The sequence below is a fragment of the Coptis chinensis genome, chromosome 6 (genome assembly GCF_015680905.1).
Source record: "Coptis chinensis isolate HL-2020 chromosome 6, ASM1568090v1, whole genome shotgun sequence".
NCBI lineage: Eukaryota > Viridiplantae > Streptophyta > Magnoliopsida > Ranunculales > Ranunculaceae > Coptis > Coptis chinensis.
This window is the reverse complement of record NC_141461.1, coordinates 35,602,499-35,674,587: the sequence shown is the minus strand read 5'-3', so window position 1 is coordinate 35,674,587 and position 72,089 is coordinate 35,602,499. Positions and strand designations below refer to the sequence as shown.

At 36.0% G+C, this 72,089-nt stretch overlaps 4 protein-coding genes across 11 annotated transcripts; 2 read left to right on the top strand and 2 right to left on the bottom strand.

Moving 5' to 3' along the window:
• The first annotated feature begins 27,455 nt into the window (after window positions 1-27,455).
• LOC147492750 (lysine histidine transporter-like 8) lies at window positions 27,456-31,352 on the top strand. Its single transcript, XM_086568294.1, has 5 exons — window positions 27,456-27,971; window positions 28,871-29,004; window positions 29,271-29,698; window positions 29,848-29,979; window positions 30,573-31,352. The coding sequence occupies exons 1-5, from the start codon at window positions 27,577-27,579 to the stop codon at window positions 31,056-31,058; spliced, it is 1,575 nt and encodes a 524-aa protein (XP_086424420.1). The 5' UTR covers window positions 27,456-27,576; the 3' UTR covers window positions 31,059-31,352.
• A 14,136-nt stretch (window positions 31,353-45,488) lies between these two features.
• LOC147492749 (dof zinc finger protein DOF5.8-like) lies at window positions 45,489-46,663 on the bottom strand. The gene has a single exon (XM_086565858.1). It carries the CDS (start codon window positions 46,440-46,442, stop codon window positions 45,732-45,734), a length of 711 nt encoding a protein of 236 aa, XP_086421984.1. The 5' UTR covers window positions 46,443-46,663; the 3' UTR covers window positions 45,489-45,731.
• A 6,945-nt stretch (window positions 46,664-53,608) lies between these two features.
• Window positions 53,609-58,513, bottom strand: LOC147492748 (DEAD-box ATP-dependent RNA helicase 15-like). 8 transcript variants are annotated; one of them, XM_086565659.1, is made up of 9 exons: window positions 58,390-58,511; window positions 58,256-58,304; window positions 56,172-56,248; window positions 55,447-55,745; window positions 55,088-55,319; window positions 54,839-54,957; window positions 54,249-54,305; window positions 53,948-54,136; window positions 53,609-53,705 (listed from the first exon to the last, which is right to left on the bottom strand). In XM_086565659.1, the coding sequence occupies exons 4-9, from the start codon at window positions 55,582-55,584 to the stop codon at window positions 53,697-53,699; spliced, it is 744 nt and encodes a 247-aa protein (XP_086421785.1). In that variant the 5' UTR covers window positions 55,585-55,745; window positions 56,172-56,248; window positions 58,256-58,304; window positions 58,390-58,511; the 3' UTR covers window positions 53,609-53,696. The 8 variants fall into 8 exon arrangements, with proteins under 8 accessions (XP_086421785.1, XP_086421783.1, XP_086421779.1 ...); XM_086565657.1 differs by lacking the exon at window positions 53,609-53,705 and adding an exon at window positions 58,084-58,143 and having other exon boundaries at window positions 53,869-54,136; window positions 55,447-55,619; window positions 58,390-58,513; XM_086565653.1 differs by lacking the exon at window positions 53,609-53,705 and adding an exon at window positions 58,084-58,143 and having other exon boundaries at window positions 53,869-54,136; window positions 58,390-58,512.
• Window positions 58,514-62,898: 4,385 nt separating this feature from the next.
• On the top strand, window positions 62,899-63,639 carry LOC147492747 (scopoletin glucosyltransferase-like). The gene is made up of 2 exons (XM_086567632.1): window positions 62,899-63,206; window positions 63,305-63,639. Exons 1-2 carry the CDS (start codon window positions 62,903-62,905, stop codon window positions 63,637-63,639), a joined length of 639 nt encoding a protein of 212 aa, XP_086423758.1. The 5' UTR covers window positions 62,899-62,902.
• The last annotated feature ends 8,450 nt before the right edge of the window (window positions 63,640-72,089 follow it).

Sequence of the window (72,089 nt, the reverse complement as noted above, 5' to 3'; positions counted from 1 at the left end):
GCTTTCTACATAGTGTAGTTACCTCTATTCAGATTTGTCATGCGAATGTTCACAGAATGGTCCATCTCTACAAGTTGTTTCAACTCAAATCTTCTCTCAAGAATTTCATCAAATACCTTTTGAGCAAGATTTGGATAACAACCTAGGTTAATCCAACCTGGCTTTGATACCACTTGTTGAGGTTTAATACCGATACTAATCGATCCCCACTACATAGATAACTTGTAATATGAAACACTTCTACTTCAGGCAAATTCTAAATATCTACTACAACCTAACTAGCATGCCCAACTCTCTAAATAACTATCAGTAACAAATAATAATGTAAAGAGAAGAACAAGCATACCACAACACAAAGATGTACCGTGGTTCGGCCAATGATGCCTACTTCCACAATAGCTAATCCTTTTATAAAGTGGGAAGGAAGATTACAATCACTTCTTTCAGTCTCTCACCTTACTAGATCACTCCTCTCTCTTTATCGACTTGTCTATCTATAAAAGTTTTCTCTCAATCTTGATTGCTCTCAAAATTGGGTTTCTCTTGTGTTAGGTTTTCCAAAACCTTATTTTGGGTTTTATACTGCCCTTTCAATTTTGCAGTTACTGTAGCAAATTAGAAACCCCATATATAGGCTGGGCGCGGGCGTGCTCTAGGCAAGGCCAATGTCGAGCGCGAGCGCCCTCAACAACCTGTTCATGACTTCCGATTACCAAAGGCGGGGCACACAGGTTTAGCCCAATATGATGGCACATCGGACCTTTTCACGCAGAACTGATTTCTCTTCTTCCTCATTCTCATGTGAGGGATAACTCCAACACAAAGAAATCTCACACACTGAGTTCCAAGTTTTGTTATTTCATTTGTTCTCATGGGTATTTTAGTAATATAAATAAAATGAGAGGAGTGAAACTCATGTGGCCAATTCTAACAGCTAATTAACATGCGGTCTAATTAGACTTAGCATATCATATCAATTGTAAAAGATTGAAAGTTAGATGTATTTTTAGGCAAGAAAAACAAAATACATTGTTTTTAATGCATAAAACACCAAAGTACGTTGTAGTTTTAGGTCATTATGTCTTTGAATTATAACTCTAAATTGACATAAGAAGAATTGTCATTCAAAACTTTTAAACATATTGACTTTAACAATTTGATCCAGTCATGAGAACAACACATTATAGAGCATGAAATAAGAAAAATTAAGTTTTACGGTTCTTATCCAATCAGTGCCTGAAATCAGTAGAGAATGGGAGAGAGAGAGAGAATGCCCGACCAGGTGAATAAAAGATGTTGAGGAGAAGTTGAGAAGGCTCCGTAACCCGATTAGGCTTCTTTTGATTCGGGTACTATTTTAGAGAATAATGGGTATGTATTGACGATTGAATTAAGTGGGGGGTGGTTGTCCACCACTTAAGCTTTGCCGAACTCGCCTTTTAACTCTCATTATCAAAAAAAAAAACACACACACACACACACACACACACACACACACAAACAAACAAACTTTCCTTTTAAAGTTCTCCTTCTAATTAAAGACTTTGGCAAAATTGAAAAAATAAATAGGAACAATATGTGAAATGCATATTTCTAATTTTTCCACTAACCAAATTATTAATTAGAAATGTAAGTTTGAGGGTTAAAGGTTTCAAAATAATGATTTAATAAGTTAAAAATGAAATTAATATATTTCGACCCAAATAAAAAAAAAAAAAGTAAACAACTAATTTAAGAGTATCAATTTATGAAGAAAATTGATACATATTAAATTGGGATATTTATTGGGGCTGCTCAATTAATAGGTATTGGGTTGGATCTATTTGGAGATAAATTTAGTCCAAGTCCGAAGCCTACCTAAAACCTGAGAAGATCTCGGCCGGACATATGTCTCTCCAGACACTGATTCATATCGCGGACTAACACATTGATAAGTGCTCAAAAAGTGCTATTTAACCCTCGATTATGCCTCTTGTTTAGCCATCTTAGTGGACTAATAGTGTTTATAAGTTGCGTTTTAAGATTCTACAGGTGAAAAAGAGAGTTTTGTAGAATATTAGAGAAAATGGGGTAAAATGAAGCAATTCGGAGCATTAAGGATCACATGGGAGGCCCGTGGACAATCATGGAGAAGGCCAAGGAATTGGAGCTGTTAAAGATGCGACTTGGACCTATTTTAAAGTCTATTTGGAAGCCCAAGGCCAAAGGATTCCTTGCTTGGACCAAATCCCGCAAAAGAGGATAGAAGGATAGAGCAGAAGAGAGAAAATCGGCTTATCGTGCCCTGGGACGATGTATCGGCGCCCGACACATTGATTGCGTCTGGGGGGGGCGATAGATCGAAAGTGTCCGACGCATTGATTAAGTCCGGGGCGCGCATGAATCGACAAATCAATTCAATTCCTTCTCAGTTTTGAAGACGAAGTCGGACTCGGAAGAAGTCTATTTGTATTAGGAAACAAATGACGGTTTGGAATGCTTCTAGAGCTCATTGTAACCCCTATAAATAGAGGACCTAACTGCCTCATGTAATTGGCCAATTCACTTATATTCTTGTCTCCAGAACTTGAGGCAGAGAGAGATTAATAATAAAAGATCGGTTTTAACTAGCTGAGTCTTAATAAATTAGTCTTTCTAGTCTTATGTTCTTCGACTCTTTTTTCTTCTCGTTCTTCGTGTTCTTCCTTCTATATGGAAGGCTAATCTTCTCCTTCAAGGGAGGAGATGAAGCCGGTGCTTAAGGTTTAATGATTCTTCTGGTTTATGGTGTTCTTCAATCAGGTTAGTTCTTTATGTTTTTAGTTATTAGTTTCATTGCCCACACCAGGGGATGGAAGTATAGATTAAGGTTTTTATTTATTACAATTGAATATCATGCTAGTTTAGGGTTTTATTTATTGCAATTGAATATTTGCTAGTAACATGCTTTTATTTATTGCAATTGAATATAATGCTAGAATAGAGTTTTATTTATTGTAATTGAATATTATACTATTATTCTCTACTTTTCTTCTAATTGTGTAGTGTTTTAGAGTAAGGGAAGTATTCCTTGTGTTTGCCTTAGATGGTGATTCATTGAATAGCTGCCCAAGCTCACATAAAAGGAAAGAAGATACTAGTAATATGAACATAGGAACAACCTTAAGTAGAGTTAATTGTTAACAATGTTTCATCCAAGAGGGCATCATCGACTCCGACTCGATTATGATTGTAGTCTACTTGGAGAACAACATGAAGCAAAAAGTCATTGAATCAAAAGCATTGGTGGATTTGAATCTCTTGGATCTATCTCTCTCATATTCTCTCCTTATTTCCAATTCTTAGCTTTAGTATAAGTTTAGTTAGTTTAGTTTAGTTTAGCATTAGAATCTACAATATCTATAATCATAGTTTTTAATCCATCAAACCCCCTTTCCAGTCCTGTCCTTCATATAAACATACACTTAAAAGTGGAACGATACTCTACTCATCCTTTACTTATTGAGGGATAATTAGGTTTTGATACGCTTCTATTTGTTCAACGATCATCATACATCATACATCTACATCATCCATACACATCTACACACACAAAAGGAGCAAGTGTCAAATGGCGCCGCTGCCGTTTTAAGTTGTTTATGTTTAACGTTTTCTTTCAAGATTAGAACTTTGGATCTTGAGGCAATTTTAGTCGCATAATCCAACCTTTTGAGAAAGAGAGAAGCTTGAAGGACATCTCGAAGACAAGATCTATCATCCAGGTTAGTCGAATCTTCATTCTTTTTATTGCTTTCTTAGTATAGTTGCATCATAGTTTAGTTTTATTGCTTTCTAGTATAATTGCATTTAGGACCTTTTCAACAATTGAAGTTGTAAGCCAACACAGCGAAACATCAAACTCTAGTGTTTCTTGTCTGAATCTTGACAAACGGACTATCGTCTGTGGGCAGTAGTACTTAAGCAATCCAAGTGATTCACCATAACCCTAGAAGAGACAGCTTTAGATAATAACAAAGAGATACTAGCTGCAAAGCCCAACCAAGTTGAAAGAAAGTAGTTTTGCATATTAGTATAATTTAGAATAGTTGCATATTAGTTTAATTGCATTCAAGCATAATAGGATAGTTTTCATCATCTTCGCATAGCAAGAATACTAGACAGGATTGATATAATGCACGACGCTAATGATGAAGGTGTTTTGGACACCAATAATCCCTCGGGCTATCCCACCCATGCAAGCACAACAGAGGAAGAAGTTGAGCGATTTCTATTCGCCAATCATTGGAGACCCACCCAGTAGTATTGTTTTTCCAGAAACAGAAGCTAACAAGTTTGAGCTTAGGGCATCAGTAATCTCTATGCTTCCAAAGTTCAACGGTTCGCATAATGTTCACCTTTTATGTTCACATGAACAAATTTCTATCAGTCCTCAGAACTTTCAAGAACCAGAATATCATGGATAAGAGTATCAAAATCATTCTGTTCCCACTCTCACTCGAAGGTAAAGCATCTGAATGGTTAACTGCATAGCCGATCAATTCAATAGACAACTGGGAGAAGTTGAGAACAAAGTTTATGAACAAGTTCTACCCACCCCAAAAGACAGATGCCATGCAGCAAGCTATCAGCAATTTCAAAGGGAAGGTGACTGAAGAATATCATCAAAGCTGGGAGAAATTCAATAATCTGCTAGTCTTATGTCCACATCATGGATAATGCGACAAGAGCACACCGCTCATTTTTTTCTATCGAGGACTCTCGATGATGAACAAGCGGATGATCTGATGCACAAAGGCAAGTTTACATCGATGGATGGAGAGGAAGCTTACAACTTTCTCGAGAATTTAGTCAAAAACACAACAATGGACTACTAGCAACGAGGATGTCGCTAGCATGGAGGGGGAGCCAAAGCAATTTGGCTACCAAGCACATGAACAATCGATCAAGAACTGAAGTCTACATTGGCCACCGCCCACCAAAGATTGAAAACTCGAGTAAGAAATTTAATCAGTTCTCTATGAATCCCTCCAAGTTCAACAAGTCTCAAGCTAAATCTCTCCCAGTCATGCAAGCTAGCCAATATCATAAGTCCGTTCGGACACTTCTCATGCAACTTTAGAATGTCCCGGTTACTATCAACATGCATCATCGGTTGGAGAGTACAATATAAACTCATTTCGAGGCCCAACCAAAGTGGTAATAACTTTCAAGGTAATTATTGGAGACAGAATGCTGGACCCCTAGGTTCTCAAGATCAAAGTTATATTCCACAGACAAGTCAAGTTTCACAGTTGGTCCCTCAACAACAATTATACTCTCAACAAAATTCCAATACAAGTGGAGAGTTAGTGCCTGATCCTAGGAGAAATTATGCCGCACCTGCCAACCTAGAGAATGCAATTACTTTGCTATCACAGAAAAATCAGAAGTTTGAAAGTGTTCTAGAGCTTCTTGCACGCGATCTCACCAATCTCCAAGCAATCTCGTGCAAGTCAATGTTCTAGAATGGAGTCTCTAGAGGCTAAGGTCGACAAACTCACCAACGCTTTGTCCGCAGAAAGACACAAGCCACTCAACCTAGCTTATTGGAACCAATATTGAAGAGTGAAGATGTATGCCACATTGGGACAACTTCTAGTATTGATCACCTCCATGATCATGTTAGCTCAGTTACTACTCTCATATTAAGATTGAAGATAGACAACAAGGTTGACTTACCTTCTCATGATGACATTGCTACAGAGCAATCGGTCAAGATTTCAAATGAAGTTCAAAAGGAAGTGGGGGAAATCCTTTCCACTCCCATTTGTCAAGATGACCAAGACAAGATATGCAAGAATGCCAAAGAGAAAGAAGAAGCGGACACGTCGATGTGTTTTGTACCAAAGGCACCTTTTCCTATGTTTTTTGCTCAAAGCAAAAAGGACAAGCAATTTTTAGAGATGAAAGAGGCATTTGAGAAAGATAACATCAATATCCCCTTTCTCAAAGCGATCAAGCAGTTGCCATCATATGCCAAATTCTTGAAGGATGCATGCAACATAAAGAGAAGTACTCATGTTCCAAAGCGAGCGTTTCTAGCTGGACAAACAACATCTATTATCTATCAGCAAGCTCCAGTCAAACTCAAAGATCCAGGAAGTTCTACAATATCATGCAAGATAGGAGAAAAATTTATAGGTAATGCTCTCTTAGACCTTGGTGCTAGTGTTAATCTCTTGCCATATCATGTGTACCAAGCGTTGGGCTTGGAAAACCTAAAGCCTACACAAGTCAAATTGAAGTTAGCTGGCCGCTCTACCAAGATTCCCAGAGGCATAGTTGAGGATGTTCTTGTTCAAGTAGCTGATTTCTACTATCCAGTGGATTTCATTGTAATAGACACCAAGGAGGCCTTTGATAAAATTCCAATTATTCTAGGTCGACCTTTCCTCGCTACCGCAAAAGCTTTGATAAATTGTCACAACGGTGAAATGAAGATCAACTTTGGTAAGATGTCCATGGACATAAATATCTTTCACCTGTTGCATAAGGATTGTGATGAAGCCGACGGTGGAGAGGTGTACTTCCTTGATAGCATGATACAAGAATTCGTCCCATTCGAAGATACAATTGAAAGTGCTCAATCTACAAAAAAACTATGATGAACCTGAGAACCACACCACAGAGGCGTTGCTAGCCATGTTATTAGAATCTCTGCAGAAAATTCAGGATTTAAGTGAGCATAATGGAAAATTGACAGAGAGAGTATCATATCTTGAGAAGATGAACTCTACATTTCAGGATGAGCAACAAACTTCTGCCCAGAAAAATCAGTTACTAGAAAATCAGCTTAAAGAAGTTTTGGAAAAACAACAGAATCTAGAAACTGAAATGAGTCTTCTAAAGCAGAAAGTGAACCATATTGATAAGGAGAATTGCACTGTTGAAGCTTCTTCTACACCATCGTTGTCTGAACAAGAGAAGTATGTGAACCAGTCTACTGCCCATCCTGAGCGTAGTCAGCCAGATATCCATTATCATCACTGTGGTGGTAAAGGGCACATCAGATACTATTGTCCTGTTAGAAAGAGAGATTTTCGTCAACCTTCTACACAGGGGAACCACAAGGCCTATCACACAATCATCAAACCTAAAATAGTTCAAGGTAGAGAAGCAACTTCACCAACAATCTTTCCAGCATATCAAGGAGTATTTTTGATGACCCACAAGGTGAGACCTCCTCGTCCTCCAAACATTCGTCAGATTTGGGTGAGAAAATCTGATCTCCTCACTCCAAATTGATAATGCATGATATAAAGTCTTGAGAATCTGACTTTAAAAGACTCACATTACATCTTGGGGATCTGACGTAAAAAGACCTAAAAATTCGGCATCAATGGTAATATCCTACCTTTTTCTCATCCATTTCATTTACTTTTATACATTGAGGTCAATGCATGCATAAGTAGGGGGAGGGTGTACTTGAGAAATGAATTTCAAAAATTAATTTTCAAAAATTAAAATATTTTTTTTATATATCAGCAGCATAAGAAAAATGAATTTTAATGATGAGTCTGGGATATGGATTCTATACTGCTTAGTGTTGAGTTTGATAGATAGTTGATATTATTGATTTCATTACCAATTAGACTATTTATTATGCTCGGACATAGTTCTTGTTGATAGAATCCTTTATCAAGGCACCACCATAGTACTTTGTCAGTTTTGTGTACTTCTCCTAGAAGAGAGATTTAAACCCCTAGTAAACTGGAAGTAGAATTTTTAGACTTAACCCATGAGACTTGAGTTTTATACCCATTCTTTGGAGAGTTCTTACGAAAAATCCGAGTCTTAGTGACTCAACATCTTTCAGTTCTTTATGTCGTTGTAATATAGTCTTATTATTCGCCGATTTTGGTTAATTACTTAAGTGACATCAACTGGGAGATAGCCATTAGGTCTTGTAGTCTATTCGAAACAGAGTATCATACTGATAAGTCAAGTAGTGAACCCATTCAGCCTTTATCCCACCTAGTTGGACCATCATGTTAAACCCTTTTGAGCCTTACAATAAGCCATTTTCTTTCATAAAACCCTTTACCCGTCACCCAACTCCAGACAAGGAGTATAGCCAAAATCTTTATCAGCCATACCCATATGTTTCTGAGAATACGAGGGGCACAAAGAGGAAGAAAGACCACAAAAGGAAGATTACAAGGAAATACCAGAGAGATACAATGAATCCCATCATTCTGTTCAAAGTGAAAGAAGCTAGTGGAAAACAAGCATATCTAGTACTAATCAAGGATATACCACTGAGCTTTAACAAAAAAAAAAAAAAAAAGTTGAACAGAATGGATGGAAAAGCTAAGACAAAGGAAGAATTTTCTCTGCAATACAGAATTTGAAGAAATCTTCCAAAGAAAGAAGCAAAACCCTTAGTGTTTTTCAGAAACAACCTTAAAATCCTTTTTACCTTTCCTTCATAAACCAATACCCAAGCCAAGTTACAACCCATGACTTATCACTACAATATGGTATGAAGTCTAGAATAGGTGAGAGGATGCTAAAGTGAAGGACCCGACACTTCATATGTGATTGACATTCTTTCCATGAGACTACTTTTATTCAGAAGTCTGTTTTTCAAGGTAGTATGTGGGATGTTCGTATGCATTATTCTTTTCCCCAGATACATGAGGTAAAATAGTAGACCATCTTCTGAGAGATTCTTTGTTGAGAGTATGACTAGTGAGGATTGAAAGTCGAGATTATCTACCTATAGTAAACTAGGGATTCCGTTTCTTGGATAGGAGAGTATAGGAGATTGACTAAGTACACATATAAGCCTTGATTGAGAATTTTGTCAATTTTTACTATCTCCCATCATAATCTATGAGTCTTTGCAGCAATGTAGTTAGCAATGGATACCGTCTGTTGGAGTAAGCACTAAGTGGGTAAGGAATTTCTCTCTCTGAAAAATATCATCATTCTTGAACATGCTATTGATTGATTTTGTGGGTATATCACCTGAAAACCCTCATGAGACTATAACTCATCCTTTTTGGGGAACTTAAAGGTTTAAAGCCTTGTTGCATATGGTAAATGCAATCGCGATGCCTGCGAAAATGAGTTACGATTTTATTTTTGTTATTAGGATGTGATTTTGATCATTTATCTATTTTTTTATCTTATTTGGTAAGATACTAGCAAAAGGCTAGTTGGGAGTTGTGATAAGTGCTCAAAAAGTGTTATTTAACCCTCGATTATGCCTCTTGTTTAGCCATCTTAGTGGACTAATAGTGTTTATAAGTTGTGTTTTAAGATTCTACAGGTGAAAAAGAGAGTTTTGTAGAATATTAGAGAAAATGGGGTAAAACGAAGCAATTCGGAGCATTAAGGATCACATGGGAGGCCCGTGGACAATCATGGAGAAGGCCAAGGAATTGGAGCTATTAAAGATGCGACTTGGACCTATTTTAAAGTCTATTTGGAAGCCCAAGGCCAAAGGATTCGCTGCTTGGACCAAATCCCGCAAAAGAGGATAGAAGGATAAAGCGAAGAGAAAATCGGGCTTATCGTCAGGGACGATGTATCGAAAGGCCCGGACACATTGATTGCATCTGGGACGCATAGATCGAGCGTCCAGACGCATTGATTAAGTCTGGGACGCATGAATAATGCGTCCAGATGCATGAATCGACACTGTAGCCAATTCCTTCTCAGTTTTGAAGACGAAGTTGGACTCTGGAAGAAGTCTATTTGTATTAGGAAACAAATAACGGTTTGGATTGCTTCTAGAGCTCATTGTAACCCTATAAAATAGAGGACCTAAGTGCCTCATGTAATTGGCCAATTCACTTATATTCTTGTCTCGAACTTGAGGCTTGAGAGATTAATAATAAAAGATCGGTTTTAACTAGGTGAGTCTTAATAAATTAGTCTTTCTAGTCTTATGTTCTTCTTGACTCTTCTTCTTCTCGTTCTTCGTGTTCTTCCTTCTATATGGAAGGCTAATCTTCTCCTTCAAGGAGGAGATGAAGCCGGTGCTTAAGGTTTAATGATTCTTCCGGTTTATGGTGTTCTTCAATCAAAGTTAGTTCTTTATGTTTTTAGTTATTAGTCCATTGCCCACACTAGGGGATGGAAGTATAGATTAAGGTTTTTATTTATTACAATTGAATATCATGCTAGTTTAGGGTTTTATTTATTGCAATTGAATATTTGCTAGTAACATGCTTTTATTTATTGCAATTAAATATAATGCTAGAATAGAGTTTTATTTATTGTAATTGAATATTATACTATTATTCTCTACTTTTCTTCTAATTGTGTAGTATTTTAGAGTAAGGGAAGTATTCCTTGTGTTTGCCTTAGATGGTGATTCATTGAATAGCTGCCCAAGCTCACATAAAAGGAAAGAAGATACTAGTAATATGAACATAGGAACAACCTTAAGTAGAGTTAATTGTTAACAATGTTTCATCCAAGAGGGCATCGGCACTTGCTCGATTGCCCAATTGTAGTCTACTTGAATAACAACATGAAGCAAAAAGTCATTGAATCAAAAGCATTGGTGGATTTGAATCTCTTGAATCTATCTCTCTCATATTCTCTCCTTATTTCCAATTCTTAGCTTTAGTATAAGTTTAGTTAGTTTAGTTTAGTTTAGCATTAGAATCTACAATATCTATAATCATAGTTTTTAATCCCTCAAACCCCCTTTCCAGTCCTGTCCTTCATATAAACATACACTTAAAAGTGGAACGATACCCTACTCATCCTTTACTTATTGAGGGATAATTAGGTTTTGATATGCTTCTATTTGTTCAACGATCATCATACATCATACATCTACATCATCCATACACATCTACACACACAAAAGGAGCAAGTGTCACACATCTCTCGAAAAACCACTGTGTCTTATTATATAGATATTTTTTTTATAACTTCTCTTATCAAAAAGGTCATCCTACATGTTACAGGATTGGCCAATTATTATTGAAAAGCAATGCATAAAATTTTCTCAGTAACTGTGTGCTGGTGTTATTATTTGATAATCTCATGGCCATATTTACATATGAAGATTAATTGAAATTGAAAGAGTTATATTTTAAGATATAATGACCTAAAAATACAAGTACTTAGTCATTTTTCACATTAAATAAAATATATTATTTTTATTATTTAAAAATACAATGTATTTTCAAAATTTTACAATTGATACAATCTGTTAGATGTGAATAGACAACCATGTCAATTTACCATTAAAATTGAGCACGTGACTCGCACACACCGTACCTTTTATTTTACAACTGCAAGTCAAGTAGAACTTCCCTCTACACCCTATAGAATGAGTAGAGCTAATGCTAGAAAGTAGCCAACTCTTTTAATGGACGACATACTTCTCACCAGAAAAGGCACCACCAATGAGAAATGAGAACTGAAGAAGTGACACAGATAAGTAAGCAAGCAGTAGGGACAAGCTAGTTAGTTGCCACTCAAACTATTTACCACTCAAATTACTCAATGCCCAAACAATCCCACCATGCCCAACTCGTTCACAATCCACAATTGACTTCTTACCTCATTACTCTACCTTATCATGGATCGCTTACGCTGCTTCATCTCTTTTAGTAATTTCACACTTCCCTTATCCTAATTCTAAAGTACAATCAGTTATTGGTCCTATTTGTTGACAAGTTATCCAGTTTTGCAAGAGTCCTGTATTGGGCGCCACCAGAATTGGATTGCGCAGCCTCCAGTCCAAGCCCAAATCGCAAAGCCCAACAAAAAGCCCATGTACACCCCCCACCTAATCGCTGAAACCGGAAAAACTTGTTGTAACCGGTCATCTCTCTTGCGATTTCTCACCCAAAACCCTCGACAAAATCCCTCTCGCGATCCTTCAATCCAACAAAGCATTGTGATCAAATCAGCTTCAATCCCTCTCGTGAGTTGCTGGGCGTGTTGGTTCTCAAGTTCTTCAACTTCTCTGTCTTCAATCAGCTTCAAGTAAGTCACCTTAATTAAGTTCTTCAATCACCTTAATTCAATCAGCTTGCTAGTTTGTGTGGATGTGTTGTGTTTCCTTGGTCAAATAGCTACTGCTATTACTTTTTTTACTCTTGAATTTTCTTTCCCATTTCTTCCGATTATTACCTTTTGTACGTAGTCTGCTACTGCTATTTGCATTTACTTCTCTGCTTATGGTTTGATACTTGGCAGTTCCCTAGCAACTCAATTTCAATTTCTCTTGACTCCATATTGGTCCCGATTCTCATTCAAGTCCTACACCAAAAATTGCTCTTAATTGCTGGAGGTACTATCTCACAGTAATTAACTAACCAAACTATGAGCAGAATTCAGATTTTTTTTGGGTGAATATAGAAATCTGAACGTGAAAAAAGAGAGAAGGATCATGATTCATGAACATACTAAGATAGATTGGCCTGAGTAGACAAATATTGTATGGGCTCTTCTTGTGCCATTGGCTCGACGGGAGGCTCAAGCACACTAACTAAAACTTATTGATTAACCGAGCTTGTACTATTGTAGATATTGAAGTTCAGTTGGCTCGAATCGAAGTCTTGACAGTTGATACTTGATACTAGCCTTAGTCTAGGTTGGGGCCAAAGGTTATTGCATCCGTCTGTTGGTCTGCATGAAAGAATAAAGTAGCTCCGTAGCTCCATTAGTTAAAAAAAATCTCAGGACACATAATTATTTATTTAACGTATATATAAGATAAAGAAATCATATTGCACGCAGTCATGATAAAGAAAGCACCCAGTTGAATTTTTATGACGAGGAAGAGTAATGCTATTCTAACTGTTAAGTTAACAGGTAAGTTATACAAGCTAGTTTTCAGTACCCTAGGTTTTTGAGTAGTGTTATTTGTATAGTGGTTATTTAACGATATAGTTTGTTTTTTCACCAATAGAAATGATATCGATGTATATTATTATCTTTTTTATACATTTTGATGGTAATAAGTAATAACGATGATGGTATAGTAGAGTTTTTGTTTAGTTTAGCACCATTCAACATTATGATGATAAATGGTATCATTAATTTCCCTTTAGTTGCATTTAATCGAAAATCATTTGTTTTACCAATTTAAAGAATTTCGTGTATTTGGGATTTGGTATAATGTATGAGGCGATTATGATAAGGATGACTATAGAGTAAATAAGGATTAGGAGGTATATCAACTTGTTTATCAATTGGTTTGAGTGTCTCTCTCGCATTTTCAACAGTGTGAGTTTAAAAGGATTGAAGGAATTATGAATATGTCGTAGTCTTGATTGCATTATTGAGTGGTGTTAGAATCCTTTAGAGTTGTAGCTGATAGCTCCCTGCATTTTGATTTTGCAGGAGTTTCACCAGATAGCCAGCTTACATCTTCTCACAATCCAGGTATGGCGCACTAGATATAACTGTTATTTTCCTCTCACATTGCACTCGAAGTATGTCTTCTACTCACATTTTCTGTAATGTTTCTATTCTTGTCTTTGGGTTCACCAATTTTTTTGGTGTAGAAACTGAGAATCTCTTATTAGCTTCTACAAGATTTTTTATTTGCTTTGAAAGATTAGTTTTTTATGTGTGAGTGGTAACATGAAATTAAGAAATGGGTTGTTCACCATTTTTTTTTTTTTTTTTGTTTTTGTAGTTTTATAAGTGTGTGTTAGTAATTGAGTTTGTTTGAGAAGTAGAATATTTGTTCTGAAGCTCAAATGAATTTGCAGTTTATACAAGTGACCCAACCATGTACTATAAAGCATTACATTATACATTGCATATGCCAATTAAACTAAAGAAAGCTATTGTTTTGTTTTTTCGGATGTTGATGGAATAATGACAATTGCAATTTGGCACATGCCATTGTGTTCTAAATAGTATTGTTGTGGCTGAACAGTTATATTTGAACTAGATGCTTAATCAGCCCATGCCCATTCCGTGTGGGTTATATTGAAACAAATTTACAAATGGTAGACCGGAGGATCAGTAGGGCGTAAACAGAGTCCAACAAACCCACACCCACTTTCTCATGAGTTAGGACACAATGAGGTTTTCAAAGCTTTAAGACCTATAGACCATCCAACATGCTCGACCTTTAACCCTCTCAAAAAGCAACCAAGTCGGCTGTCATCAATTTATCGCGAGAATTCTCTGGTTCTGTACATTTCGTACTACCATATGCTGTTTTTTGCTCGAGTTAATATGTGTCTCTTTGATTCTTTGTTATGTTTGATGGGTAAATTGGTGAAGATGATTGACGGGGTGCATATTAGAAATGTAGTACTAGGGACACGGAGAAAATTGGTTCTCGTGCATAACTTCGAAACCTGCCTATGTGATTTTTTTTAATCATGTGGATTTTGATTCAATTTTTCTTTTCTACTTAGTGTAAGCATCGGTTAGCTCGAGGCTTGCTGCATCCGTTGGAGCATGTCCGAAGTGAATGTGTCGATGAGCAGCTAGCAATCTTGCTTTCCAAGCTTTGAAGCCTTAGTCGTAAAAGCTATATTCTGCATTTTTTTTCGAAAGGTAACTACTAACCTAACTAATAATTGAAACCTAATGTTTTAAATTATGAGGCTCATTATTTTAATTCGACCAATGGACTTCACTCACTTTGTATATTTCTCTCTTTATTGTGTTTATGAATTCTTTAGCATGCGTTTTAAAATGTAATGGTTTGTGTTTCACATATAGGATTTAAAATGTACATATATTTAGCTAAGATTGATCTATACTTGGGTGTCGGAGAGTAGTTGGCTTCTCTTTAAGGAGAAGTTAAGTAGCAAAAGCCGAGCTTGAGATATTATAAACACTTACCTGTTTTACTACCTCTGCCGATGTAGAATGTTAGACCCAAAAGCATATATGACAGCATTAGGCTCGATTCTATCCAAATTGATGTTAGCAATGCCATATAACTAGACCCAAAAAGCCGAAGTGTTATCCCGGCATTGTGGTGTTTTTGACTGTTTGCCCTTCCTTCAAACTTACTGAATGTATGTTATCAAGGTGGTTTCCCCTATGCTTGACGAGGGACAGAGTCAAGTTCATTTTGTTGCAGAGAGAGTCCAGTTATTTTGTTGTAATACTTGATATACATAAATGATGGTTCATACAAAAACAGTCTTGTATATATATACATTTTCACTGTCGTGTAAAAGTTAGGTTATATGTACATATGGTTGTTGGAAGGGTGTCATTATTGATTTCCAGGTTATGACAGGTTTAAGTATACGAAACGTTGACCAAACAAAGGAAACTTTGCCCAAAATTCGATAGAATTTGGATAGCGTAACGCCTCATTCTATTTCTTCATATATACTTGGAGTTATCATAGCAAGCTTATAAGTATATTAGTTTTACGACTGGGATGATCTCCCTTTTCTAGTGTTTTTCTTTGTACATTGTTTCTTTAAATATGGTTTATTTAAATATGGTTTACTAATACTTGTTTTATTTTTCTTTGTAGCGATGGGTCCTCGATCAAAGAATGTGAAGAATGTAGCAAAAACTACATTCAAGGGTGTTAAGAAATTGTTTGGTGTTGGTTCCTCTAGCGGTGATGCAGTTGGAAGAAAAAGACATAGGACAGACGGCTTAACGGCATCAGTGCGTAGAGGGGACCATTTGGAAAAAGAGGTTCCTGAGGTTGATTCGTTTAGTGAAGATAGTGTAGATAGTGTAGATAGTGATACTAATGTAGGTTTAGATGTAAATATGGACAAAGGGAAGAGTATAGTAGAAGAGGAGAGTGAGGAGAGTGAGGAGAGTGAGGAGGAGGATGAGCAGGATGATGATGTTGAAGAATATGTGGTAGAAGACGTACCACCAGTGGAAGAAGCACCTCCGGTATTGGATTTCGTAAGAAAATCCAATGATGATTTGGAGTTTCAAAAGGTGTGTATGGGGAAGGCCCGTATGAGTCAAAGTTGTTGTATTACTATGCGGTGCATGTCGCTCGCGATGTTTGGGAGAGAAGGGTAATATTTTGTTTTTCTTGTGTACTTTGATTTTCTTTTACAAAATCTTTTATTTCTGTTCACATATATCTAATGCGTGCTCGGTTGTTTCAGGAGGATCGCGGAGCGTTGAAGTATGTTTCACACTTAGCGAAGTTATCCCAATGGAATTTCAAAAATGAATGTGAAAGGTCTCCGAGATTTGCCGTGCAGTTGAGAAGGACTGGGTTGTTTGATCTCGTGGAAGGTTATCACAAGCATATGGATCCACCATTGATCTCTGCGTTTGTGGAGAGATGGCATCCGGAGACCAACACCTTCCATATGCCAGTTGGGGAGATGACTGTGACTTTGGGCGATGTTGTCCAAATCTGTGGAGTCACAAGCAGAGGAAGAGCGGTCTGAGGGGGACAAATGAGCTGAACTTACAACAATCAATAAATCTCTTACATCTTGGTTTGGGGCTCCCTATTGATTTGATTAGGGCGGAGATGGAAGCTAGCAGGTTCACTTCAAAAGTAAGGCTAGAATTCATCCGGAAGCATTTTGCGAACAAGGTTCATGATAGCCCTATATGTGACTGGCGGGAATGTGGTAGAAGGCCTCGAGTTTCCAGGATGTTCAACGGACTGTTAGAGCTTTTATTCTGTTTTTCTTTGGATGTGCCGTTTTTACTGACAAGTCTAGGACTGGAGTGCCTATATGTTATCTGAGGCCGTTGCTGAAATCCAGTGAGATAGAAGAGTATGCATGGGGTGCAGCAATTTTGGCGTTTTTATATAGAGGTCTCGGGGCTGCCACATGTGCGAAGGTGAAAGGGGTTACAGGCTATATGACTCTTCTACAGGTAAAACTTGAGTATTTTAGAGTTTATATTTTTTAATGTTAATTTTATTACTCTATCAATATGTTAATTATTTGTGTATATCTAGGCATGGATCTATGAGTATTTTCCGGTATTCAAGACAGTCCCAAACTTCAACTGTATCTCATCTCAGCCGCGTGCTCATAGACACATCCCAGTCACTCCCACACTATTATGACACAACGTATGCATTGCAGTTTTATCGAGCGATAATTGATGATTTGAATGAGTTCAATGTAAGTATTAAATTCAATGACAATTTGGTATTTAAGTTTGTTTATATTTATTTTTTAGTAATTGATCATTAGAGTTGTTAATGACACATTTGATTTTGTTTCAGGTTGTTTGGCATCCCTACAAAAATATCAGAGATACAAACCCGATCGATGACATTGCATTTTTTGAGGGATTGCTATGTTTTTTCAACATTGTCGAGCTTTACGCTGTCGCAAGGGTGGTGCGTCAGTTGGGTCACGTGCAACTTGTACCTAAAGATCCTCCAATACCAAATTGGAGAACAAGAACTGTGGCAGGACGCGGGTATGAGGTGAGCTGGACCAATATTGGGCCACTTTACTGGGAGTCGTGGCAGAATCACGTGATCCAACTCTGCAACCGAGGACCTATTTCGTCTTATCCATGGGAGTGTCATCAAAACTACATGACTTGGTATGCGAGGAATTCTCATGTAGTTTTGGTGAACCCTGAGCTTCTTCCTATTCATCCCTCCCTGGAGACACTGCCTAACTGTTCACCGATTGTAAGTATTGTGATTTTTAATTGAGTTTCTCTAACTGTGATTTTTTGCATTCGATTGGTAACTTATCTTGATTTTCCTTTTTTCGACAGAACAACGTCATCGATGAAACCAGTCGTTTGCTAGAGAGAGGTCTGCAATTGACTGGGAATGATATGCTAGAGGAAGCAAGGTCCTCCTTCGAACAGGCGTACAACTTGACTAGGTGCAAGTACATTGGTGAGCGCTATAGTTTATTTGTTTCAGTTTAGGGTTTGTAACTTTGTAATTTAGTTTGATGGATGTAATTTGTTTCAGTTTAGGGTTTGTAATTTTGTTAACTTCGAATGAATTGATGGATATGATGTTTGCATGAATGTTGGATGTTTGAATGGATTAATGATGTTTAATGTTTGAAGGGAATTTAATGAATATGAATGGATGAATTTGATGAATGAGAGTGTTTGATATCTGATGTTTGAATGGAAAAGTGGAATTTGATGAATATGAATGAATGAATTTGATGAATGAGAGTGTTTGATATTTGATGTTTGAATGGAAAAGTGGAATTTGATGAATATGAAAGTGTTGTAAAAACAAAATGAATTTTGAATTTTTTTTTTTTCGATCCCGCATCGTCGTTTGGCATAAAGGCCAAACGACCTCAGCAGATCGTTTTTCCTTTATACCAAACGACATCGGCAGATCGTTCTCTTTTAATCTCAAACGACCCACCCACATCGTTTGTCCTTTATACCAAACGACATGGTCACATCGTTTGGTCTAAAGGCCAAACGACATGGCCACATCGTTTGGTCTAAAGGCCAAATGACTTGTTCATGTCGTTTTTCTTTAATCCCAAACGATGTGGCTGGGTCATTTGGGATTAAAGCCAAACGACTTGACCGTGTAGTTTCGGTCATTATTGACAACATACGAACATTATTTCAAATCACTCGATTGCCGTCCGAATCAACTAGTCGATCACTCGATTGCCATCCGAATCAACTTAGTTGATCATTCGATTTCAAAATCACTCGATTGACGTCCGAATCAACTTAGTCGATCGCTCTATTTCCAAATCACTCGATTGCCGTCCGAATCAACTTAATCGATCACTCGATTTCCAAATCAAATCAAATAAAAGCCCTAACATTATTTCCAAATAACATAAAAATCAAATCAAATTACACTTGTTCCAAATTACATCAAAATATCAAATTACATCAATATATCACTTAGTCGATCGCTCGATTTCAAAATCACTCGATTGCCGTCCAAATCAACTTAGTCGATTACTCGATTTCCAAATCAAATCAAATTACACTTGTTCCAAATTACATCAAAATACAAATTACATTAAAATATCATATCGACAACATACAAACAACTTAGTCGATAACATGTAATGTTGGGTCTTCAATGACCTTTTTTTCCCATACTAAATTGGGAATGTTCAATGCCATAAATTGCAATTGCCTTACTGTCAAGGCCAAATTCCAACTTTCAACAATATCATATCGAGCACTAAGCCATTGGCACATTACTGGAGGAACCGGACAATCTTCAACAAGTTCAACATTGACAAAATGATTTCCACCAACATGTACTACCCAACACTTGGGTCACTCTCTCGAGGGATTTGCTTGGGTTCTCAATGGGCATGAAAAGGAAGCACGGACGAGCTCCTAAATGCATAAGGATAACATTAAATCTTGAAGCAAATAAGTATCCAGAAAAGGCATGCTCATCCACTTATTTAAGGGTGCGTAACCTTCTTCATGTAGGATTTCCTTCATCGAATAAAAACCTCACTTTGATTGTACAAAGTACAATAAAGGGGAGGTTGTCGATAAGCTCTTCAGATAACTCCCTTCTCATCTGTGGCCATTCTTCTTGACTTCTTCCTAATGCAATGCAGAAAGCTCTATAACCGCAGCTTGCCATCGCCAACGTGGTCATGGACTCTAACAATGTATTTATGCATTTCTTCAGAATATCCAACCCGTAATCCTTAGGACCCTCGTCTTTCCAAAGTCTAAGCCATCTCTCACATTTAGGTGGTGTGACTATTTTTGGAGAAGGCTTATTTCGTGGTGTGGTTGTTTTGGTGTTTTGGGAGAAGGTTTATTTCTTGGTGTGGTTGTTTTGGTGTTTTGGAGAAGACTTATTTGTTGGTGTGGTGTGGATGTTTTGGGTTGGTAGTTTTGGAGAAGACTTATTTCTTGGTGTAGTGTGGGTGTTTTGGGTGGCGTAGTGTTTGGTTGTGACGAGACCCACTCTTCATGGTCACGTTGAGAATGTTCAAAATGAGATGGATCTCGCTTTGAAGAGTTATCATCTCCGGTTTGAAGCTTTACACGCTGCAACTACCTTCGGCCGACCTTTGGTTTTTGCTTCCTCACAAGGCAGTACTAGCCATGTACTTTTGGTACGGCAATCTCCATAAGCTTCCTAATCATAACCCTCTGCTCTTCTTCAGAAACCATTGCAAACCTATTCATGAACAAGTCCATCGAAGGTGCAACATCGGGACCAACACCAATGACACATTGGGGAGAAGCGGACAATGTTTTCCAAAAGGGGGTCGATAGCGATCAAAGGGATGGACCGCTCTTGCTCTTCAAACTCAATTAATTCATGAGCACATGGCAGTCCATGGCTCGTGCGCAAATAACACCAACACCTTATCTCTCCATCTTTAACACGCTTTACACAAGTATCTATTTCTTCAAATAACAAGTCTAAACACTTGCGTGAGACAAGGCCTCTGAATTCACGAAACAAAGGAATCCGGTGGTGGTGCTGAGTTACAATCATACTTCTCTCGAAGGTAGCTCTAATCTCGGACATCTGGATCTCTAGAATCGGGTGGATTAAGCTAAACATTCTCAAAAAATCATGACAGTTTGCATTTCCTAGTACACGCTTCACCTGAGCATGAGACCCTTCAACTCTATTGGTCGTTGTACTCCCAAAGTGAATGTGTTGGTCAGTCCAACAGCATATGAATCGATCCCTGTGAGGAAACCAAGTCTCTCGCAAATAACAAACAAAATTGGAGTACTCAACCCTGTAATATTTTTCCAAAGCATCCCATCTACGCTGGAAAATAACCTCTGTCTTCGATTTGACTACAATGTTCCACGAGAACTGGGCCTTCTCTACAAGTTCTGTAGTTGGAAAAATATCGTAACATTTTGAAAGGACGCACGTAGCGATATGCCATCTACATAGATGCTTGTGTGCGTTAGGGAAAACTCTGTCAGCGGCACTCATCAGGGCTAAGTCCCTGTCAGACACGATCACAAATGGGCTTATGTCACCAAGCAAGCCACTAAAATGATGCAGGGCCCACTCATAGTCGACTGTTGTTTCAGACTGAAGCAGCACCTGACACACGGTGAAAGATTTCCATATTGAAGTCACCCCAACAAACTGTACGAAAGGCCACCGATACCTGTTAGTTTTGTAGGTAGTGTCTAACATGAAAACTGTTGGAAAAGTCCGAGCCAACTTAACACCTTTTGGATGGGCCCATAACAATCCCGTTATCTCCTCGGTATTCTCATCCTGTCTAAACTCCTCAAAATAATATTCTTTTGCTAACAACTCAGGCAATCTCTGCAATTGTGTGAGACCGTTCATATCCAATTTCCTCACCTTCTGCCTTGCAGTGTAGACTTGGGATATACTAGAGATGTTATCATGATACCTATTCTTGATGGAATCCAATATTTGTTTAGGTTTTATTCCACACTTACTCATCTCGACAAATACTTTCGAACTCGAACGGTTAGTCGAGTAGCAAATGCATGTCCTTCAAGGGTCTTCGCCAATGGATGGTTGTGAACACCATTAAGAATCGACAATTTTCCAACTATCGGCAGTGCTTGCGTTGGAAAACACTTTTAACTTAAATGGACATCCCGATTTCTTGGTTCCCGACCTTCTCTTATTAGCCCTCTCTTAGCTTCTTCCTTCTTGTGTGACCGATACACACCCGAGCACTCATAAGCCAAATTCAATCTTGCTACTCGGTTTCCTTTGGCACACTCCACTTTTCAATGACCACAACAACATTAACTTGTCTTCCTCTAGCGGTTGCCCAACCAATTGCCTCGCTTCGTGTATGAAAGACCTAAACACATAAAAACAACTATTATTAATACACTAATAAAATTATATTTAGAAAATTTTAAAAAAATGAAATCAATGCCTACTCAATCATACCTCTTACGTAGTAAAAATTTTCTCATTGTATCACTTAAAATCGGTTGACAATCCACATCATTCGAGTTTGCAGAGGATCGGTTCCCGGATAGCGGCAAAGAATTCTACATATAGAAGAATAAAACAAGAGTCTCAAACAATTTGCATTTAGTTTCAAAGTCACAAAAAAAAATAAAAAAATAAAAAATAAAAAAAATAAAAAAAATAAAAAAAACTTTTAATTAAATTTAGTCCAAACGACCCAGCCATGTAGTTTCATAGAGGGTCCAAACAACCCGGCCATGTAGTTCTATAGTGTCCCCAAATGACCTGGAGAAGTCGTTCTATAGTTTTACCAAACGACCCAGCGATGTAGTCCTATAGTGTAATCAAAAGACCCTGACATGTCGTTCTATAGTGTTCTCAAACTACACCGCCATGTCGTTCTGTAGTGTTCTCAAACTACATGACCATGTCGTTTGATAGTGTTCCCAAACGACCCAGCCATGTCGTTTGGGCTCGGGTTTTGCATTCATTCATTTTGCATCCATTCATTCATTCATTCAATCAATCAAGTGTTTTGTATTCATTTTAATCAAGTATTACCTCATTATTTAGGTTTGCACTTTGTCGTCGACGATTTCTCGGCATTTCATTTGCTCGACTTGTCGCATCTTCAAATTTTTCACCTTGACCTTCAACATTTTGTTCCACTTCTTCACTTTCAACATATCTTCTATTTTCTCCTTCTCTAATTTGTTGTTCTTCTTTAATTTGTTGTTGTACCTCAAACATTACCTCAAATACTTCTTCTTCATCTTCATGTTCCATTTAGAGAAACTTGAGTATGTAGAGAAACTTGAGTATTCTATGTAAACCCTAAACTCTAAACCGAAAGTGAATGAGTATTCTATATATATTTGAAATTTTGATATATTTCAATAATTGAGTGAAATATATTTGTAAACCCCCCAAACTAGTTTATTATTTACAATTGAATAAAAAAAAAATGGGAAATAACAAGTTTAGATATAAAACAAATTATTATTTTAGATTTGGATAATTGAGTGAAATATGTTTGAAATTAAATTTTTTTTTTTTTTCGGTCGAAAATTTGTAAACCCTAAACCCTAAACCCAAACCCCAAACCCCCAAACTAGTTTATGATTCAAAATTTGAAAAAGAAAATAATAAATAATAAGTTTATAAATAAAACAAATTATTATTTTGAATAATTAAGTAAAATATGTTAGTACGAAATTTGTAAACAACTCTAAACCCTAAACCCTAAACTCTAACCTAGTTTATGATTCACAATTTTAAAAATAAAATTAAAAATAACAAGTTTAGATATAAAACAAATTATTATTTCAAATGATTAAGTGAAATATATTGGTACGAAATTTCTAAACCCTGAACTCTGAACTCCAAACCCCAAACTAGTTTATGATTTACAATTGAAAAAATAATAATAATAACAAGTTTAGATATGAAACAAATTATTATTTTAGATTTTAGCATGTTTGATTACATGTTTTAACTTGGTTATAAAGATACTATATCATAACAAATAAAGAGTGCATGTAGTTTTATTGATGTAATTGTGTTGTTTCTAACCCAATTTTTTAAATCGGATTTCAATTTTTCTAATTCAATTGAAATCGTTTGAGTGCGTTTGGAATCGTTTGAGTGCATGTCTACGTCATTTGAGTGTACACTCTCAAACACGTGACCAAGTCGTTTGAGTGTATACTCAAACTACATGGACAAGTCGTTTGAGTGTTGAGAGCACTAACACTCAAACTACGCGGTCATGTCGTTTGAGTGTACACTCAAACTACGCGGCCATGTCGTTTGAGTGTATACTCAGACTACATGACCACGTCGTTTGAGTGTATACTCAAACTACATGGACAAGTCGTTTGAGTGTACACTCAAACTACATGGACAAGTCGTTTGAGTGTTACTCAAACTAACACTGGAAACTCGCCCATATCGTTTGAGTGTATAATCAAACTACGCCGCCATATAGTTTGAGTGTACACTCAAACGACGTGGTCATGTAGTTTGAGTATACACTCAAACGACATGGGCGAGTAGTTTGAGTGTACACTCAAACAATATTGCCGCGTAGTTTGAGTGTTAGTGTGAGTAACACTCAAACGACTTGTCCATATCGTTTGAGTGTATACTCAAACGACTTGGCCATGTAGTTTAAGTGTAACTCAAACTCAAACTAACACTCAAACGACTTGGCCAAGTCGTTTGAGTGTATACACAAAACGATGTGATCAATAGTTTTGAGTGTGCACTCAAACCGACATGACCATGTCGTTTGTGTGTATACTCAAACGACTTGGCCAAGTCGTTTGAGTGTACAGTCAAACGACATGACCATGTTGTTTGAGTGTAAACAGAAACGGCCCGGAGGGTTCGTTTTGGCAATACCAGTTGAATTGGTTGCTGGGCTTGGGCTTTGATGGCAAACTTGTAAAATGGCAAATTTGTAAAATTTCTTTTTTTTTGAAGGGTTGCCCAATCCAATTTGATGAGTGCCCGATGGAATCACCTTTTGCAATGATGGGTCACTACTACATAAAAACTACTATACCACATTTTTTTAACTGTGACCTATTGGAATAGAGCACGTTTTTCATACCAAATTGAGAGCATTTTCCATAAAAGCTCGCAGACCACATTTTTTAACACCTATTCTTTTCTTACAATTTTGGGTGTAGATTTGCTTAGGTTAATAGACTACATCTTAAAAGGAAGGTGTGGTTTATATATTGAATGGAACACACTTAAAAAAGTGGTGTGGTTTAAATGCTAAATTTCAATATAAGTTCAAGGGTCGCCAAATTATATTTTATCATATAGATAGGGATGTTCATCTTGCCCGAAACCCGCCCAAAACCCAAACAAAATACCCGCACCAAATCCTGTCCGAATCCAACAAAACCCGAACCCAAACCGAAATATATAGGATAGGGTTTGGTCACACTCTCTAAACCCAGACCGACCCGATAATTTAGCCCTAAACCCGTTAAAAAGGCTAAAAAGCTCGAAACCGAACCCGGACCGAAATCGAACCCCAAATCCGGTTTCAATTGCATACTACTAATCTCATATAAAAGAATGAGTTAGATAAATATTTGGATTATGATCTCATTCATGTTTACAATGATGAATTATTTAATATATTAGATTATGAAAAAAAAAAATGTCGGGATTTCCAATTTTTTCACTAATTGCATATGATCATGAGTCTATAGTTCATTCCAAGTCTATTTATTTTTAAATCATATCAAATAATTATGTCCGAGTATAGGTGATAATTACTTTCAAGTTCATTAGAAATTTTATTTTGTTTGAAGGATTGGTAGATAGCCGAAAAAGAAATAAAATGTAGATATATATTTCAAATAAAGTTTTTTATTGTCTTCTTTCTTCATTTATACCGGATTTTATTCTATCCGAAACCCGAACCCGTGCCCGATGAGTACCCGAAATATAGGGTTAGGATAGGATTTGGTCACACTTCTCAACAAAATATCCGACTCCGAATCCGACCCGCTAAAAACCGGTCCGGGTTTAGATAACCTGATACTAGTTCAAAACCCGAAAAATCGAGTTCGGGCCAGGTCGGGTACCCGTTTGGACATCCCTACATATAGATCACCATTCCAAATAAAGTGTGATCCCAATTATTCTTGCAACTGTACTCTATCTTAATTTATGTAGTAGTGCATAAATTGCATATGCAAGTACATTTCCTAATTCTTAGTTAGTACCAAAGTCCGAAACATTTAACAAGGCATGATTGTGCAATTGTGCTAAAATGTTGGTGCTAAGTAGGGGTGTGCATAAAACCGGCCAAACTGACAAACCCAACCCAACCGAATCGAACCGAACTAGTCGGTTTCAGGTCAGTTATGTTTATTAGTCAGTTTGATTCGGTTCAGTATATGTGAAAACCGATAGAGTCGGTTCAGTCCCAAACTCGACTCGCCATATATAATATATATATATATATATATATATATATATATATATATATATATATTTAATTGATTTAATTTAAAAATATGTGAAAATCGGCCAGTTTGGGTAGGTTAATATCGGTTAAACCGTAACCCAATCAGTTTGGTTTGGATATCGGTTCGGCTGGAAATTAGTTCAGTTTGGTTAGTATAACACAACCCGTTCGGTTTGGCTGGAAATTAGTTCGGTTCGGTTAGTATAACACAACCAGTTATGTTCGGTTCTAGAAAAACATAAACCGATTGGATCGGTTCGGTTGAGGGTTTAGCCCCAAACCCAACCCGAACCGACCCGTGCACACCATACTGCTCAGGACTTCAGGAGGCCAGTCTTCAATTCTGGTTTGGTAGACTGGTACTGTGAAGAAACAAGGAATTCCAGCCCACGAGTTGAGGGCCCAATAACCAATCTACTCAGGTTCACCAATCATTATTCATCAGCAAGAAACGGGCGTGAAAAAGCTACAAAAGTAGATGTTACACAACATGCTTATGTCGAAATTCAATGCAAATGGAACTCTGGCTCCTTGGCTCTTTGCTCTTTCCTTTTTTCGCTAAAGTCATCTGCTCATTACTTAACAAAAGCAACACATGGAATTTTTTTTTTTTTTTTTTGTAAAGCCAATACATGAAATTTGTTGTTCAACAAAGTCCTACTTTCTCCACATTATTTGCGTTACATTTCCCTTTTTAGACTTTAGTTCATTCTCTTTGCAGCTTGTCTCGTTATGCTTTCTTGTTTTGTTGCTACTTCGTGTTATCATGTGTTTCAAAATAACGTGTCCTCGGTGCCCAAGACTCCAGCGGCCAGGAATTTAGTCTAAACTCTTATAAAAACAGAAGGTGCATGATTCACTGTATATGTTCCTGGAATGATAACAAAATGATTTTGGAATTGCAATTATTAAACATTTGCTATAATACTTCATATGGACCATAGCACTAGTTGATCATCATGAAAGCTTTTTAAACCTGTTTCCCAGGCCAGATTCGCTGTAGCGCCATGAGGCCATTGAGGGTTAGCGTGCTCAATGAACTCGATGTAATAAGAGGATAAATTACTATTCAAATAACTGACTACACACTTTTTTTGTTGGTAACTAGTACACACTTTAATCTATGTAAAAATGCTAATCAATACATCACATTATTCAATGTCATGAGTTGTAGACTGTAGAGGAAATGGGGAATGTTTCATGACTTTCGTCCTTTACTTTTGTACATTATTAATTTGTGTATCATAAAATTTTCTTTTGTTGATATGCTATGTTTTATTTGTGGGACAAAGTCATCGATCATGATTCATATTATAATCATGGGCCAGACTCTAAGACTTTGGGACTGCTAGAATTGATTTTGTTTGTAGGTCTAGGAGAGTTGAACAACATTATGAGTCAATGCCTGAATAGAGTAATGGACTCGAAATGTCATACTTTTTTTCTTCTTCTTTTTCGTTTTGAATAGCATTGGATTTGTGTTCTTTTTGAGATGGACCTTGTTATCTATCAGGGATCATTGACCTCTTTTAAAGCAGGCATGCAGTTCACAAACATAATCAGATAAAATTATGATTCTGATGTGGGTGGTTTGTGTAGTTGTATCCCATGAACTGACCCAGTCATAATATTTGATTCATCATTCTTTGATCACGGGTTGTACTTAAAAATTAAGTTGATTATAACAGCCTTCTGTAAAACATGCTCAATCCCTTTATAATACTCGGTCTACATCCTACATTCTGCGCGCAACACCAAGTGCAGTCACTGACTAACCATGAATATGGACGAGAGACCAGAGGCAGAGCTAGTATCAATACCGGCAACACCAAGAATGTCGACGCCAGAAATACTAACACCAACAGGACAAAGATCACCAAGAATGGGAGGGTCGAAAGAGGGAAATAAGTCATCGACAACATGGACACCAACTTCATTAATATCGCCGAGGTTCCTTAGTCCAATAGGTACTCCTATGAAGAGGGTGTTAGTTAATATGAAAGGGTACTTAGAAGAAGTAGGTCACTTAACTAAGCTGAACCCCCAAGATGCTTGGCTTCCTATTACTGAATCTCGCAATGGGAATGCTCACTATGCTGCTTTCCATAACCTGAATGCTGGTATTGGGTTTCAAGCTCTCTTATTGCCTGTTGCTTTTGCTTTTCTTGGATGGTATGTTCTTTCTCTTTCTTCTCCTTTGGGGTAATGGCAATTTTATTTTGGTTTGGCCTATTTGATTTGGAAATCCGATTTTCATCTCATTTGACTGTTGGTTTGACCAAAAGCAGTGCCAAATGACTAAGATTCTAGAGTATTCGTTTTGAGCACAAAATTTGTTGTAAGTTTGTAACTGACAATTTATTTGCTTCTCTAATTCCAAATTTATTAATGAGCTTAAGTCATTTGAAAAACAATTTTGTACTTTCAATCACCAAATTAGAATGATTCATGGAATAGTTAGGGGGCAGTTAGCAACACCAAAGCGACTCTCTTAGTACAATGTTATAGTTAGTCTACGTTTAATTGTTACTTGTATACATGGGCGATTTTGCTCATCTTAATTCGACTATGTCCGAAAACTTCTCTGCGACTGCTTTTGCTGGTCTTAATATGACACCAGTGTGTTCTAAACATTGTTCTTTACACTCTTTAACGTTACATGTGTTCAAAACCTACCAGGAAAAAGCAAAACACGGCAAAAGGATACGTGGATCTAACGTTGTCATGCTGAGCATGTCTAATAAAGTGTTAAGAAGTAATGTTACATCCCATTCCTCTGCCTGCACTCAGACCCTCTGGGAGTCGGCCAGTCAGGGTAACCTAGGTTCTGTTCTTCACCTACTGGCTGCTAGACCTAAATTGGCATATGCTCTGGCTCACTGCAGCAATGATTTGTATAGTTCTTACATTCCTAGCTATTAGCTTGGCTGTTTATTGGGTTAATACCGGGTATTTAAAGTTTAAGGCATTCTTCAAAAGATCAAGAAACGAAGGAACGGTTTTGTTTTTCTCTTTTTTAAAAAATCTTCGTATTTGTTTTGATAAATTTTATATATCCTCTTATATTACAGGAGTTGGGGGATCATCTCCTTGACCATAGCATACTTTTGGCAACTTTATACTCTGTGGATTTTAGTCCAGCTGCATGAGGCAGTACCTGGGAAGAGGTACAACAGATATGTGGAGCTTGCACAAGCAGCATTTGGTAAGATTACAATAATCCTTCCTCACATTTCATTGATGATTATGTAGGAAATCACATATAGGTAAAGGTAGATTCATTTTATCGATCTGCATTACAGTACAGTATATCGATTGATCCAAGAATGATATTATAAGTCACCGTACCTTTTGCTGGTCTTGAGAGTCACTAGGTGTAGCTACTTTTAGACTTGAGCAACATGAAAATGCCTACAGCTTGCTCGTTTTTCATTTAGCTTATTTCTTCCATTGGTTTCCTTTCTTTATCAGGGGAAAGGTTAGGTGTGTGGCTTGCTCTATTTCCAACAGTTTATCTTTCAGCTGGGACTGGAACAGCCTTAATTCTTGTTGGAGGGGAGACTATGAAACTGTTTTTCCAGATAGTCTGTGGGCCTCTTTGTACTTCAAATCCTTTGTCGGCTGTTGAGTGGTATCTGGTGTTCACTTCCTTGTGCATTGTTCTATCTCAGCTCCCAAATCTCAACTCTATTGCCGGTCTCTCACTTGTAGGGGCAGTGACAGCCATCATTTACTCTACCATGGTATGGGTTCTTTCAGTAGGTCACGCAAGGCCACCCACAATTTCTTACCAGCCCATTGCCACGCCTACATTTACTGCCTCACTTTTCTCAGTCATGAATGCACTTGGAATTATAGCCTTCGCCTTCAGAGGTCACAATCTGGCTTTAGAAATTCAGGTAATGGTTCAGGAGGATTCAAGTTTTCAGTGATTACCAGAAGTTGCATAATTTTTTTTCTTTTGTCCTGGCGCTTGTGCATATGATGTTCACAATGTGCATTTCTTATCATTCAATCATATTGAAGTTCAATTGGTCGCGTTTATCAGGCAACAATGCCATCAACGTTTAAGCACCCAGCTCATGTGCCCATGTGGAGAGGAGCAAAAGTTGCCTATTTCTTCATTGCAATGTGCTTGTTTCCTATCGCCATTGGCGGTTTTTGGGCATATGGAAATCTTGTAAGTGGCCTTCTCTTCAATTCAATGTTCATACAAAGAAAATTACTTTAGACCCTGCTTCCTATAATGTAAATAATGCAGAGTAAATTCTGGATTAGAGCAACTTTTGTGAGCGTTGAAGTTATCAGTCTACCTGCACAGATTTTAAAGAGACCTGCCTTAGTATGCTATGACTTGGTTGCGGAATACTTCAATCTGCAAGGGCTAAGACAAACTAACTCTTCCACTAAACCTAAATTTTGATACACATTCCCTTTCCCATTATCCGTCGTCATACTAAGTGAGGTCTTAAATCTTAATCACAGGTTTTATAAATTATGAGTCCTCACAGATAGTGGATGCATGTGCCTACATTCACGTATCTGCTTGCGTTCATTAGGAACCTGTTCATTAAGCTCCAATTTATCAACATCACAACTAGAAATAAAAGTTTTGCAAACAGGGACCGGACTATATTTGTAGACCTTTTAGTGTTGGTTGGAAGTTGGAACTTCATGTATCTAGTCCTAGACTCCTAAGTGTGTTATAGCACATCAGTCTGTGATTGTGCATTTGAATTTCTAATTTGTGATATTTTTTGTTCTGTTATGTAGATGCATCCAGGAGGGATTCTAAATGCTCTATATGAATTTCACAAAAATGACATTCAAAGAGGGGTTCTTGCAACAGCTTTCCTCTTAGTCGTTATCAACTGTCTAAGCTGTTTTCAAATCTATTCCATGCCTGTATTCGACAGTTTTGAAGCTGGTTACACTAGCCGTACCAATCGCCCCTGCTCAATTTGGGTCCGCTCTGGTTTTCGAGTTTTCTGTGGCTTCATCTCTTTCTTTATTGGAGTAGCACTCCCTTTCCTCTCTAGCCTTGCTGGTCTGCTAGGAGGTCTCACACTACCAGTAACATTTGCTTATCCTTGCTTCATGTGGGTTCTGATTAAAAAGCCTCAAAAGTTCAGTTTTTGTTGGTACTTCCACTGGTCTCTTGGATTTTTGGGGATTGCTTTTAGCTTGGCCTTTTCAATTGGCGGCATTTGGAGCTTGGTGAACAGTGGGCTTAAGCTAAAATTCTTCAAACCCAACTAATGTTTTCTAGTAACCAAGACAAGAGGTAGTAAAAACAAGGTATCCATAAAGTAGTCCTCTTCATTTGTTCTATGAAGTTTTATGTGGAGACTTACATCGACTACCGGTTTTTTTTTTGTCGGCCTGATACATACTGTACTCGAGTCCTGAGTTTTCTAGTATTTGTTTGATCAGTTTGATATTGTATGTCAAGTTAGTGAGGCTTTCTTTTTCTCCTTTTCTTTTGTAATATAACTTTAATGTGGAAAACTAGACAGGCGGTATGGTATACAAAATGGCCACGTTTAGATTGCATCATGGTTGGGAATCAGCTTAAGCTCAATGGGACTTTGTTTAAATCTAAAACAAATGCTATTTCTGCTTGAACTTTCACTATGGATTATGTTTTCGTTATAAGTATGAAGATTTTGAACCACTGTTGCATGGGAAGAGGAAACCACAACATCTCGGACACTATCATTCTCACCGTAAGCTCCCAAGCAGTGGGAGGAGCCAGCGCACGCTCTGGCTGCGTGCCTGTTGAAGAATGAGCCGGTGACTCGATCATAGGACTTGAACATGTTGTGTCCACGGTGTGTGATTGTGCACTAAGCACCCATGGTGCATACTTTATTTGGAGCCAAGTTCCATAGGCATGGAAACCAACAAGCAAATCTCCCTCCTTCGTTTTACTTTTTCTTTAATCTGGTTGTGAGTTGTGACAGGTATGTATATTCACATTTAGCTTTAGCAGATCATACTTCTGAAGCTACCGTATATATATTGTGTTGGAATCTCTTAATTGGTATTTCAAAGTACTATTCCTAGTAGGATTCATTCTCTGGTTTGGAAACCAAGTGTCTATTTCAAGTAGGATTCTTTCTTTATTTTGGGGAAACCGGCCTTACCTCTATAAATACTAGGACTGTGCGTCCATAATATTTAACCCAAAGAGAAACAGATCTCGCACACTTCTAAACCCAGCCACTGCTTCTTCTTCTTCTCTTCTTATTGTTAGGCACCATAGAGAGTTATATAGCCGTTCTAGAGAGCAGCCTATCCGAGGGCAAATCAGTCTGCTAAACCATTGTATCCTATGAGGAGAAGACGCCACTTTGCCTTTCTGCACTACTGGAAGGGGCGAAATCTTTCCTTAAGGACAGCCTAATCCGCGCCTTGGTTGTTCCATGTTATTGTTGTCCTTGTCTCTTTATTGTTTTCTTTATTCACATCCAACAATCTTAAAGAAAGAATCGAGATGTCTACACTACTAGACACGCCGAACAAAGAAACCAATTCAGGAGTCATGGAGGTTACTTCGAATATGAGGGATATTGCACCTCTACTGAATGCTCGCAACTTACCTAATGTGTTAAAGATTGAATCCTTCAGCAGTTCACACTTCAAACGATGGAGAGAAAGGGTGTTCTCAGCCCTAGATGTACTCAACTATGCAAAATATCTCACTGATACAGCACCCATGGAGGGTTCTATCGATTTCGAAAGAAATCAAGCTGCTTGGTTAAATGGAAATAAGGTATGTCGTCATGCTCTTTTGAGTACCTTATCTAATGAAATTTTTGATATTTATTGTTCAAACAAGAATGCACATGATATATGGGAGAGTTTGAACAAAAAATATATAATTGAGGATGCTGGTGCTGCAAATGATATATGGGAGAGTTTGAACAAAAAATACATAATTGAGGATGCTGGTACTCAAAAATATGGGAATTTTCTAAAGTTCCAAATGAGAGAGGATAGAGATGTAACGTCTCAAATCTATGATTTTCATGTGTTAGTTAATGATTTGAAAACTGAGGGTATTGAATTATCCGAGACCTTTATTGTTGGATGTTTAATTGAAAAACTCCCCGAGTCTTGGAAGCACTATAAGAATAGTATGAAGCATAGACGCAAACAGATGACTCTTGATGATGTGATCATTCACATTCATATAGAGGAAAAGAACAAGACTCGGGATGATGTATTGTCTAAGGAATTCAATTCCAAAGCCAATATAGTTGAAGGTAATCACAGCAAGTACAACAAAAACTCTAAAAAGCAAAAGTACAACAAGAATAAGAATTTCCAGGTCAAAGGCACTTCTTTTAAGAGGAGTGGTACTAGCAATGAAAATTGTTATGTCTGTGGTAAACTGAGATATAGAGCTTTTCAGTGCAGGCACAAGGACACAGATGATCCTCCCAACGTTAATTTAGTTGAAGGAGATGATATAATCGTTGTTGTAGTGTCACAGGTCTTCATGGCCACTGGGAAGAAGAATTGGGTACTAGATTCTGGTGTCACCCACCATATCTATGGTGATGTTGAAGCCTGGCCTTCTCAGATTGCATACTAGTGAAAGATGAAAAGGTCTATATGGATGGCTCAAGGTCTGTTCCTGTTGAGGAAACATGCAAGATTCTTCTGAAGTTCACTTCAGGGGAAACCCTTTCACTTAGTAATGTTCTCCATGTTCCTGAAGTTCGTCAGAAAAAAAATTAAAGCTGGCGTCAAGGTGACTTTTGAAAGTGACAAATTCATTATGAGTAAGAATGAGAGTTTTGTTGGGAAAGGTTATTGTAATAACAGTGGTCTTTTCATGTTAAATGTACTTGACAACATTATTATTAATGAGAATGAATCTGCTTCTGCTTACTTGCTTGACTCTTTTAATATATGGCATGGTAGATTAGGACATGTGAATGTTCAGTATATGAAAATGATGAAAGCATGTGGTTTATTGTCTGATATCTCTTATTTTTCTAATGATAAATGTGAAATATATGTTGAGACTAAAGCCACAAAGAAACCTTGCAGAACTGTTTCTAGAGATAAAACTGAATTACTAACCATATTCACTAACCATATTCATAAAATCAATTACTAACCCTATTCATACTTTTTGGGCTAGAGAGATAAAACTGAATTACTAACCCTATTCATACGAATTTGGGTCAATTTAGAAGTACCATATCTAGAGAAGGGAAGTTTTATTATATTACTTTCATAGATGATTTCTCTAGGTACACCATGATATATTTACTTAGAAACAAGCATGAGGCAGGTGAGATGTTTCTCAAGTACAAAGCTAAAGTTGAAAACTAACTTAACAGTAAGATTAAAAGACTTCAGTCTGACAGGGGTAGAGAATATGAGTCTAACCCCTTCTAGGACTTTTGTGACAAGAATGACATTATTCATGAGACTACTCCACCATACTTTCCTGAGTCTAATGGAGTAGCAAAACGGAAAAATAGAACACTAAAAGAGATGATGAATGCTATGCTTGTAAGTTATGGAGCTTCCCTGAACTTGTGGGGGGAAGCAATCCTATCTGCTTGCCATATACAGAATAGGATATCCAACAAGAAAACATGAATAAGACACCATATGAATTATGGAAATGTCATGTACCTAACCTGAAATACTTCAAAATGTGGGGTTGTCTTTCAAAGGTTCTAGTGAACGAACCTAAAAAGAGAAAATTGGGACATAGAATTGTTGATTGTATGTTCATTGGTTATGCTCATAATAGTGCTGCATATAAATTTTTAGTAGTAAAATATGATAATAATATTGTTAATGCTAACACTATTATAGAGAGTAAAAATGTTGATTTTTTTGAGAATATATTTCTTTCGAAAATTGGCATTGAGAGGTTGGTTGCTCCTAATGAACAACAATCAACAAATCCTAAAATTTCTGAACAAGAAATTTGGAAAAGTAAAAGAGATATAAAATCCACCAATTTTGGTGATAACTTTTACACGTTTCTCGTTGATGATGATCATGTGACGTATAATGAGGCAATCAGTTCTAGAGATGCACCTTTCTGGAAAGATGCTATAAACTCATAACTAGATTCGATTATATCTAATCAAACATGGGAGATAGTTGATCTACCACCTAGGGCGAAACCAATACATTACAAGTAGATCTTCAAAAGGAAACTGAAACTAGATGGTTCCATTGATAAATACAAGACTAGACTAGTAGTCAAGGAATTCTCCCAGAAAAAAGGCATTGACTATTTTGATACTTATGCTCCTATAACTAGGATTTCTTCTATAAGAGTTTTAATGGCTCTAGTTGCTATTCATAATTTATTTATTCATGTAAAAATTGCATTTTTAAATGGTGATCCTTATGAAAAAATATATATGATGTAGCCTGAAGGTACTACAGTACCAGGGAATGAGCATAAGGTACGTATGCAAATTAGTTAAGTCTTTATATGGGTTGAAACAAGCACCAAAACAATAACATGAAAAATTTGACAGTGTCATGATATCCAATAGATATCAAATTAATGATGCTGATAAATGTATTTACTTTAATTTTTTTGATGTGAATACATATGTGATTATCTGTCTATATGTGGATGACATATTAATCATGAGTCCTAGCCTTGATGTTGTGAGAAACACCAATATGTTCTTATCCTCCCAATTTAAAATGAAGGATTTGGGAGAAGCTGATGTGATTCTTAGAATCAAAATCATCAGAAACAGTGATGGTTATACGCTTTCACAAAAGCATTATGTTGAGAAATTTTTGAAAAAGTTTAACTATTATTATAGTAAGCCTGTGTTGACACCTTATGAGGCAAATAGTAAACTTAAGAAAAATAATCAACATAGTGTCTCTCAGTTTAAATATGCCCAAATTATTGGTAGTTTCATGTACTTGATGAATTGCACTAGACCTGACATTGCTTATGCAGTTAGCATGTTAAGCAGATAAACTCATTGTCCTAGCAAGGAACATTGGAATGCCTTAGAGAGATTAGCCAAGTACTTGAGAGGAACAATGAATTACGGCATACGTTTTAGATAAACTCTACCTGTGATAGAGGGTTATTGTGATGTGAACTGGATATCTGATTCTCATGATATCAAGTCCACTAGTGGTTATATATTCACCCTTGGTGGAGGTGCAGTCGTTTGGAAATCTTCTAAGCATACCTTGATAGCTCGTTCAACCATGGAGTATGAGCTTATTGCTTTTGATAAAGCAAATGCTGAGGCTGAGTGGTTTCGAAATCTCTTGGCAAATCTTCCTATTGGTATAAAACCGCCTCCAGCTGTACCTATGCATTGTGACTGTCAGGCCGTAATAGCAAAGGCAAAGAGCAAACTATACAATGGGAAAAGTAGACATATACGTTTTAGACTCAAGTCTATAAAGCAGCTGCTGGAATATGGAGTTGTGGCTCTAGATTATGTGAGGTCAAAGTTAAATTTGGCCGATCCTCTGACAAAACCACTTAGCAGGAGGCAAGTGGTTGAAACGTCGAGGAGGATGAAACTTTTGCCTAAGATATAGGGCGACACTGATTACCTATGTGATTGGAGATCCTATGAAGTAGGTTCAAAGGGAAAAACAAAGTCACCTAGTAGCTCTGATATACTATCGTCTTTTATTTTGAGACGTCCCACTCTATGACGGGATAGTATTTTTGTATACATTGTATAACTTAAATTGCAATGAGTAAAGGATGAGTTATTTTACTCTTATTGGAATCTATAGTCCATTTTATTATGAGATAGTGTATTTTAACTACAATGTACACTTGATGGATATCCACCTATATGAATGTAGAACTGGGTCGGTTTTTATGGATATTTAGGCTTGTATCCTAGAGCATTCATAAAACACAAGTAGCGCAGGGCCAAAAAACACAACACCGCAGAACTGACATATAATGAAATAACAGCGTTGGTGCATGTCATCTATTTTACTACAAGGTAATGTTGGTTCAAAGATTTTTTAATCCACTACTTTCACGTGGGCAAAAAGGCAGTTTTCACCCTCGAACTTGTTGCGTTTTACCACTTACCTCCCAAATTTCACTTTAGGCAATTTTAACCCTGGACTTGTAAAACGTATCCAGCTCTATTTTTCCAGTTCATTTCCAACACCTGAAGAGTGTCGTGGAATTATGTTTTCTTACGCGGCAAAATTAGAATTTGACACATGGCAAAATTAGAAATTCCATGTAAGAAAACATAATTCCACGTCACTCTCCAGGTGCCAGAAATGAACTCAAAAAATGGGGACAATAAACAACGTTTAATTAATTAGTTAGCAGAGAATGTTTTTGGGTTGTGCTATCCCACGAATGTTTAAATCCTAGAATGTAAATGTTAAGGTGATAACACGACAAACTATGATATTCAAGTGGGAAACAGTAGGAAGAGGGGTGTTCAATTTAAACACTGATGGAACACTTCAAGGGGAGGAAGGAGGATGGGCCGCTGCCATAAGAGATGACAATGGGGTGGTAATGCCATAACAAGACAAACTACGATATGCAAGTGGGAAACAGCAGGAAGAGGGGTGTTCAATTTAAACACTGATGGAACACTTCGAGGAGAGGAAGGAGGGTGGGCTGCTACCATAAGAGATGACAGTGGGGTGGTAATGGCAGCGGCACATGGCAAGTCTCACTATCACAGTATTGCTATGATCGAACTGCAGGCAGTGGAACAAGGCTTGAAACTGGCACAGAAGTATAATGTAACACGGCTAGCAGTGCAAATAGACTCGAGCAATGTGGTATATATCCTTCATCCAGAGTGGAGGGAAGCACCTATGGGTAGCAAACAAGACAATAAGAAGCATTGAAGAATTGAAGGGAGGAATGTAGCATTTTACTATATGCCATATATTTAGAGAAGCTAATATTTTAGCGGATTTATTAGCTTCACATATACCAAATGTAAACTGATTGGAAATAGAGCCTAGTTCATTTTTAGAGAAACTTAGGAAGATTGTAACTGATGATGCATCAGGGAAAGAGTATGTGAGAGTTTAACGCTTAATTAGTTCTTTTAAAATCAATAAAAAGGGGTAGGGGACCTTTTAAAAAAAAAAACCTCGCTGCATACCCACCAAAAAAAAAATGTTTAAATCCAAAAGAATAAGAAACAGCAAAATCGAATATAAAAGAGTAAAAGACAGACTCCTCCCATAACTTTCAGTTCTACCTCAATAGAGCCATGTGGAAATCACTAATAAAGTCTACATCATTGAGCATCTTCTCTGTTAATCAGACACAAAAAGAATAACACGATCAAGACATCAAAATCTTATTCTAGCATTTGCTATCTCAGAATAATAATAAAGAGAGCATGCAGTCAGATCCAATTATTAGAACCTTTTCACCTCTTATTTAAGAGCTCTGAGTGCACAAGTCAAGCCATCAAGCATTCATCTACACACAAAATGGGAGAGAATTAAGGTAGGAACTAAAAATTTGGTTCAGCCATGTACAGTAGCTCAAACGAGTTTTAATAGTTTTAACTGATTCTCAATGTTTTGTAAGTATCAAGTATGGGTTTATGATATATTCCATCTCTTGCACACTGGACCAGCGTCTTGAATGGAATTTGAATTGGTGTGCTAGGGATGGAATACGTCCTATATCCATCAATCCATGGGAAAACACAATCAAAGTGATCGAAAAGATAGTTCCTTGTAGTGTAGTTCACTGATCATTCTCCAGAGCTGTGCGTTTTTATTCTGCCCATACGGCCATACCGGAAGGTTGCTGCACTTCTGGCTGTTTTAAATTATAGTCAACAATCCTCATTTAGCATAAATAATGCTCCCAAGTTCCCTGTATTTTGACTTTTTGAGCCTGTGGGTACAGTGGTGATGCAGACACCATATGCCAACGTTTATCAAAGTGTCTAGTCAAGCACGGTCTTGGTTGATGAAATGAGTGATACGTATTCAGTCGCAAGTATATTTCCATATTTCAACCTTTATGCTTGGTGAAGCAAATATCGATTTTCATATCATTTGAATCAAAAGCTAAGGCTGAGTCCAATGGCTCTCTATCCCTTTAAAAATAGAGCTAAAGTCAACAAAATAGAGCTAAAGTCAACATATTTTACTCTCTATCATTATTTTTTATGTATATATACAAAAGATTCTACTCTCTATCTCTATTTTACTCTCTATATATAAAGAGGAAATTAATTATAGAGAGTAAAATCTGTTGACTTTAGCTCTACTTTTAAAGGGATAGAGAGCCATTGGACTCAGCATAAGATCCAAAAATGAGACAGAGATCGACTATATTTTCATTGCACTCAACTATCTAGTTTCTTCTCTTTGATTAACACTATATATTCAAGGCATGTAGTTAGAAAGTATTACTTAATCGTTTCAAGTAACTGGCTGACAACCAAACCACCAAATTCACCCTTCCAAGTTCCAACACCCTCATCATGAATATATGGAAACAGTTTGTTGGGAACATAGTACAAAATATGAGGATATGGGTGCGATACTCAATTTCTTAATATTGGGAATATTTTACATTGTTTGTTTGATATGTAAATATCATAGATATATCTAAAATATCGACAAATATCATAGATATTGTGGATATTTAGTGATATATCACGATATATCATTTATATTTATTTGAAATATAATGATAAATATTAAATAAAATCTCTACACTATATGATAGCCGAGTCATTCGGAAGCCTCCTCAACTCTCGAGTAGGCAAATTTAAATCTCCTTATTTATTTAATTTAGAAATACCTCTCTCACTAAATTTAGAATAAACCACTTTTATTAATATAATTTGAATAAAATCTTTTTTTTATTAATAATTTAGAAACACCTCTCTAATGTCACTTAAATTAAATAATTACCCCCATTTTCCATATTGAAATTAAAACAAGCCCTATTTTATTATTGATAATTTTAAAGAACCTCCCTAGTATCACTTAAATAACATAATTATCTTTCATTTTGTTTAAAAAAAATAAATAGATGAGTCTCTTCTATATAATTACAATTACCATTTACAATTAGAATCCAAAGAAACCATGCTAACTATCGACCTGGAGGGACACGTTTCAAGACTTAAAAAAACCGATGCGTAGCAAGGTTTGCATATTTCTTGTTATCTAAACAAAATATCCCCAAATATCTCAATATATCTTAAAATATCAAAAATATTATCGAAATATCGTCAATATTTACAATTGTATATATTTCTAAATTTATCGCGATATTTATATATCTTTTGCTGAAATTTCAATATTTATCGCGAAATCACAATATTTTGGATATGGTTGGAAATTCTTATGAAACAGGGACATGTAGTCTCATTAGTGGCTTCTGGGGTCACTGGGCGTCTGAATCTGAACTATTCTCCAAAGCAATGGCATTGGAGGATCCAGACTTGCCATTTCGCCTAAAATTCAGAGTTTTTATATTGTAAGTTTGTAACATCCTAGGCACTGTCAAATTCAAGAAATGAGGCTCAACCCCTTGGTTCTTACTCGGTTGAGTATAAACTCCCTCCCATCGACCCATATCACATAACCTCCCTATTATTTAGGTCTTGTTAAATAACCTCATTGTTTTCCAAAAAAGAGATAAAATATGGTCTGTTTTTATTTCCCATTTTATCTTATTTTCTTTTTTACCCTTTTAGGATTGAAAATTTCCCGACTATATGTAAATGTATTTTTACATAGTCATATATATATGTAAAACTATATTTGCATAGTCATTAGAGCTATAAAAACTTAAATTTATATAGTAACTTTTGGGATTGAAAATTTTCCGACACCTGACAGAATATATGTAAATGTAATTTTACATAGTCATATATATGTAAAACTATATTTATATAGTCATTGAAGCTATGAAAACTTAAATTTACATAGTAACTTTTGGGATTGAAAATTTTCCGACAACACCAGACATAATATAAATTTAAATTTTCCTATGAAAAAAAATTTCATATGAAAATTTAAATTTAAATAGGTTAAGAAGACTGTGTAATTTTAGATTGTCATATGTAAATACAAATTTACATAGGATGACGTCAGCCCGATTTGTCCTTAAACCAAAATATAAGTAAAGATTGATGGGTGTAATACGGGGAGGGGGGGGGGGGTGTCAATCGTGGGTCAAATAGTGATGGGTCGGGTTGGGACGGGTCTCCGATGGGGCGGGGTGGGTCGGGTTGAAGTGTCATGTCTTAGTACCATCACCCGGTCTATTGGGTCAGCTTACGGGGCGGGTTTTGGGTGGGTCATCCTGGTCGGGTGGAAATTATCATTTTAACCCAATTTCACCCAAAAAAAAACTTTCTAATTCTGCAAGTAATATATTTTTCATTCACAACATAGAGAAAAAATTGGAATCAATCAATAAAAAATAAACAAAAAAAAAAAAAAACTTGAACCCAAAACCATATCGTGAATTTGAAAAACTTATTTCTTTGAAACTTATTTACCATTTGTAAATTGATTATTTTCTATAGCATGATAAAATGAATATGGAAGCGAGGATTTATGGTACAAAACAATAAAATATAAACTAAAAGAATTCAAAATTAATATAAGGACGAATGATTCATTTTCTCTAAAATTCGAAAATTGAATTTAAACTTTTGATATATGCCCAATGTTCAAATTTGAATATTTGAAGTTGATGTTGAACTCATAAGTTTGTATTCATATCGATCTCCCAAATTTCTACAAAAGTTAAAAAAAAAGATAAACTGAATACAAAAATATTAGAGTTAGAGTCTTGAAATTGTACAGGTCAATAGGGTTGGGTCAACAGTTTTTGACACAGTGCGGGTCTAGGGGATACAAATCGTGGGTCAAATAGTGATGGGTCGGGTTGGGACGGGTCTAGGGGATACAAATCCAGTGGTCTCCGATGGGGCGGGGTGGGTCGGGTTGAAGTGTCATGTCTTAGTACCATCACCCGGTCTATTGGGTCAGCTTACGGGGCGGGTTTTGGGTGGGTCATCCTGGTCGGGTGGAAATGATCATTTTAACCCAATTTCACCCAAAAAAAAACTTTCTAATTCTGCAAGTAATATATTTTTCATTCACAACATAGAGAAAAAATTGGAATCAATCAATAAAAAATAAACAAAAAAAAAAAAAAAAAAAAAAAAAATTGAACTTGAACCCAAAACCATATCTGTAAATTTGAAACTTATTTCTCGTGATTTACCATTTGTAAATTGATTATTTTCTATAGCATGATAAAATGAATATGGAAGCGAGGATTTATGGTACAAAACAATAAAATATAAACTAAAAGAATTCAAAATTAATATAAGGACGAATGATTCATTTTCTCTAAAATTCGAAAATTGAATTTAAACTTTTGATATATGCCCAATGTTCAAATTTGAATATTTGAAGTTGATGTTGAACTCATAAGTTTGTATTCATATCGATCTCCCAAATTTTACAAAAGTTAAAAAAAAAGATAAACTGAATACAAAAATATTAGAGTTAGAGTCTTGAAATTGTACAGGTCAATAGGGTTGGGTCAACAGTTTTTGACACAGTGCGGGTCGGGCGGCTTGACGGGTCGGGTTTGAGCATAAAACCTACACCCATAGTCCGACTGCATAAAAACGGTGGCGGGGCGGGGCGGGGTGGGTCTATTTTTCGGGTTGGTGCGGGTTTGGGTGGCGGGTGAAGACCAGGTACCCTACCAGATGATGGGTCAACGGTTTTGTTTTACACTCCTACGTCAGCCCGGTTTTCACAGGGGTATTTTGGTCTGTTTTGGTTTTGATGTTATGTTTTAAATAGTAGGAAGGTTTTATGTATTTGTTCGCTAACAGGGAGTTTTTGTGCAACCATTTAAGTACCAGGGAGATTAAACCCATTGTCTGCTGTCAAATTGGCTTACTAATTGTCAATTAATTTCAGTAGCATCCATCTTAAATGGCAGACACTTGATCCCACCCTTTAGCGAATGAAGAGCCATAGCCATCTCATATTTTCTTGTGACACAACTGTCAAACCATAGAACTAGGGGTGGGAATTTGGCCCTAACGACCCTAACCCGGCCTTGACCGACCCGACCCTAAGCCCTATAAAGCCCTCACAACTAAAGCCCTCACAGAGTTTAGAGCCGAGCCCAAATTCTAATGCCTTCTAGTATGTGGGGCTAGGGCTAAGATTCTAAAACATAGGCCCGACCCTAATTCAAAAATCTCATTAATTAATCCTAACCAAACCCCCTAACCGGCCATGTTTCACACTTTCACTATAAATACACATATCATAATTGTCCAATTCTTTTGTTAAATATTTTCAATTAAAATAACATCATTGTCGCTTTGTAATTTATCACTTACACCCAAGGGTACTTCCAATAACTTGTCTTATATAACAAAAACTTGTCAACTTAATAAATACCATGAAGAACAAATGAGCACTAAATTTAATAAAAAATAAGACTTTATTCCTTTGATCATCAAGTCAAAGTCCATAACTTATTATTCTCAATTTCTTTTCTCACTTATTTCTTATAAATTATATTTTTATTCACATCCAAGCCAAGTCTAAAACTAAAGATTTCCTTCCACACCATTAAAGCAAAATACGAGCCGGACATTTGTAACATAGAAACCAAAAACAACCTTTGTTAAAAAATGACATTTGTAATCTCAAACCTTTCTCCATCACTTGTTCAAAAGCCAATATTTTCATTTCCATATACAAAGTTTGAATCACTTTTAAATTAAAGAAAAAGGTAATATTATATTTGTTTGAATCTATTATAGAAATAATTTATGATATTACAAATAGTTTAACAACTTCCATGACCATTAACCAAAACTATTATGTTTTCTTCTTTATATCTATTATTTCTTCATTTAAAATGATAATATAATTATTTGTCTATGTATTTCAATTTAAAATGTAATTTTAGTGAGGTTTGAGTCTGAGGAAGAACAAATTCGAACTCTCGATGTCTTGATTCATTAGATTGTGGATGTGTATTTTAAATTTTTAGACTTATACAAATTATTACTAGATTGGTTGAACTTTGAGTTTGTAGATTATCAGACATTTTGTAATATAAAACGAGTTTTAAAACCGATGTAGTAAAAAAAAAATATATATATATATATATAGGTCTACTCTAAAAGCCCTACTCAAAAGCCTTTAAAGAGGGCTTAGGGTAGGGTAAGGGCTTGAGGTTTAGACTTGTGACTTCCCGTACCCCATATATCGACTTTTGGGGCCGAAATGACCCTGGCCCTAATATTTGAAGGAACTTTAAATGTTTAGGGCCCCATCAGCCCACCCCTACCATAGAACCCACCCCCACCCCGTTATGTGCCATTACAAATGTTCATAAGATATTCTGGCCTATTTACCAACCAGTCTAAACAGCAAGTGACCAGTAATGGCAAGAAAATGACAGGAAGAAGCATTTTCCGAAATTGTACGTTTTTTTTTTTTAATTTAACCAAAGTGTGTACCATAAAAGGGACATGGGAAGATGTAGACAAAATTTCTTCATTCACCAGTGCGCAGAGACCAGTTGGAAGGATGGGAATTCAAGTTCCTTCTCCATCTAAAGTACGCTTTTTAGCTACATGCTGACTAATTGTGGTCCGCTTTGCCAAAAAAATAGACTATTGTGGTCTGGACTCTTGTGATACCACAAGTGAACCGCCGTAATTCTGACTAGAAAACTAACTTAAATTTAAAAACTTGAGGAGGGAATGAGGAATGTCCCTAGTAAAAAGCACTTTTGCCTGCCATAGTCCCTCATACTGATTGACAAGGAATACCACTAATGCTATTAAAATTTCATATATATATATGAAATTATGAACCATAATAATGATAGTATCAAACATGTGCTTCCATGAAAGCATATGCACTCACGGTAATTGACCAAATTATGATCGACACTCTTATCCTAAGTTTCTAATCATCAGTACTAGTCAATCATGGTAGTTGGTCAACATCTAATGGATGGGGACCATATGCACACCACATTCAGAATTTGGAGACAATGTCGTTTGGTAGCATGTCATTTTCTATTGCGATATTCAAACATCTGGTTTGTCTACAAGTCTATTGAATTGTTTGGGAAGCATAGACAAAATTATCTTAACCCAAGACCTAACTATACCATTTGCTATAGATGTGGTTGCTGCTGCCCCCTCTGTTGTTCTTTGGTGCACCTTTCAGTACTAATTTCGTGTGACCCACACCGTCCATTTTTTGATAGAGACAAGCGGAGCATTCTCTCTTTTTTTTTGGTAAAACAATGCTTACAAAATTTTACATGCCTTAAGTTTTCACTCCAGGTGATTGTAGAAAGAGGAAAAGAAAAAAAAATGTTAAGGCTTCCAAACAAAATTAAGATAAATATAACATCCACTAATTTTTCACATTGAGATTTCTAAGTCTAACAGCAATCTAATTTTGCAAAAAACTTAAGAAAATGTATTCACTACAGACATTATGTATATATTTGAATTCTGAACAACCAGTCCACCATAAACCAACAAATCTATGTTATTTTCTTCCCAGAAAGCCTAAAGGTTTGAAATATCAATGTAACCAAAAGTAAATAGACTACTCACTCCCATAAGCCACTATCAAGAACTACTTAAACTGCAAACAGAACTTAAAAACCTTTTATTAAGATATTTTTTCTTTCTTTCACTAGCTTGTTCACTATAGTGCAGACCCAAGTCTTTACATAACTTTAATTAAACAAAAAGTTCTAAAAGCACTCTAATAAATACACTCATTAATTTTTATCTCTCAACAAACAAAAGAGCACCTGAAACTCAAAATATCAACCAAATTAACATTTCAGGACACAAAATGCTCACAACAAAACAAAAGAAAATTAGAACACACTCACTTCACACTTTTCCTTGAAGCAGTAGCCATAGCAAGCTCAGTCCAATTAGTCAAACATTCAGTTTCACCAAACCCTCCATCACTTCCAATCCCAAACTGCCACGTATTTCCATCACCCCCACCTCCAGAAATAGCATTCCCAGCACCAGCAGTTTCACTCACTTCACCCAAAGGCCAAACCGCTTTCCCAATCTCAAACCCACCCATATTATCATACCCAGACCCGAATCCATTGAGTGCCAAAAAACCCGAATTCAGTGGGTTAAAAAACGAACCAGACCCATACCCATTTCCTCCCCCAGACACATTAATAAGACCATTGAGATCAAAATCAGACAAAGAAGCTGAAGAAATGGGTACAGGTACGGGTCGGGTAGAAGAAACCGGGTTAGCAGGTATGGGTGAAGAAGTAGAAGAAGAGGAAGTGGTGGCAATGTTAATGGTGCGAGAACGTTTGGGGTTGTTCTTTCTAGTACCACCACCAACTGGTATGTTACGAAGAGTTCCACCTTGAGTCCAGTAACGACGACATGATTTGCAGTAATGGCGTGGTTGAGAAAGGTTGTAGTTGTTGTAGTAGCAGAACTTTGTGTTTGTTGATTCACAACGTGGACATGTGAGTGGTTGTTGGTTGTTTTCTTGACATGGTTGTGCTGGTTGGCGATTTTGGCAGATGGAATCAGATTGTAGTTCTAGTTCAGTCCTCATTTTGAGTGGCGTGAAGGAAGAGAAGTGTAATGGAAAGTGAGGAGGGGTTTATAAGGGGAGAGAGTGAAGTGGGGTTTTGGAAGTCTTGAAAACAAAGAGAACAGCTTTGCAGAGGAGATTTTTGCATGACATCTGTAGCTCTTGTACTTGCTATTTTTTGTGATTTTATAATCCACAAGTATGTTATGTTAGCTTTACTCTACTACTTTGATTTTTGACAAGTGGCAATTGATCAAAATGGGACACATACTAGTTCAGTTTTACAGCCAAATTGTTAGTTCAAATTTGATTAAGTTCACAGCTAGATCAGTGATTAAATTTGAATTGGGCGAACAGGAGGCAAAACCAAATAATTGCAATGGTTCTTGCGTCATGAGTATTCATTATTACTTTGAATTTGTGTCTGACACAGCTCCCAAAAACACCTGATCAAAGATTAGCTGGATTAGTATTCATTTGTCATTAGATGCTAGTAATTATTGCAGTTGAAAGTTGTTGAAACTAATCCCAATCTCAAAAAGAGTTCCCTCTCAAAAATGTAAAACATTATTTTTCTATTAATAATGTTTGCAATAATAGGAAAAAAAATGGTTGGCAAGAGATTTCTCCGCAAACTGGTTTTCTTATGTATTTGTTTTTATTACGGAAATGCAATAAAAGGATTTTGGTTTGTATTTCCGTAATTTTTGTTGATGTAAAGTTGTAAACACAAAAATCACGAGAGCAAAATTGAGGAATTGTAGGTTGATAGAAAATTATTTTACTTTTTTATAGAACAAATAGATTATCGAAAAAAAAAAAAAAGCAATAGAACAAATAACAGACAATTAATCATAATACCAAAAAGTATCAAAAAAAAAATTTTTGATAAAGAAAAAGTACCAAAATGCTACATTGAAGATCCAAAAGGTTTCTTTATACCAAATTACCTATCAAGTAAATTCGATATGCGTAAACAGCAATTATGATTCTAATATACCACAGATCAAAGGGTCAAAATATTTGCAAATTCTCGGTTTTTTAATTTCATTTTTGTGGTTCACAAAAATGTTCACATACGTATATTTGAGCAGTGACTGATTTTATAAAGAGTTTTGCGGTGTAGAACTAAAGACAAGTTGGAGTACGTGTTACCTTTTATTGGTCGTTCTATTCGTAATGCTTGTGCAATGTGCATTAGGAAACTGAACTTCATTGTTAATTTCTAAGTGGAAGAATGTCTTGTTCATTTTTTATGCGGATTTTTTCCTTGTTTGTTTGTTTATTTGTTTATTTGTAAGGATAGGGAATAATGAACCTTGGAACTGTTGATGCATAGAGACATACACCGAAGAGGCCAAGTGTGTTTGTATGGTGGGAGGTGGTGTGCCACGTGAAGAGCATCAGGGTCGTCGTCTTAACCGTCAACATTTTTTGAAGAGGAATTACTCAGAACTTCTGAAGTCTGAACTCTGCATTTGAGGAGAGACAAAACTGATGAAAATGTTGGGGGAGGATGGAATGAGTTGATAGTACCGACACAATAATATATGTCGGGAACCGTGGAGAGAAATAATTGGAAGGAACAGAGAACTAGAGAGAGAAACGCGTTTCGTACGCTGTTACTGGCCTTGGGTAACGTGACAACTGGAAGAACTAGCGCTGTGGCTTCAGAAGTATAAGAGTAATAAGGACACGTATCGGAAACGTACAGATTCTCTTTCACTTCTTTGTCTGCTATTTCATCCGTTTTCATGATGTCCCAGTCACTGCTTTCTGAGTTTAATCGTACCAGTTACTCCTTTCTTTCCGAGTAGTGGTATATATATATATATATCGGGCGGCTAGACAGACGGCCAAAATTGAGACAATAACTGTTGGATCACGTTTAAATCAAAACACCCAAATATATTTAATCACTTTTTACAAAGGGTTTTCTCTCTTTTATTTTTTTCTCCAATTTTCTCTAAATCCAAACCCAATAATTTTCGATAAATTGAAAATCGAAACCGAAAATGAAAAATTGAAACTAAAAATTAAAATCAACAATATATATACATCACTTAAAATAAGTACGTAAGTAAAATATATATTTAAATTAAAATAAGTACGTAAGTAAAACACCACCTAAAAAATGAATTAAACTATAATATTTTGTAGGAATTACCTACATACCATAAATATCATTTCTACAAAATTTGAGTTCATTTGGAAATCTCTAACCTGACTAAAAATTATTGTCATCTTTAAAATAAATCTAACAGTCTATAAAATAATATTTTTGCAATCATCTTTTGTCTAAGTTAGAGATTTTCAAATGAGTTGAAATTTTGTAGGGATAATGTTTATGGTGAGTAAATGATATCCACAAAAAATTATGTTTGAATTCATTTTCTAGGTGAAGTTTTACTTACGTACTTATTTTAAGTTAAAATAAGTATGTACTTCTAAGATCCTCTCTCTCTATATATATATATATATATATATATATATTTTTTTTTTTTTTTTTTTTCATCTCAAAACATTTGGAACACTACAATATATGTAGTGACGGAGTCAGGAATTTATTCCAGGGTGTGCCGACGGTGAACCCTGCAAGTTTCCAACTCATATGAAATAGTGTGTACATGTGATTATTAGTTGGTTTTATTTTGGTTAAATAATTGCATATCTAATTGTTTGACAAATTATTAATTTCTTTGGTTAAATTAATATTTTGAAAATCAAAATTATATAAATATTTTGGATAATAGAAATTTCCTTATTTTGAAAGTGTTGGATGACAAATCAAACCTACTTGTTTGGTTAATTAGACTAAATGAAATTATTAATTGTGTAGGCTAGTTCATAATGTTATTTGATTTGTCTGTTTTTTCTCTTAAACTCTAACTTCTACACCTCCATTATTTAGTTTTTACATGAATATAGTTTTTGCTTTAAATAAGGTGTCTAACTAGTAGTCTTATATAGCCCATAATATGTTTTTACTTTTTTTTCCCTCTTCATTTGTGAATAAATAATAGCACTTGGGCGTAATGCAAAATAAGTTTGTGTAATGCGGCAACAAAGGAAAGTTCTATAACACCCGGCTATTTCTATTTATTATTTTTATAATATATGATTAATATTAATAATAAGAATAAATAAAACAAAAAATAAGATACATATTAGTTAAGGATAGGAAACCCCATAGGTAAATAAATAACCTTCATTCCTATTTTTTTACACGTAGAGTTGAATTTATACACATAAAAGAAAATAAAAATGGAGTTTTTCACATAAAGGAGAAGGAAGGATTCTTGCTAGAAATCTACTGATAGATAGTTGTCGGAGTGTATCACGAGTGAGTAGATACTGTTATCTTTCATTGAAATTATCGACATTCACATGACTATGTATGTTAGTCTATTTAAAATTTGTTTATTCTGTCCAAACATAAGTTTCTGTATAAGTTACGATTTCTATCGATACCATGAGGTTCAATAGTTGAAACAAACCTTTATTGGGGGTTTAAATGTTTGAATGGGTTGATTTTTATTTGATTGATTGTATTGAATTGTGTTATGTGAACTGTCGATTTGTATTCGTTGAAACTGTTGGTTTGTTTGGGATGTGAAATCTGATCAGTGGAGGCTCTGAAAGAGCAGTAATGGCGTCAAAATGCGATTTGTGAGGAGTGGGGGAAATCAAGTTTTGACTATACAATAGTGTTGGTTTTTGCTGGGGATTGAAGCTGAGTGGTTTCAGTGGGGTTGGTTGAGGGCTACTGAAGTAGCTCAGGTGGTGTTAATGGTGTCAAAAATGCGATTTCTGGCGAGTGATGGAATGGGGTTTTGATTGTATCCAAAGATGGGGTTTTTAGGGAGGAGTAAAACCGATGGGTTTATAGTGGAGTAGGGTTGGTGGTTGTGGTGGCTAATCCGGTGGTGGGATACATTGGTGAGGAAGAAGAAAGACCAGCGATGTTGTTCTTTTAGTTGGGCTTGGGCTTGGGCTGAAATACTTGTGGGCTTAATTGTTTTGTTTTAGATATTCACATATGGGCTTTAGTTTTAGTTGGGCTTGGGAAAGGCTAAAGACTTTTGGGCCTAAGTTTTGTTGAGTTGGGCCTAATTAGTTTTTGTGTGGACCAGGTGTAGGAACCGTTATGGTTGCATCGAATGGTTTACAAACCATGAAAAACCTATGCACAGCAGAATAAGGGTGTTCACGATTTGGTTAAGAATCATACCTCTGAACAGCTGTGATATCTCTGAGAATCCAAGCTCTACGAATCAGCAACCTCTTGATCTTCTGTTGTATTCCTATCCTTAGAATGGACGTTGTGTGGGCAACGATCTACCAGCCCTTTCTTTCTCTCTTTGCCTCTCTTGAGCAATCACTGAATATTTCGGCCAAGAGAAAAAAGGTTTCTTTATATAGGCTACAACAGGGACCATGAGGAGAAATTAGGGTTAGAGTCTTGGCGATTGCTTCTCAAGTTAAGCCCCGACACACACCCAAGTCTATCAACAAATGGCTTATTCCACTAAAGGTCATTGTTGCACTACCGCCCTAATCCTAAATTATGTGTATTACGGTTATGGGCTCCATATTATATGCTCGTTGATCACCCCATGTTAAGATATCGAATTCCCGTTGATTAAGTCAAGTTACTGACAACTACATTAATCAACTTCTTATGTCCTTGAGTAGTACCACTCAACCTTATTGTCATGTCGGATTAAATCCACCTGCAGGGTTTACATGACAATTCTTATGAGTTCCTCAAGGGGACATCATCAACCCGACTTCTTGTGGGTCACGGATTCCTTCTATAATCAACATCACACCTTACATACAATGTCATTATCAAATCCATCGAGTTTGTTGATTCACAAATGAATCTCACTCATTGATGATTTAAAGTAATGTACAATGCATGTAAGTGCCCATTATTATATCCGGATTAAGAGGACAAACATCCATAATAATAGAGGTGTTTGTTCTCTTATATAGTCAGTATAAAGAGAAACAACCTCACTTGGTCCTGTTCAATACACACAAAGTGTACTAGTGTAATCATGTAGTCAAGATAGACTAATACCAAATTATACTGCAACCATACCAATTGTTTGTCCAAATCCATCTATGTTGAAAACGTTTACTTATACTTTATAAGGTACTGATGATATGATCTTCTGTGTGTCACCACACACCATATCATCTACAACATAAAGTATTAGACGGATGCATATAACTAATAACATATATAATATGCATAACATTTGCCCATATGATTTTCACTCAAAATATAAATAATTAGAGTTACTACAAAAGTAATGCTTTTAGTATATAACCCTATCACCATCACTACACCATAACAGCTTATTTGTAACGGATGCACATCCGTTACAAAAAATATTAGTAACGGTTATTTTCCGTCGACACAAAAGCGTGACAAATATTAGTAACAGATATTAGTGACGGATATAGAGTGTTAGAAAATTTAGTAACGGTTATCAAGTGTTACTGAAATTAATTTCAGCAACACGTATCAACCGTTAGTAATTTTATTAGTAACGGTTATTTATTTTGTGCTTGATTCATTCCCAAGAAATAAAAATATTCGTAATTATGCCTTTGTGACACTTGCCCTTCCGTTACTATCACTTTTGCTTTGTAACGGTTACGTATCCGTTAGTAATAATTTGTTATTTTAAAAAAAATTATTAGAATTTTCTCTTCTGTTTTTTCACAAGCCACCTATAACAACTCCCAAATTTATAAATATTTACATTCACAAATATTGTCATTCATGTAAAACAAATAATACTCACTTGGAACAATTGATAGTCAAACAACACTTCGTTAAATAATTACAACTTAAGTCTAGAACTATCATATGTTTATAGCTTAAGAAATTAAAACTTAAGTATAAATAGAACCGCACCACCTAAGTACAAGCTACATAATTATCCGAAAGTAAACAATCCTTACGCATCAAAATGAAAGATCTCATCTTCTCCGACATAACTATTTTAAGTATAGTTTTTACAACACCTTGCGAACTATGATTCGATATCTCCAAAAGCATGTAGTCTTCACTCTTCCATATGACATCTTGATTATGCACTTGTGACTCATCAACATATGGTGAATGTCACCTTTCCCCAAACAATATTTGAAAACGATTAATAAGCGAAGACCCTTTGCAACCAAAGATAAACATCATATTACTAAGAAGGGGATGAATAGGACGACAAAAACTAACTTAATAAGGTCTTTAAACCATAAACTAAGGTAGGTAATGAAAATTAATCTAGTGAAACTATTTACAATTAACCTTCTAAGAGTTCTCCTGCAAAGAATACACTTGAATTAAATCCAAAGTAGTAGACAAAAGTTTTAAGCTAAAGTCCTATAGCGCGAATTGCAACTATGGTTGGTCATCGAGCTACCCGAGTCGAGTATTGGCATGCTCAAGCTCGACTTCGCACATTTAGTGAGCATGCTTTCGAGCTCGAACTTGACTTCGAGCTTAATATAGGCACAAGCTCAAATTCAAGTTCGAGCACAAGCTCAAACTCAAAAAAAAGAAAGAGATTCACAGTTTACATTTCAAACTAAATATAGTTCATTTACCGTACCTAAAAACACAAGTTCCAACTAATAAAACAAAACCCCATCTTGCAAAATGATTTTAAACTAGCTATTTGGGAAGAAGACTAGACTAACCTCTAAACTAATTAAACTAAGTCAACGGAACTCAATCTCGCCTTTGTCGCAAGAATAAAAAAAAACCCAATAGCCACACCTAGGTCATATTTTGAATTTTCACACTTAACTTTAGTGTTTACAAGAGATAGGTCATAAATTTTTTTAAGGTGGATAGATGGTTAATTAGTAAACTTTGATTTCTCTTAAGTAGCTTGTATAAGCTATTGGCGTGAAAGTGAAGGGATAAAAAAAAATGGGTCTGTAATTGTTTTATTCTAACCTTGTATGCACTTTCAACTAACAAAGAAAGCAACAATGTGAAAAGGCATCGTAAAGTGACATATTGATCAAGCACACCAACAAACAAACAACAGGGAAATATGAAAAGGGTTACCTTAGCTGTATTGGAATGTATTCCCTATTCTACATGCGTCCTTTCCTGCCTCTCTGGCTATTCCTAAGGTTCCTTTTGCCTCCCTTGCTTCAGCGTGCTCCTTCATTCATTGTAGAACACTAGAACACCTTGGTAATACCTTCTGAAACAGGTTGTAACAGCTTACAAGTGGAGTGTCTTAATCAGTTAATCTACACAGTGAGGAAAAACTTTAGCAAATAACTATGACATCCTAACACCTTAATATCTAAAGTAAACAGTGAATGCATTGAAACCTTACCAAAGAATCAAACAGGAAAGTCATGAGAGAAAAGAATATTTGGAGATTTTTTTTTTTCTAGCAGTGGTTTCACTTACCATGTTCAGGCAGACTTCATAGCAAGTAGATGTCCAACATATCTCAGAAAAGAAAGAAACAGATATAAGTGCTAACCTTTCTTCCTGTGACATGCATCCTAGAATGGATGCAAATTGACGGAAAGATGCATTCCCCAAGTAATTTGTTCAACTCTGCTGCTCCACTCACACTCTTCATAAAGATGACAACTTGATTGAAATCCAATGCATCAAGGAGATCATTCAACTTGCGATTCTTCTCTCCCTCAGTTAGTTTGATGTAATGCTGATAAAAAATGTTGGCAGAAAAATTTCATCCGCTAAACAAATAACTATGACACAACCAGCCTTAACAGTAGCATAAACATCAATATGTAGATTTTAAGTCTCATGTATACCTGTACAAGCCCGTGTAAGGTCAGCTTGGCTTCATCATCTACATAAATTTCCATTGGCTGAAGACAAACATTCATATTTAAAAAATTAGGAGCGTTTCCTCAAGCTAATAGATTTGAGTACCAAAACAATGAAGAACTGACAAATCTTCAACTCATATCCCAATCCAAATAATTTAAAGACAGATGCTCACATTCTCAATGAATCTCACCCAAAAATATCCTACTACTCCCCAAAAAAGTCAACAATGCAAGGTAAAGTGGCATAATACTAGAACGATGAAAGCTAAAGACAGATGCCCACATCAACGAGGTAAGATGCTGATCACCCAAGTACGAATGAGTTGGACAAGATAAATGTTAATAGACAACCTAATCACATTACAAAAGGTAATCCAGGCAGCAATTTCTGGATCCTTGCACCAACATTAAAACCTAAGGTACCAAAGGAAATAGCAACTAAAGATACGCTGAAGTTTGTCCAGATTAAATATTGAAACCACCAAGTCCATTAATGTGATTTGTTGCAGAAACATGGCATTACAAAAAAGGACAATGGTCATGTTAAAGAAGTATTGGCTCAAGGACATTACGTCTTGCATAAATATCTTGCAGACTGGCCGTATCTCCTTGCTAAGGGTTGCAGAAAACATCATGACTTCCTTATCATGAGGAGTCATCTTAAAAATCTCCTGCACATCTTTCCGCATGTCTGCATAATTTAAAACATTCAACAACAAACTGGAATCAAGACAAAAAGATGTAACAAAATAATTTACATAGAGGTTAAAACCAGAAACTAGAGAGTCAAAACTGACTTATAAAGTATTAAAAAGAATTACCGAGTGACTCCAGCATCTTGTTACATTCATCAAGGATAAAATGTCTCACATTCTTCAAAGGAAGGTCCTTCTCTCTTGCCAGTGCCAATATCCTCCCAGGGGTTCCAACAACAACATGTGGGTACTCATTTTTTAATAGATCTTTATGATTTTTAATATGGACACCACCATAAAAAACAGCAACCTTAAGATCAGGTAAGTAGGTGCTGAACCTCTCAAACTCATGACAAATCTGCCACAAATGCCCATTATCAAAAGTAAAAAGTTACCATCACCCACAACAAACGGTGCAAAAGAATGTAGTTATCATCAAAACACTTCTTTTCAAGTTCCAACAAGTCACAGATAGAAAGACATACCTGGTAAGCTAATTCCCGTGTATGGCATAGAACAAGAACAACTACTTGACCAGCACTCGGTTCAATCTGCTGCAGCGTTGACAAAACAAACACAGCTGTTTTCCCCATACCAGACTTTGCTTGACAGATGACATCCATCCCCAGGATAGCTTGAGGGATGCATTCATGTTGCACTGATTAACCAAAAAATCGGAGTGAACGTTCCTCAGTAAACACAAATTACCTTCTGGATCCTTTTGAATGAAAGGTTACCGGACCAGTTTGTCCTTGATAATCAAGATATGGAAATAGTATATTACCTGTGACGCATAAAAGAATAAACAGCTTAAGAAAAGACCACATAAGTTTAGAGTTTCTTGTTTTTCTTTTCTCAGTTTGAATAGAACTAAAATGTAAAATAGCTAAATAAGGAAACAAAATAAACATGTACAGTTGGGTATAATGTAAATCTTTCTGCATCTTTTTTTCCTAGATTTAGATGAATGAAAAACAAAATGGGGAACTACAGACGGACAGGGAAAAGATTCATACACCAACCAAGACACAACATAGCTTCAAAAGTGACGGAGTTCAACAACTCTCTCCAACACCCAGCCCACTTAAAAACTAGTAGTTTGAAGACGACAGAAAATTGCCAACACAAGTTTAAACTTTGAAAAAAAAAACAATAACCCAGTTATCATGTTAATTGTACACTGACTGCACAAGTAAATTTTCTGCCTTACCAAAAGATAGTGTTGCTTGACCTGAATGAGGTGTCTACATCCTAATGATTGACCACTTGACGCCACTAACATATATCCTGCAAACAGTGCGAACTGAATGCATTAAGTAGGTATTGCACATTACACAAAGATCAATCCATCAAGTCTTTTAATTAGTTCATTCCCCTTGAGATGACACTTGCGTTCACTTTCAAATATATAAGTCAATCAAGGAATTTATGACAACGAATAAGTAAATATGTTAACAAATGCATGTAGAGGGAGGGACATGGCATTATCATCCAGTGTCCAGTGTCCTGTATGTATCACGATATAATAATATCTAGCCCTCAAGAAGTACCCAGTGTCCAGTGTCCTGTATGTATCACGATATAATAATATCTAGCCCTCAAGAACTTACTTATTTTCTATAACACCTTCTCAAGTTGAGCTGATTTTTTTACTGTACCAAGTACAAGTGGACAGTTTTCTAGATTAGTGACAATCTTGCTTTATCATTCATAGATTTAAGATATGGTCAAAACTCAAAACTAAATCTCCAAGTCCTCAAATAATTTTATCTTTTAATCTTTTTATGTGCCTCTGCTTGAAGCTCAAGGCATTTATCAAGTTCCACCTAACTACTTTCGTTCACAACTAGTTACTCCTTATAAGATTTTGATTCATTCGTTTAACAAATTTGGTTGACCTAAATTTAGTGGGAAATACAAAGTCCAATTAGATTTATCTAACAATCTCCCCCCAACTCTTTTTCCTTCCTTCCAATGCAAATCCAGTGCGACATATATAAAACAAAAGCTACCAACAAAGTAAATCCGATTTGCTACCATAGCTTAAAATTGTCCAAGTTACTTCAAAAATCTACTCAGGTGTAATGGAAGATTGATTCTCAATATCAGTGCTGGTTACTAAAAAACAATATTAAAAATGAGACACACCTCCATGAAACAAGTGACTATTGAACAAGGTGAGGGTCACTCAAATTCATGGAAATTATATAAATAAAATTAAACCAACTTAAATAAAGATTTGAAAAAAATACCAAAGCAATTGAGCATTCAACATTTGGCAACTGACCGTAGAAAAATTCCAATCAATTAATTTCATATCAATACTTTGCAAGAGAAGCTTGCCAAAATAAAAACACACCAAGGCAAAACTATTTTACACTATTTCACACATGGCAAATAACCCAGCTTCTGAAAACATACTAGTGTAAGTGTTTGCTTAAACTTTCTATCGATTGTTAGCCTTTTGTTTTTGAGTAGAACATGCAGAAAATTATCCAATATATAATAACTTCAATAATTCTAGCAATGTGTAACACTTGTTGGATTAAAATTGTGTCCTTTAACTCAATAGTGTGTATGTCCCTTCATCTGAAAAAATTAGAACACGAGACAAACTAGAACAACACGCATGCCCTCTTCGATATCAGTCGGAGAGACTTTGACACCAAGCCCGACAACAAACAGAACAATACCAAAGAAATGTTCCCTTCTTTTCCCAAAAATTCCTTCAAGCATGCACACGATTAATAATTAAACATAAATTATGATTCCAATTTGCTTAACATTCATAACATATTTGGCATCTTTAGTATTCGGGTTAATTTTCCTCGTGCATCTTAAACCTAGTCAGGAACACACACAAGTTGAGAGATGGGTACATAAAAAGCACTTGAAATTGCACTAAAAATATAGTAGAGACATAAACTTGAAGAGGCTGCTCCTCATGCATCATTTTCTTATCAAAAACAAGATTATATTGACTCGGAGCAGCAAAACTTGTCTAATAACACCATACTGCCTATTGGAAGCCCAATCTAGCATATCATCAAACATCTAGTACGCACAAAACATAACCCCACATTAGCAAATAATTTCAAATAACTATTCAACAACTTAATTACCTGATCAGGAGATGTTTTCCAGCAAATTAAGGTAAGAAGCAAGGCATGACACATGAGTATCTACAATTTCTCAGTGATAGTACAATGCTAAGAAACAACACTAAACATACTACAAAATTCCCCAAAACAATAACACCAATTAAAGTTTGCATTTTTAGAGATCGAGAGTTACCTGAGAAGATATTTAAAGCTTCAAACTTTGATTCAATCCCGACTTGAAACTAAACAAACAAGAACACAAAATTATTTCAAGGCTTCAAAGTTTAGATTCCTAACTTCAAGCAAATTGAACTTGAAATTTGATACCTGAATTGAAGAACGCGGTGGAGGTATTTCGGAACGAAGAGATAAGTGTTTTCTATTTTGCTGTTACAAAATAGAAAGAAGGGAAAATGAAAAAAAAAAAAAAAAAAAAAAAAAAATATAAAAGGAAGAACAATGCCGGCGATGGCAGCGGTTTTCTCATCACTTATCTCGCCGCTTTTTTGTTACTGAAAGGGTGTGAGTCTGAGAGCTAAACGTGAGAATGAAAACATTTTCACCCACTTCCAATTGTTTTCATTTTTTATTTTATTTTCTGTATAGGCAACACTCAATTATCCGTTACTTAATATCAAGTAATTGTTACGAAAAAAATCAAGTATTTGTCTTGAGAATATGTAACGGTTGGTAGCATTTCCAACGGAACAAAAGTGTGATAAACTTTGTAACGGATGAATAAGTGTTAGCAATCAATTTTACTATATGTTGCAAAATCAGTGTTATGGTGTAGTGCATGTCTGTTGAGTTTGAGTGAACCGGATTCTATTAATTTAGATGGGCTTTGGGTTAGAGTTTGTTTTTGGGCCGAATTTGTGCCTGGTTTGGAATCGAGTTTTTACCTAGTTAGGGTCAGATTCAAACTCTCGCCAAAACATGAAAAAGTGAGTTTTATGAGTCTTTTTTCCAACCTAATTGACCTTGTCGCATTTCGAGGTCTGTGGTGGTAGATATGATGTCTGGACGTTTGGTTGACAGAGAACAGTGCGTCAGAAATCAGTTTCTGCACACTGTGTTCAAGTCCAGTTTTAATTTAGTTAGAGGTTGAACTAGATTTTTATGAAAACATGAAAAAGTAAGATTTGGAGGTCTGCTTTCTATTTCAATTGGCCTCATCGCATTCGAAGGCGTGTGAAATTAATTTTGGTGTCTGGAAGTTTGACTGGCAGAAAATAGTGCGTCAGAAATTAGTTTCTGCACACTATGTTCGAGCCTAGTTTTCAAACATTTAGAATGAGATTGAGTATTTTTGTAAAACATAAGAAAGTAAGTTCTGTGTGTTAGCTTTTCAAATAAAAAAACCTCGATGCATTTGGACACCTGTGGAAAGCGTTGTGTCATTCAGAAGATAGTCCATCAGAAATCTAGTTTGCTAAAAATTAGGATTTTTACCAAGTTTGAACTATTTTTACTCAAAGATAGAATGACATTGGGACTTCGAGTTCTACATGAAAAAGTAAGTATACCTATCCTAGTCTTCAAATAATCAAGTGGTGTATAATTTGGATGGCTATAGGAAACGTTATTGTTTTGGCAAGTTACCTAGATAACCTACCATGTTTTCTTTTTAGCAGAGCTCTAGTTAACTTTTCTTATTGTAATGAGATAAATGATTTTACTTAGACATACGAGTGTCTTGAATCTTGATTGCTTAATTTGACATTTGTATTATATTCCAAGTACAATTGTTGCATATACACTAAATGTTAGTATATATTTATGTTATATCACATGACATGTTACATTAAAGTTTGTGTTTAATATATATATAATTGAGAAATAAAAGGGAAATGAAGTGTGCAATCTTAAAACATGAATTCTTATTGTTATTTGACTTTGACTATGTGGCTGATAAGAACTATGAAGGCTTGATTCCAATCTTGAAAGATTTGGATACGTAGGCAGCTTTGAGCAAAAGTGCAGCCACTATATTATATATATTATGTATTAGTTATTAGTTATTGTGATAACTATATGTGTACAATGTTAGTACTTAATTGTGTACGTGATTGTGGTTGTTTAAAATGTATTCACGAGACATTTAACTAACACGTTATTCCTGATTGAACCTTTTGATATCTATGATTTATATAATTGATAATGAGGTGAGTGGATTAGTTATTGTGTTTGGAATCTTTAGTAACGATTCTATTGTTTGAAACAATGTTTGTTTTGTAATGAAAATATTATAATAAATGAGAACTCTTGAGTGTTAAAATCCGGTGTAAAAGTGTCCGGTGAAAATTTAATGTGTCACCCACATCTTTAGATCTCTCCACGCCTCTTTGATGAAAAGAAATAAAAGGAAGTGTTTATGACTAATGATGTCATGGGAAAAGCCGCCTTAGAGAGGAACTAAGGCATTCGCCTTGCGGGTGGGATGTATTCCTTGAGTGTACGAGAATGTAGGTCTGAATTCCTTGAATGTGGCGGGAATGACCTAAGGTATTCATTGAATATGTCATGAATGACCTGTTAGTGTTATGATAGGTATTCCTTGAATGTGGCGGGAATGACCTAAGATATTCATTGAATGTGCTATGAATGACCTGTTAGTGTTATGATGGGTATTCCTTGAATGTGGCGGGAATGATCCAAGGTATTCATTGAATGTGCCATGAATGACATGATATTTTGTTATGCCCAAAAGAGGCTTTGTGTATGTGTATGGAAAGCCCAGAGATGGCTGTGACTCACAAGTTATGAGTTTACAAGATGAAAATATGTTTCCTGGAGGCGATATCCCCGCTTGGGACATATGTCTTGTAGTGGTACTCGGTGTGAGTGAGGCACACGGATATGTGTGATTTGGCAAATTTGTTAAGTGCAAATCGTGGAGTAGGAACTAAAGGTTGGGCTGTGTCTTTTAATAAATGAGTCAACGAGATAATTACTAAGCAAAGTAAAATATTGATTTTACGTGTGACTGAGTTATTGCATATGAATATTTATGTATTATGATGTACATGATTTCTTATGATAAATATATACGTAGTTTGTGTGAGTTGATACTCACAAGGGATGAATGTACTCCCTGGTTGTGATATTTTTCTCCTTCTCATAAGTAGACGAGTGGTTTTAAGAAAAATATTGGTTTTAAGTATGAGCGAGTTGTTAGATATGATTGGTGATATATTATGATATGATGCATATAATTTTTTACGAAGGAATGTGAATATGGTTAGCGTGATATGATGGATATGGTGGTGTGATATGAATGTTAGTTAATATTGGTGATATATTATGATATGATGGATATGGTGGTGTGATATGAATGTTAGTTAATATTGGTGATATATTATGATATAATGGATATGGTGGTGTTACATGAATGTTAATATTGGCGATATATTATGCCAGATTATATATACCCATGATAGTTGCAGTGAGAGTGAAATAGATGTATACTATAAATGATTACGTTTGGGAAATCTAACTTTGTTTTGCAGGAGGGTAGGACTTATTAACTTTTTGTGCAGAGACGTTGTCCTACCCTAAGACGACGTGCTGGCTTAAAGGTAAGGTGTATCAAACTCATATTTAATTAGGTTATCATATGTGCATTTACTAAGTGGATTGTAAGTGGTATTTATGTTGTGAGTTATTTTGGAAAGTGGAAATGATGAGTACTATTATATGAGATTCTTGGAATTGTATATTGGGGTGAAATCTTACTTGGGAAGAAACTAAATGCCGTTCTGGAGAAAACGGAACTAACTTGTCTTCCAAGTTGAAATAATTGTAATTGTATATTCCTTTATTTGAAATATTGAACATATTGTTTTTATATTTAGTCTTACTCATACCAGCAAATTCAATTTGCTGACCCATGTTTGCTTTGTTTTGCAACGTGCGTGTGTTTTTGGAAACATAGATGATGGAGTTCAGTGGATAAAGATACGTGATTTGGATTTGCTCTTGGAGTCTTCTGGCTTAAGTTTTTCTGAAGTGTACGGTTTTATTTTGAGACAGATATAATAGAGTCGGGTAGTTTCTTTGTAGTTTAATAATGTGATTAAAGGATTGTTCCTTTTGGTTTTAAATTTGATCTCAGATTTTTAATATCGTGGTTGATAATATGTTATTAGGGTTTCGTTTTGCCCTGGGTTTTCAGATGATTGAATAAGGTGGCGATTGAGAATATTTATATCAGTTTTTAAGACTTACCCCCTGTCAAGTTTGCTAAAATGACTTCCCCCCTAGTTCTTCACTATTTAGACTTCCCCCCCAAGACTCACAACAGGACCGAGTCAACTGGTGTTGACTGTGATCTTACTATTTGAGTTATGTGAAATGTCTTAAATACCCTTTCAGACCTAAAATTACCTAAATACCCCCTTGACTAACCACACACGAAACAGTTTGTAATGTTTGTCTTGAAACCAGTAACTGTCGATTTAAATCAAATAAGGCTTTCCAAAGCTATTCTTCCAAATGGTAGGTACAAGAACGCACAATGTCACGCAACAGATAGATGATAAATAATGGTGACCATTAACTAATTTTTTTTCATCCTGATTGAGTTAGAAGTTAGAACCAGATCAGGAATAAGCATTACGTGGTTCCAATATCATACTTGAACCAACCTTTATTCCAAGACTTGCTAAGTAAATCTGAGGAAGAGTTTGGATATGATCATCCAATGGGTGGTCTTACGATTCCTTGCAGTGAGGAGATGTTCGTGAATCTCACTTCTCATCTGATTAATAGCTCATGAGAGAGGAGAAACAAGGAGACGGGATTTGCTAACATTAAATCTGTCAAAGAGGAGGAGGAGGACATGGCACCTGAAGATTCACAACTTCACATCTTCTTCTTTCCACTCATGGTTCACGGTCGTATAATTCCATGCATAGATATAGCTAGACAATTTGCTGCTCTTGGTACTAAGTCTACAATAATCACCACACCTTTAAACGCGCTTCGCTTTGGGGATAGTATAGATGGAGACAAACAAGCTAGCCTAGATATTGAATTTCAAGTGATCCCATTCCTTGCGGTAGAAACCGGGTTACCTGAAGGATGCGAAAGCACGAGTTCTCTGGCATCTCCTGCTATGCTCATGAGCTTCTTCAAGGCTCTTGGCATGCTTCAACAACCATTTGAGCAGCTGCTTCAAGAACATCATCCCGATTGCATTGTGAGTGATGCATTCTTTCCTTGGACAACAAATGTTGCTGAGAAATATGGAATACAAATGCTTTGTTTAATTTGCATGGAACGAGCTACTTAACTCTCTATCTAATTGAAAATATTGAATGTTATGCCCCTCACAAGAAGGTTACATCCAGTTCAAAAGTCTTTGTGGTGCCTGGACTTCCATACCAAATAGAGCTGACAAAGTCACAGATGTTTAATGGCAGTCTCTCAGATAATATATCTCCTCTCTGTTTATGCTCTGCACTATTTGGTTCGAATTTAAGCTCAATTCTATCCCCTCTCTGTCTACGCTCTACACCGGCCAATGATCGATCCCCAAAGCACTCGTTTTCCCTCTCCAGTACCTCAATTATGTAAATTACATATGAACTTCTTGGCACTGACTTAGAAACAGTTATGAATTTGTAAGTGCTTTATTGCTATCAGAGTTATAGGAGAAAGAAACCAAGAAAATAACTTAGAAATGAAAAATATTAACATGTTCCACGCATATTAAAAAGCTCGGAATCGGAGGTCTACCATTTGAGTTATTGATATCTTGTATACATTGATCAATAGAGTTTTGTCGATATTTTTTTTTTCTCAACAAACAATCTATACAAAATAAATTAATGGATCTTTTAGTATTACCCCCCCTACTAGATGAGCCAATTAGGATTTACCCTAACTAGATGGGGAAATTAGGGTCTCCCCCCTGAATACACAAAAAAAAAAAAGTCAACTTAGGTTGACCGTGTTTTTTTGTGTGTACTCAGGGGGGAGACCCTAATTTCTCCATCTAGTTGGGGGAAATCCTAATTGGCTCATCTAGTAGGGGGGTAATACTAGTTAACCCTAAATTAATAAATTAAAGTATAAAGTAGAATGTAGGATAAGAAGAACTAATTTCTATTGAATGATTGTCGGAATAGACCCTGTTTCTGCCTCTTATCTCTCTTTTATAGAAAAAAAGTATATACATGATTAGCAACTACAATTCTAAAAAAAATGATGGTATAACTCCACCATGTTTGTTCATCATCTAATTAATTGTTCATGCCATTGGATTAACTTGATAGGATGGGGACACGTGTCATTAGCTCTCCTTTTGTTTAAGCTGTTGGATGGATTTGATAGGATGGGGACACGTGTCACTAACTCCTCCTTTGGTCTTGGGAAGGCAATGGGGTACTAATTTTTGTAAATACAGTGAGGGGGGGGGGGGGGGGGGTACTACTAATAAAGTTTATGTGTGTTTCGTGTGTGGTTAGTCAAGGGTGTATTTAGGTAATTTTAGGTCTAAAAGGGTATTTAGGACATTTCACATAACTCAAACAGTAAGATCACAGTCAACACCAGTTGACTCGGTCCTGCTGTGAGTCTTGGGGGGGAAGTCTAAATAGTGAAGAACTAGGGGGGGAATTCATTTTAGCAAACTTGACAGGTGGTAAGTCTTAAAAACTGTATTTATATCTTGAAAAAAATTCCCTATTTTAATTTTCTAGAAATTTGGAGTGTGACAAGTTCACTTGTAAATTTGTCATGTCAGCTATTCTAAATTCTAACGACAAAATAAGCTTATGTAATGCAGCAACAAAGAAAAGTTCACTTGTTCTAAATTCTAACTGCCAAGATGTTTTGTAGTAATTTAGTTTAAAGAACATGCAAAATGACCAAACTCATCATATCACTTCTACTTTTCATTAATTGGAGAGACCCATGTGTTATGCATTTACTTTTCATTCTTTAGAGGGACCATGTGTTTCCGGTTTCAGGTGAAGCTCAAGTCAAATTAACATGTAAATTACCAAATCACCTTTAGACCCAGCAAACTAAAGCCTTTATCCATGGGCAAAATAGGCAATTCATGAATATAAAAGAAAGCAACCCAAAAATATTTCTGCCAAAATCCAAAATTCAGGGTGAGCCGGGGCATACCCTGGGCCCCCTGGCTCCGCCACTGGATATATGGCAGGATAACGGGTATGTTGACATCTTCTATCTAATAAAAAGGCTTGGTGTGGGGCCGCATGGCTCCATCTGGCAGCTACAAATGTTTCTCACAAGTTATAACATGGCAGATCCAAAGTCTTATAAGATATGGTGCAGTTTAAAATGTTAATTTGAAAGAGTACTGGATCACTGTTGATTTGGTCAACAATGATTGCTTTGTGGGCTGAGCTTTTATCATTCAGTTGGTTGGGATTCTTTTGGTCCTAATTTGAAACAGTGTTGTGGGCACATGCTATATACTAGTTTCAGATAAGTAGTATCAGAATATAGGCATATCATGAAATTTCAAAGATAGAGATTAAGCTTCTGAATTAGGGTTCTTCCAAGTTCCAACTTCTTCTCTTGGAAAGTTTGGAGGATTGTGATTAACTGATATCGAACTAGGTCAATTGATGGATCCAAAATCAATGTGGGCAACACTTTTATCTAGGCTATCGTACCATGGACAACAAGGTCATTCCCTTCATGTTATGCGACAAAGTTAGACAACGATAAAACTTTACAAGGTTTCAGATTAGAATCACCCAGATGGACACTCCAGTTTTTAAATCACCCACTAGGACAAATTTAATGATCGAAAAACCATATTTTGTTATGAAAGGTGTGGGCCTCATGTAGATGCCCACCAATGAGTCCATACAAGGCACCTCCTCATATGTTTCTATACTTGTAATATGTGTATCTTAGAGATGAGGTTATCTAGTTATATATAAAGAGAACATCCTCTCATTCACTACTTACACACATCAATAAGCTCTCTCTCTCTCTCTCTCTCTCTTTTGTAACACAATATTAATATGAAGGCTCTAGGAGTTATCAACTACTAAGTACTATCTTCTTCTACATACTTATCATCTACTACACGAAAGCAAAGGTATGCGAAAGCAACACTAACCTAGTATTTTTTTACTAAAACAGTTTTGGTTTTGTGCTTTGATGGAGGTCTTCTCATGGTTGGATTTATCTGAACATTTTATGGTAGATGCGTAACTTATGAGGTAACAACATATCAAATTTTTAGAAACATAAAATAAAAAATGTTACTGTTCATACGTGATCTATGACTTTAATTTGAATTTTCTTTTATTTTCTTTTTGTCCTTTTGATGTATACTCTTAAACAATGATGTAGATCCTAAATTTCTACGATATATTTGGAACCTGAAATTCCGAAATCTATTGTTTTAGGAACCTGAAATTCAAGCAAGATTCAATTTTTAGAAACCCGGAGTTCCAAAATCTAATTTTTTTAGGAATCTGAAGTTTTAAGATTCAATTTTTAGGAACCTGAAGTTCCAAGATTCAATTTTTAGGAACTCGAAGGTACACAATCTATTTTTTTAGGAACCTAGCCTGGAGTTCTAAGATCCAATTTTTAGGAACTTGAAGTTCTAAGATCTAATTTCTAGGAACATATAGTTTCAGGATCTATTTTTTTTAGAAGCTGAAGTTCAAAGATCTTATATTTGTTTTCAAGAACCCAAAGTTCCAAAATCATGAACTAAACTTGTAGTTTTTAATATAACCAGAAGTTCATTAAGTTTTCCATGAAGAACTTGAAATTTACATATACTTAGAACCAGAAATTGTTCTAACCTTATAATCCCAAACGTTTAATTATTTTACTCAAATTCTTAATCCTATATGGCTAAATTGGAACTTTTTTTTTTATCGGCTAGATTAGAACTTAGTGTATAAATAATTGTTTTTGAAGTATTTTCTGAGTTGAACACTATGAACATGCATTCTTAATAGTTATTTTAAAAGAGAATTAGATGTAATGTATTCATTGTTGAATATTCTTTAAGAATCACATTGTAATATATGTGATATTATAGTGTTAATTCACATTGTTTCATATGTTAATCGAATAAAAAATTATTACAATATTGATAATGTGACATCGTAGTATATGTTACCTTGTAGTGCTAATTTACATATGAGTTACAGTAAGTTATATTTTGTAGTATTGTGTAACTCAAATTATAGCCAAAGATGCTTAATCGCATTTGTACTGACCCAATTTCGATATAAGGTAGAGATTTTTGGGATGTATGGACCGAATTGTGATTAGTCCCACAACTTAACAAGTAGAAAAGAAGCTACGCTCCATAAGTGGGCTCTCACTCCTTATAGCACCAAAGTCTTTTTTTTAGTATGGTGCATAATATTGTGGATGACAACATCAAACTTGGGTGAGAGATTCATGAGGGCACCATGTGTGGGTCCTAGGCTTGGCTACGGTTAAGCATGACAAGAGATATCAACACATTGTGGAATATATGATTAAATGTATAAGACATTCTTTATATTGTGTTATATAAAGTTTTGTAAATTCAAGATTGCCACAAATAAGTGTCAACTATAGTTGGCCAGCACTTGCATTTGAATGCTCTAGACAAACCCACCTCTTGTTACCGAATGGTACCCAAACTCATGTATAAAATGAATTATATTCAAACAGTTCGAGAAGAACTTGCTAAGTTTCAAGGATATACGCATATGTGGGTACAACATTGAAACTTGAAAATGGCAATAAAGAAATATTACGAATCATATCTAATGTTGGGAGCCAAAAGTCACATTATAAAACATTCTCCAACCACTTGGTAGGTTTGTAGTACACCACTAATGTGAGTAACTAATGTTGGGATAGAAAGATTATATGCGTTTTATGGATGTTTGGTTATCCTGGAAAAACTGTGTAGATCAACAACAACTTTTGCGGACATCTATTTGGAATCATAAGCTCATTTAACCATGAATTACATATGTATCTCTTGTTGGTAACTTATAACTAAATTGTTTATTTTCTAAAGGTTTAGAATAAGTTAAATAGTTTATTGCATGAAGACATTTATAGTCTTAATTATATGATTCACCCTACTAGTAGCTTATTTAGATTTTTCAAGGTACTTAGAGATGCATTTACTAAGTGGTAAATATTTTTAAATCTTGCATGACTATTACCAAGAATTGTTAACTTTAGACCCAAACTATGGTAAATTGGGTTATGACTGATGATGTCTTTACAACAAGTTTTGTATATTGTAAATTATTTAATGATAGTGACTTCCCGTTGTCAGGGGGAAAAAAGCAATTGTTGCTCTAAGGAACGATGTGAAGTAACGTGCATCACGTCTACTGTCTCATTAAGGATCCAAACAATGAATGCGACTGTGGGATAAGGAGAATGATACACACTTGCAAGAAGTTGCAAAGAAAATGCCTAAGCGTTTAGAAGTATGGTAAATGTAACCATGAATGTGTCGGCTAAAATTAATGTTCTCCGACAACGGCGCCGAAAACTTGATAGGAAATTAAACCGACCTAACCTAATAGGCTTATTTAACCCTATTGTAATACTCGCAAGCGCACAAGTTCTATTGTAGTAGGTATGCAAATACAAGGTCAATCCCACAAATAATGTTATTTAGAACAATTGAGTGTTAAAATGTTACTTAATTAACATAGTCCAAACAATATTTTTTTATGGAAATTTGAATTACTATTAACTAAATAAATTTAATTTAACTAGTGTCTATGAAAACAATAAAATTTGGATTAAAGCTATCAATGGAGAAAACATTAAGCCATTCGAATCCACCCTAGACACCATTATAAATTTTCTTAGTTTATTTAATGTAAAGTTTCCTTCTTATTACGAGTAACACGAATGAAAAGTAACATTTGCTTTCTTGAAGATTTGATTGTGTAATTTTTAACAATTCTAAAAATTATTTTGATTGAATTTTAGCATAACTTATGAATCCCATAAAAGATTGTTTGTTTAAACCACAACCTTTCACAGACTCAGTTAAAGGATAAAAATAATGTGTTGATATTGCCAGGAGAATAACCTAACTATTAATTAGTCAAGACATTAATTTTAAACATGCAAGATATAATTAAGAAAGTACTCATATCAATATCTGAGAAACTCAATCATCTTATGCATTATAATCCAATTCCAGAGAACTGTTAACTAATTAAACTTCAAAATACCTATGCAAGTCTAGGGCTTCATCTAAGCCCAAGCTTAGAGTTTAGTTACACATGGTATATAGAACAACTAATATAAAGAAAATGTAGCCATTTAACAAAACCAAAATCCTACTGTGGTGTTTTCATTCTCCAATTCATCTGTTCCACTGTCGTACGATAGCTCGAGCTTTACCAAGATATCCCTAACTTTTGGTTTTCAATGGTATATATATACATATATGAGTTTGATTTGATTTGGGTATCGGTAGTGCTTATTAATTGAAATTAGAGATGTCCCATTCGAGCTCCAAGCTACGAGAAAATTGAGATTTGATCGAATAAGAAATTGCAAACTATCGGTCTTTTTCTCTTGTGGGGTTTCTGTGAAATAGAGATCGAATAGGAAGTGGTAATCAGGTGGTGTTGGATGTTTGGGATGGACGATTGATTATGTGGTTCAGTTGGTAATAGAAACTTTGGTTCGATTTGGTTGTAGGAAGAAATGGACTTTTGCTTCTATTAGTGAGAAAAAAAGAATCTAAGAGCATCTCTAGGTGGTGGAGGCATCAACTGCATGTTTAAGGCCAAAATTTGAGGCAAGCATCTGCAAACAATGACCAACTCTAGGTGGACGCAAACCAGAACCTCAAATTTCATGTAGGACCTACTCCATGTGACATTACCACTGTAGCCCAACAGTTGGGAGTGTCACACATACCATTCCAAAAGTATAGAAAAATAACCCATGCGACACTACCACTGTCGCGCCATATCCGCATCCGAAACTACAAATTTGCCTCCACGGATGCGGCTAGACAGTTGATACCTCAACATTTATCTCCACCTAGAGATGGTTTTTGGCAAAATTCTGAATGGTAGAGGCAAATATGCAGTTGATGCCTCCATCTAGAGATGCTCTTAGGACTGATCAGGTGGTGCGGGCTTCATCTTTACATGGTGAGCGTTGGATCATTTAAACACAGCCACGATTTCATTGGGGGCTATTTCATGTGGCTACTTAAAACCCCCCTCACTTCTAATTCTAATTCTTAAGGACCAACCAAAATCCCCATCCAGAAATCCAAGCTATATATAGAAGCCGTATAGGGCATTATTTTCTTCTACATGCAAGACAGTTCTGGAATATATCAATATATCAATGCTTGACCAAATCTCCTCAATCCTATCAATCCATAACACTTTAGATTCAATATCCAATTACCTGCGTGATCACCAAAACCACACTAATTCAAATAAAATTAATTGAATTCAAGAGACTAACTAATATAAAATGGGTGTAAATTATATGTAGTATTAATGCGCTTATCAACGGCAAATGAATCTACTACACGCTAAAAGCATGGTAGGCTTATAGGATCCAAAGAGAGTGCTCCTATGAAGAAAAGAACTGAGGAAACATCTTGTCCAAATAATAGTCAAGTACAGGCTGTAACTCCATATACAAATAAAAAAAATGTGCAAATACCCAAATTCATTGAAATGCCTATGGTTGCCCATGCACAAATACCTGAAAATGAAGAGATCTCAATATTCCATGTGTAAGGGGGATTTCCCGTCATTGATTAGATGACACGTGTATGGGAAGTGACCTAGGACTATAGATGTCCAGAATGAGACGAGAGCCATCGGATTAGTTTTATGAATAAGTGATCTCGTGTTTATCACGAGTGTTTAGTAAGCATGTGTTAGGCACGTGATTAATCGCCTCTAAGTATAACAGTTCTCCAAGTCGTTAGGAACTGATATGGACAGTTCTTGAACATAAGGAAAATGAAGAGGGCGATCTTTGATGATAAGGAAGGAATCGTAATGACATATCTTCAAGAGTTACCTTTTAGATATAATCTTCCCATATACGATGGAATATTATGATCAACAAGGAAACCTGCCTCTAATAACATATGGTCTAGATTCAGACTTCCATAAGGAGAGGATTCCTAATAGGAAGGCAGAGTCCAAAGATGGAAGGGAACTCACAAGCGGTGAGATTAACCCTAACCTTAGGACTCTCAAAGCTCTTCCTATATAAACCATAGGAATTCACTCTTAGGAACGACGCAAAATAGGGTTTGCCTCTCCTAAATAAACAAGGAGATTCGTAGGTAGCCGCCAGACGGTTCAACCCTGAACTCTAAATCATCTCATCCCTTCTCTATCATGAAAAAAGCTCCTAAATCACAAGACACAGAGGAGGATCAAGGGATACTTAGAAAATCCCCTACATCTTGTGGCTCCGTATGTGGGGATGAAAGCAGGTAAACATTCATTTCTAACGACTGATTTCTGTTTAGGCGAGCTAGGCGGTACAGGCTCTGGAACATCAAAGAAGCAACCTTGAGTGAGAGTTACAGCTGTTGAGGTATTTGTATCAATCTGACACGGGGAAGGAGCCACTCATTGATCTCGATGATGACGGCCTTCCAGAAGGCGGTCGTGCTAGGAACCCAAGGTGTGGGGAACCAATTCGACGCGAACCATCAGAGTTAGAATACAGTAACTCGGATGAGGACTCAGATACAGCATCAGAGCCAGAATCAACTAACCAGGATCATGATGTCGACCCTTGACACCAAAAAAGGACCTAGAACAAGAAACTTTCTACCAAAGAAAGTGCATGGGAAACTGAGAAAAATGACTTGATCTGTCAGATGCATCGGATGACAGGCAATGGGAGAAAAATGCAAGACTCCCTTGTTTAATCCACCAGAATGGGGGCAGGCAGATCTCCTTTCACATCACGAGTAATGAGAAAGTCCTATCCCTGCGGTTACAGACAGCCGAAGTTCAATATCATCAGTGGCAAGTCAGATT

Coding starts and splice junctions, on each gene's coding strand:
- LOC147492747 (XM_086567632.1), top strand. CDS start 62,903: ATGGCACCTGAAGATTCACAACTTCACATCTTCTTCTTTCCACTCATG. Junction 63,207..63,304: donor GAGCTTCTTCAAGGCTCTTG/GCATGCTTCAAC, acceptor AATGTTGCTGAG/AAATATGGAATACAAATGCT.
- LOC147492749 (XM_086565858.1), bottom strand. CDS start 46,442: ATGAGGACTGAACTAGAACTACAATCTGATTCCATCTGCCAAAATCGC.
- LOC147492750 (XM_086568294.1), top strand. CDS start 27,577: ATGAATATGGACGAGAGACCAGAGGCAGAGCTAGTATCAATACCGGCA. Junction 29,005..29,270: donor GCTTGCACAAGCAGCATTTG/GTAAGATTACAA, acceptor TTTCTTTATCAG/GGGAAAGGTTAGGTGTGTGG. Junction 29,699..29,847: donor ATCTGGCTTTAGAAATTCAG/GTAATGGTTCAG, acceptor CGCGTTTATCAG/GCAACAATGCCATCAACGTT.
- LOC147492748 (XM_086565657.1), bottom strand. CDS start 55,584: ATGGATGTCATCTGTCAAGCAAAGTCTGGTATGGGGAAAACAGCTGTG. Junction 54,958..55,087: donor CAAGATGCTGGAGTCACTCG/GTAATTCTTTTT, acceptor TAAATTATGCAG/ACATGCGGAAAGATGTGCAG. Junction 54,306..54,838: donor GCAAGATATTTATGCAAGAC/GTAATGTCCTTG, acceptor GTTTGTCTTCAG/CCAATGGAAATTTATGTAGA.